Consider the following 53,843-nt stretch of genomic DNA (forward strand, 5'->3'; position numbering starts at 1 on the left):
ATTCCGAACATCATTTTTATTTATTAGACCTGTAATAACTCTTTTATTAATAATTTTAGGAAAAAAAGGTATTCTTCATAAAAATCTGTGCATGGTCTAAACCTCAAGATGCAACCATCCGTTATCCAAGTTTGTTAATTTTATACGAGGTGTATCAAATAATATGAATTTAGAAAGAATTCTTTCTATATTCTTTCTAAATTCATATTATTTGACACACCTCGTATAAAATTAACAAACTTGGAAAACTGATGGTTTTATCTTGAGGTTTAGACCATGCACAGATTTTTATGAAGAATAAGTTTTTTTCCTAAAATTATTAATAAGAGTTATTACATGTCTAATAAATAAAAATGATGTTCGGAATCGGTAATTTAGGAAAATCTCAGAATTTTTTTTTCACGTAGAAGGCTGTTATTGCATATTTGAATATGGTTTTTAATTACAAATAACTTTTCATAATAAAATTTTTTGATATTTTGAAGTATAAAGGTAGTTTGCTCTTGAGCGAAATTAATATTTTTTGACATACCTCGTATACTGTTGACAAAATTTGATATCTGATGATTGCATTTTAGGTTTTAGACTATGCAGAGCACTTTATAAAGAATGACTTTTTTCGTAAAATTGATATTAAAAAAGTTTCCCATATGGTGCAAAGTTACGCAGACACCCTGTATAATAGAAGTATAACTTCTTATGTGCGTACAAAGTACACACACATTCTTTTTTTTATTAATAATAATTTTTTAGATATAAAGATTTCAGAACCTCTAGTATATGATTAAACACCTCAGTAGCCTTAACCTTTAAACCGTACCCATTTAAAATTACACTTACACTAGCCTGGGGTACACTAGCACCCCATTAAAAAATAAGTCAAAAAGTAATGTTTGAATGAATTTATTAAAAACAACTTTTTAGCACAAATATAACTAACGAATTTTAATAACTGTGTGAACATTATTGATTTTCAGAACATCCTGGACAAACTTTAATTTGGTGTTCGGCACAGATGAATTTTTTGCACACATTGCACCTCGTTCGGCAGATGAATTTTTGCACACATTGCACCTCGTTCGGCTCTTACGGTCTCGGGATCGCAGATTGAAAATTGAACTTATTGCCATGATTATTTTCCGAGTGAATTTTTATTCTTTAAACACTTTGAGAAATAATCTTTAGAATATGTTTCTAGCATATAGTTTAGCTAGTAAAATCTTGTTGCATATCATCAAAAACAGATTTAAAACCTATCTACATAATACCTCAGGAACAAGCGGAGTTTGTAAAGAGTAAAGGTACACGGGAACAAATTCTGAACCTGAAACAACTCGTTGATAAGTCTAGAGAATTTCAAGTATTACTTTATGATTATATGCTTCGTTGACTACCAAAAAGCATTTGATTGTGTAAGCTGGATAAATCTGTGGTCCATTTTAATATAAATGGGCACACCAATGCACCTGGTGACATTATTAAAAATCTGTACCAGTCTAATATAGCAACAGTACGACTAGATCAGAAGTTCTCAAACCAATTCAAGACCGAGAGAGGTGTTGGACAAGGATGCATGTTGTCACCTGATTTATTCAACATTTATGGTGAACATGTCATGAGGATCGCTTTAGAAGGAACGGGCCGGTGAAGTAACAGTAGCTGATGACACTACACTTATAGCAGCAAATGAGCAAGAAATGTTTGATCTCCTGCGAAGAGTTGAGTACAAAAGCAATAAAGTTGGTCTGAAAATCAATAAAGCTAAGACAAAAATAATGGTGGTCGACAGATTCGACACTATTCAACTCACTAACATGTTACAGAAATACTAGATAGTAAACATCTTTGTCTATCTCGGGTCTAGTATAACTAACGATGGTAACTGTGAAGTAGAAGTTCGGAGACGTATTGGTATGCAAAAAATGCGATGAGTGCCCAACTAGAGTTTGAAAAGACAGATATATCTCTCAAAATATCAAGATGAGACTGGTGAATACCCTTGTATTCTCAATATTTCTATACGGGGCAGAGACTTGGACTCTTCGCGCATGCGAGCGCCAAAAAATTGATGCCTTTGAGATGTGTTGCTGGAGAAGATTGCTGCGCATACCTTGAACATCTCATAGGACAAACGTTTCCATTCTAAACCGGACATCTTGGATATTAGTGCACCCTATGTAACGCACAGCTGAATCTTACATTTGTGCATCACAGTGTTGCCATGCCATTTCTTTCATAATTTCAATCAATGTTAAATGTACATTATACTAGGTAGAATGACAAATGAGGTGTCAAATGAAAGCTTATAATCCAGGGATAGTACTAAAGGTGAGAAATTAGACCTACATTGTCTGTCCCTAAAAAAATAAGCGTTATATTGGGGATTTCTAATGTCGACATTAAAAGTTGCACTATTTTTTTTTCTATAAAACATTTTGATCTAAAACTTACCAGAAAACTTCTTTGTACTCTCTACTTTCAAATAAACGTGATTAAGAAGCTAAATTTTAAACTTTACTGTAAAAATTTCAGAAAAAAATATTAAAATGGAACAGAGTTGTAGCGAGGTAAACGCAAAAAACGTGATTTCATTTTTTTATTATTTTTAGGTTAAAATTGTGATTTTGACAATGTTCCCCCACATAAAATTGAAAATAAACCTCATTTTCGTTTTCAGCACCCTCGAAAATATAAAGTATAAATAAAATTAGCCATTCACCCCTCCGTGGTCAGTATCTCGAAAACTAAGCGCTTTTTTGAGGGTGTCCCGCTCGTGTATAATATCACAAAAAATTGTAACGTGATAGTATGAAAAAATAGAGGATACGGCAACGGTGTTACAAGTGATGGTCGGATCCAATGCCAAAATCTACACAGACACATTAGGGTGCACTAATATCCAAGATGTCCCTAAACCTACTGGAGATTAAAAAAAGGCTGTCGCAGAGGTGACGATAGTTTGGAGAGATTGTTTCTGGAAACGTTTATGGGAGAAGATCAAGAGGACGATCACCAACTAGATGGTCCGACCCGACCAAATTAAAAATTCAGCTGAAAACTCTTAGAGCAGCTGAAGATAGAGCCCAATGGAAAAAAGTTGTTAGGAATATTGGAAGAAATCACGACCCTCAGTAATGGGGAAACGACAAGAGAGAGATATATTTTAGCAGTGTCGTAACCAGGGGGGTTTTGAGGGTTGTAACCCCCCCCCCCATACTTTGAGCTCTATAAGCTTAACACCATTACTATTCCATACCCCCGGCGACCCTCCAATAGTTGTAACCCCCCTTAGGATCATCCTGGTGATGCCATTGTAGTTTAGCACAATAGCTACAGTATGTCTCCGGTTAAGGGTTAAAAAGGTTAAGAGGTTTAGGCATTTTGAGTACTTTATTTTTTGCCTATCCAGTACCTCCCCTAAAATGCCCTTTCTTCAGTGTGCACTCTCATATGATTTTTCAAAGAACATGCATGAGCAAAATGCTTGAAACAAATTTTACACTTGTAAGGTTTTCCTCCAGCATGCGATCGCATATGTCGTTTAATATTACCTAGTTGAGAGAACTGCTTACAACAAATTTCACACATGTAAGGTTTTTCTCCAGTGTGAACTCTCATATGTTGAGTAAAATCACTTTTTCTAGCAAACTCCTTTAAACAAATTTCACACTTGTAAGGTTTTTCACCAGTGTGAACTCTCAAATGTTTTTTCAAATCATCTGCTCTACTAAACGGCTTATAACATGTTTCACACTTGTAAGGCTTTTCTCCAGTGTGCAGTCTTATGTGGCTTTTCAAACGATTTGAATGACTAAACTGTTTAAAACAAATTTCACACTTGTAAGGCCTTTCTCCTGTGTGCACTCTCAAGTGGCTTTTCAAAGTACTTGCAGTAATACACTGTTTTAAACAAATTTCACAGTTGTACGGTTTTTCTCCAGTATGAATTCTCAAATGATTTTTCAAAACATCTTCTTGACTAAACTGCTTAAAACAAATTTCACACTTGTGATGTTTTTCCCCAGTGTGCACTCGTATGTGTTTTTCCAAATTACTTACCTGGGAAAATAGCTTAAAACAAATTTTACACTTGTATGGTTTTTCTCCAGTGTGCACTCTCAAATGCTTTTTCAAAACACCTACTTGACTAAATTGCTTAGAACACATTTCACACTTGTAAGGCTTTTCTCCAGTGTGCACTCTCAAATGTCTTTTCAAATGACTTCCTGTAGTAAACAGCTTAAAACAAACTTCACACTTATAAGGCTTTTCTCCAGTATGCACTCTCAAATGAACCTTCAAATTTCTTGCTGTAATAAACTGGTTAAAACAAATTTCACACTTGTGAGGTTTTTCTCCAGTGTGCAGTCTCAAGTGGATTCTCAAATCACTTGGGGTAGTAAACCGTTTTAAACAAATGTCACACTTGTACGGTTTTTCTCCACTATGAGTTCTCAAATGGCGTTTTAAAGAATCTGCTCGACTAAATTGCTTAAAACAAATTTCACATTTTAATGTTTTTTCTTCAGTAGGTCGACTCAGACTTTGGTCTTTATTATGTGAAAGTACATTTTCAATTTTCATAATTTTCAATGTGTCCTCTTCTTTGAGAAAACCTAAAACAAACACCGAAATAGACATTTTTTACTGCTAAGTAAACCTTGCAAATAATAAATGTTTGTATAGATCTTTATAAATGTAAAAGACAATCAGCCCTGTGATGTACCACTGAAGTTATTTTTAACGTTTCGCGATAAGTTAATATAACTATTCTTGGCAGATAATTAACTATTCTAATTGGGAAATAAGCCACAATTTAACTTGAAAAAATGATTTTATTGATATTTCAACTTACACCTCAGACGTCGTTATCAAAATACAAAATATTAATAAATTAAATAAATGTTGTTGCGTAGTAAAAAATTCTTCTAATAATTTAATTTAATCTGACTCATTAATATCGACAATTCAGATACATATGATACATTTTAAAGTACGAGACTTTAAAATGATATTGCCAATATTTCTGAGTTGCGTTACTGGGACGACTTTATTGAAAGATAGTTCATTCGATTCATGATACTATCCCGACATTGTGAGTATTTGGTTTTGAAAGACTAAGTTTTCAATCTAATGGCATATAAAACAACATGTTACTTTACATCCCACCACACTGAAAACAATTTGGTTTTACATTCAGTTTACCCTCAAAACTAACACCAAATTTTGAGTTTATATGAATGTTATTTTAAATACATAATAATATTAATAATACATAGATACAAAAATAATACTAAAATATATTATTATCTAAGAAAATCCACGAGGAAAATAAACTTCCTGTAGCTGGCTGTATACCATAAATCACAAAAATACCAAGTTTTTTGTAAAAGGTATATATTAAAATACCCTAAATAAGGGTCACAATACAAAAGGTTTTCGGATTAAGGAATCCATCATCAGTGTTTAAAAGCCCTAAAATTAAGTATAACCTAATTAAATGAGATAGAAGTTAAAATTGACAGAGGTTTTCAAGAACAAGAGGCCATACTTACAAAATCTGCATGCCTGAGCCACCAAAATGTATAGGGTAAAAACCCTTTAAATGTAAATCATAAAGTTATTTTACATATTTATATAAAATTCATCGGATGTTATAGATAAACCTGGATGTTACCCAGGGCAACACAGGACTCTCCCCTCGTGGTTGGAATTTTTTATTGGAGAAAACCTCACATATTGGATTTCAATGGCCAACTGACAACTGAATTCAAGAGCAACCCAAAATGACATTAAGAACTGTCAATGCAACCTAGTTGTAATATTACTTCAGCCACAACGTGAAAGATTATTTTGAATGTTTTAAGATAAAAAACAGTATCAAATTTACAAATATTAAAAATAAAAGATGTTCGCAAAATATGAAAAATTTTTCCCTTGAAATAATGCATTAATTAAGTATTCAAATAGGGAAATAAAATGTTTACGTTACAGGAAGTTATGCAGTCAACAATACCAATAGGTGTTGTATTAGTGGTATGAAATTATCAATACAATTAGACAAATAATGGTAAAGGCCTTATACTAGGAACACAAAATAGTATGTAATGTGTACATATGTGTACGATTTTAAGTGTATTGATTAAATGATAATTGTTTAATGACTGATAACTTGCTTGGTAGTCGACCCAACATAAATTGGATAATGATAGAAAAAGTGATATGATAATTATAGAAATACTGTTTTGTTTTTATCTGATTGAAAATGAGACTAGAGTAGCTTGATGAAACTAAGTCCTCCAGAGACCTGACATCAAATTGGTTAAAAATGAAATGATTGTAAAATATGGGGGGGAGTAGGAAGGTATGAGAAGTCTGACAGAGTATGTTGTGATATTGGACCATGGAAGATGTGTAGTGTGTTGTTATGAAGATGAGATAACTCTCAATGAGTCTTAGATCAATTTTCAGCTTGCCACGTCGACTGTATCTTAAACTTATCAATTAAGACGTGATAAGATAGACGATCCCTATATATAAGCTGAGCTGGGCTAAGCTGGAGCTTAAGATTCGTTGGTGCAACCAGGCATTACTGCTTTATTGCCTACCCAGTATGTTGTTGTTGCCACCAGTGGCGTGTGGTGACATTTTCAGAAGGGGAAGCGATTCAGTAAGAGTATAAAATTATTTTCTTACGGAGGTCGAGATCAAAATATATACTATGTGATAAATATGTACCTACTTAATAGGTAAATAGTAGATATATACCTAATATTATACTACTTGTTAACTTATATGGATTAAAAACAAAAACTATAAAAAATTACCTGTAAAACGAAGCAAGCAAGGATAAAAATCAGCAAGTGTTTAACCCAGACTGAGAGACTTGCACGCCCCTTGAGAAAGACATTCAGGTGATACAATTCATTGGGGAGAGGAGGATTTACTCCTAGAAGCGGCCGTCACTCCATCCCGCCCCAATGCTCCAGACCATCCACTTCCCCCACGATAGCACTCTGATGCGCTATAGGGGCTCTCTATCAGCAAAGTGCTTATCATGTGGGAGTCCTGGGTACAAGGACTCACACACGAAATCCTACCCCGATCAATGCAGTCCAGCGTGAGGTGCTCCATTCCAGCTGTTTCTAGTGACTTATCGATCTGTATTGCTTACTCGGACCTCGACTCTGGGCTTAGTTTCTTTAAACTTAAAAAGAAGAGTTCCATTTAAAATTGTTATTATATTCCGAGGTATTTCCACAACACGCACCTTTTAACACTTATTTATATTTGAGGTCTATTCTCCTATCAACCAGTGCAAATTTGTCTATAACATCGTCGTAAAATTTTGGATTTTCTGACAATTGTTTAATACATTCTTTTTCAATAGATAATAGGGCTAACTTGGAAAGTCTGTCTTCGCTGGTTGAATTTCGTGTAAAACTTTTAATGCGTTTTAACACTGAAAAACTGCGTTCAACTGATGCACTTGTGGCTGGGATAGTTAGTACTAATTCACACAATTTGACCACTTCATACAGGGACTTATTTAAACCAGTAGTGTTTAAAAAATTTAACAGATTCCTGGGAATTACTTTTTCACTAATGTCACTTGTTTCATAAACGACACTTAACTGAGAGTTCAAAGCTGGGACATCAAAAAAATTTCCATAATTTAATCGTAGGGAATTAAATGCCTCTGTGGGAAATTTTGATGAGTTATAATTGGATATATTAAAATTACATAATTCTACAAATTTTAATTCGTTAAAATTTTGAAATCGAGAATTCATTTGTTGTATGATATTGTCAAAAATTTCGATGTATAATCGTCGATAGGAGTCTCTCTATCGCCGACATTAGCAATCTTTATTCTTTTACTTTCAGGTTCTAACCCCATAGTTACAGTTTTCTCCCAAATATTTTTGAACTGCTCTCGTTTTTTAATTAGTGTATTTCGAAACTCATCTATTTGTCTTATACAAAATCCAATGTCATTTGACTTCGTCTGTAAAATGTCAAATAAAATATCAGTAAAAGGAAAAATCTCTACAAAAACATTTAGCAAAAAATTGACATCGAAATTTTCTTTAAGCCAATGTAAGTACCCCTTAGCAGCAGTAACAGTCTCAGCATCCCATTTTTCTTTATTATCCCAAACGTCTTGAAAAAAGTCCATCAATGAATCACGGCATTGAAACACCGAGCAACTTTTGGAAACCTTTTCTGAACGTTTATATCCAAAGCATGCGTTCTTTTTGATGACTTTGAAAAATATGATGCAAAACTTTAACGTCTTTAATATTGTCCATGCCTCGAAATAAAACCAAATTAAGTCTGTGTGCTAAACAGTGAACAAAAATTGCATGTTTAAACTGTTCCTTTACTTTAGCTTGAAGACCTGCTAAATGACCAGCCATTACTGCAGCACCATCATAGCTCTGAGCGACAAGCTTGGAATTACATTCTAGCTTAGAAATAGTATCACACACAATTTGAAACATAGCCTCTGCAGTCCGATCGCCAGTTATGTTCACGAATTCTAAAAATCTCTCTTGAGGAATACAATCAACCACATATCGCACAACAATAGATAACTGACAAAAATTGGTTACATATGTTGTTTCATCAAGTGCAATTGAAACAAATGGAGCTTTTTTTATCTCATTTTTAATATGATCCATTACAACGTCAGCAGTACATTTAATTAAGTTATTTTGGATTCTGTTTGAGGTACCTCGGAAAACTGTGGAATTAATAAAATGATTTTTTAGGGTTTCATCATATTTTGCCAAAAAATTTACAAGGTCTATATAATTTCCTCGATTGGCCGATTCACTTGTTTCATTATGACCTCTGAAACTTAATTCATGTTCTCCCAAGAAACAGGTTACATCAATCAACCGTTTTAACACATCCCTATTTTTCTTAACGCTTTCACTGTGAAGTCTATGGCTTATTTTTAAATGATTGTCCAAACTATGTTCAATGCGATATGCCCCGAATGTTTTTTCTTTAATTGTAGCACTTAAATGGCACTTACTATTTACATGTCGCTTTACACTTTTGTGAAAATTATTTAAATCTGTAATGCCGACAGAGTTCCAATACAGGGCCAACAAAATAATTTTGATACAATTTTGCAGCCAGTTAACCATTCATATTTTTCATAAAAACCCACATGGAAATGTCTGGTAAATTTCTTTGCCGATTTTTCCACTTTTGTCTCCAAATTAATGGGCTCCTTTGACCTACCAGACTTAATAATGTCCACTTTCTCTTGATAACTTCGACTTGAAAATCCTTTTTTTAATAAACTACACACAATACAAATACAAACACAGTTTTCTATATTATTCATAAATCCACAGGACGGTCCACTCGCTCCTTCCATTGCAGAAAAAGATAAACGACAGCACAAAATTTACAATTTAAAAAAACATCGCCTCGTAAACCTACGAATTTCGACTGACATAAGTAAATGCTGGCCGTAAGGCGACGAGAGTAGCGCTTCCAGCGTAGGAAAATTCGCGCGAACTCAAGATGACTTGCCAGTGCGGTCATTAAACCCTGACCACGAATGGCCAACATTTGAATGGATCAACTGCGCTGATTTTAAAGAGCTTCCGTACAGGCACGGACTCTTGGTATAAGATGCGTTAAATTGTGTGTATATTATTATTTGAGTTCGTTTATGCGATAAATTTTTTATATTTTCGATCCTATTGCCTACATAATAGATTATTTAGATTAGGGAAAATTTGTTGATAATTAAATATTAATTAATAATATATTTTCTTATATCGAAGTATAGGGAAGCGGTGCTTCCCCCGCTTCCATGGACCGCACGCCTCTGGTTGCCACCTAAGGCCTACTAATTTTGTAATAAATAACACTGGAGAGTACACTTTGCTATTTTAATTTCAGAAATACTACAACAAATAGAACAAATGATTTTCACATGAGTGTGTAATGTCTATTAGGTTAGAAAAAAAAATCTTCTTTTTTCTCTCTGCGCATGCATTCTTGTCGGCTGTCACAACGGCTGCTGTGGGCAGAAGAAGAACCAATGTTGCCGGTTACAAAAATAAGAATGTTCAAGTACTTAACATAGCCGCCTCCCTTGAAGGCTGATATGCCTTTAAGCACAAGGCAAGACGCACAATTTAACTACTGGACGATGAATCACTCCAATTGCAGTTTTCACCATTGCACTACGGATGACACCATCACTTCCGGGAAAGGTCGTTTGCACACGACCTAAAGACCATTTGAGAGGAGGAAGCCCACCCTCCTTGATTAGTACCAGTGTACTCGAAGTCAATACTTGGGGCTCTGATTTCTTCCATTTGTTTCGAGATTGTAGTTGTGAAATGTATTCGGATGACCATCTCTTCCAAAATAATAGAAGTCTTTGTTGGATCAGCTGATACTTGTTGAGACGATTTTCATTAACATCAAGCCAATTGTGGTCTGGTATAGAGAAAAGTTGTTCCCCTATCAAAAAGTGCGCAGGTGTCAAAGGACTAGGATCATTAGGGTCATCAGATCGGGGAGAAATTGGTCGGGAATTTAAACAAGACTCTATTTGAGTTAAGAGGGTTGAAAACTCTTCAAATGTTAAAATATTTTCGCCGATACTACGGCGCAAATGATGCTTAAACGATTTAACACCGGCTTCCCAAAGTCCGCCAAAGTGCGGAGAATTAGGCGGAATAAACCGCCAATCAATGCTTTCCTGACTGAGTCTAGTCTGAATCTCGCCTGAATTGATCTCAAAGAATTTCCTTAATTCATTTTTTGCACCCCTAAAATTAGTACCGTGATCCGAAAATATTTTTCGACAAATACCACGTCGCGATGTAAAGCGACGAAGTGAGGCTATGAAACATTCTGTGGTAAGGTCACTGACCAATTCTAAGTGTACAGCTTTTGTACTAAAACAAACAAATAGGCATATATAACATTTTTGGACCTTATAATTGCGAGTTTTTTGTCGCGTAACTTAAATGGGCCTGCATAATCAGTGCCACATATCGAAAAGGGTCGAGAAGGTCGCGTTCGATCAATTGGTTAGATCTGACATCAGGTACTTAACAGTTTTAGCGTTAAAACAAAAGCATCGAATACAATTATGAACCACTGAAAAACGTTTGTTTTTCTATACTTCCACAAAATTTATTACAACTATGTTATTACTACAGCTGTTTCGGCAAAGTGCCTTTCTCAAGTGATACAGCTGTAGTAATAACATAGTTGTAATAAATTTTGTGGAAGTATAGAAAAACAAACGTTTTTCAGTGTTTTATTGTGAGATAAAATGAACTTCCATCAAGTAACGGTCGAATCCATCAACAATTATGAACGATTTCATTGAGGTCCACCATTGAGGATTGAGGTCCAGCATGAAGAAGAGCAATATGTTTAGATTCAGCATAGAGTTTAGTGAGATGATGGTTTTTAGGAAGAATAGCTGGATGTTTTTCATCATAGTTAAATTGGGATTTACCCAAGCGTCCTCCCACTCAGATACCTGAATCATCTATAAAGGGGTTTAAAGAAAACAAGCCATCAGAAGGATTCAATTTGTTCACCTTTAATGATTTAATTTCTAGGAGGAATGATTCCTGTTGACAAATGCGAGTTAATTGTTTTAAGGAATTTCCCAATTCTTCACATGTCAAGGGACCTAAGTCTCTCTCGGAAGAACTGGTGCGACAAAAATGACTAAAACGTAGTACATAGCAAAAACTCTTTAAAGTTTTCCAAGTGTGGAGTAATCATTGAGTTTAGCAATTTCTAGAAATTCTGTCACAGGAGATAAGGTGGCCATTAAAACCTTGGGCTTTGTTTCTGGAAGATTCTCATACGACGAAGGTACGAAGGTTTTATTAGATTCATAATCGAAGCTGTTCAGACATTTGGGGCCATTCCACCAAATATCGGAATTTATCAGCTCAAGTGTGGAAATTCCACGGGTTAGTAAATCAGCGGGATTTTATTTTGTATTTATGTATCTTCAATCGGTAGTTTTAGTTAAAGATTGAATCTGTGCCACTCTGTTTGCTACAAACACCTTTAATAGGCGAGGAGAAGTAATAGAAGTATTAATCCAAGATAGTGTTATAGTAGAATCAGAAAAATATAAGATTTTATCTACATGTAAGTGTAGTGAAGATTTTACCTTATCCATTAATTCGGCCAAAAGTAAGGCTGAACAAAGTTCTAATCTTGGAATAGTAACCATTTATAAAGGAGCCACACGGGTTTTTGCACATAGCAAGTGACACAGAATTACCAGAGAAATCTGTGGAGCGAAGATAGACACAGCAGCCATAGGCTAATTCGGAAGCATCTGCAAATCCTATCAATTCTACGACCTTTCTATCATTGATCAAAACAAGTCTAGGTATTTTAAGTTCAGTTATTAGCTTTAAGTATCTTTGAAATGTGGACCATTTTGTGTGAATTGATGCTGGCACAGATTCGTCCCATGATACATGTAATTGCCAAAGTTGTTGGATAAGGATCTTAGCATTTATAGTCAATTGAGATAATAAACCTAGTGGGTCAAAAAGCTGAGAGATAGAACTAAGAATAGATCTTTTACTTACAGTGACTAGCGAAGGTTGAATAACTGAATATGATAAGATATCTGACTGAGGATTCCAATTAAGTCCAAGAGTTTTACTAGTTTCTGAGTTTCCTATTTCAATAGTTTCTAATTGATTAGCATCACCAATAAGCATCAAATTATTAGAGTTCCATTTTCGAATATCCATGCCATAAGATTTGGAGATTTGTATCAAAGAAGTTTTGATATATAAGACTTCTTCTAGTCTAGGCTATCAGCACCAGAAAGAAGGTCGTCAACATAGAAATCGTGTTCTATTACGAAGCTTAGTTTGGAATTAGATTTCTTAATATCATCGGCTATTTTTCGTAGACATCTTGTGGCTAAGAATGCACTAGATGCTAGGCCATAAGTTACAGTGTTTAGTTCAAAGATTGACAACGGCTCAGTTGGATCAAATCGCCAGAGTATTTTTTGGAATTGGCGTTGTTCCTTGATTACAAGTATTTGCCGATACATTTTGGCCAAATCTGCTGAAATGACAATATTGTGTTTTCGGAAACGAATTGCTACAGAGAATAAATCATCTTGGATATTGGGGCCAACCATCATGAGATCGTTCACAGATAAGCCAGAGGTAGATTTCGCTGAGCCATCGAAGACTACACGAAGTTTTGTACTAGTGCTAGAGGGTTTGAAAACAGCGTGATGGGGTAAGAAAAACCCACTATAGTCGTTCATAGATTCTTGTTTAGTCATATTATGACCTAGTTCTAAGTATTCTGATATGAATTCAGTGTATTGAGTTTTAAGAGGATCGTTTTTTAGCATTTTTATTTCCATAGAGTAGAATTTGTTTCTTGCAATTTGAAAGGAATCCCCGAGCTTTGAAGTATCTAACTTAAAGGGAATTGTTACCTCAAACCTACCAGTATTGTCCCGACAAGTATTTGTTTGAAAATGCTGTTCACAAAATATTTCCTCCTGTAAAAGGTGAGGAGTTTCCTTTACACTTTCTAATTGCCAGAATTTTTCCAGCTGTTGATTTAAATCAATAGTATTAAAATAACAAAGAAATTTTTCATTGAACTTACTACTTAGATTAAGTGGACCTGAAGCTATCCAACCTAATTGAGTCTTTTGTAAGACTGGTGCATTTGGACCTAACTTATGTTGCCGTATACATAATAAATCCCAAAAAGTATCTGCCCCAACCAATATATCTATTGGAGCACTAACATCAAAGCTGGGATCAGCCAAAATTAGATTGGGTGGAATATTTAATTGATTTTTGTTAAAAGTTTTACAAGGTACTAAGCCAGTAATAGTTTCGACCACAAGGCAATTTAAGTTGATTGAGTAAAGGTTTAATCTGGACTGAATTATGCCCTTCGTCCTTGAGGTCACCTTAGAAGAAGAATCACCAATACCAGAAATTATGGCTTGTATTTTGGTTTTCGGAAGGTTTAGTTTATCACAAAGTTTGTTGGTTATGAAATTACATTGAGAGCCATTGTCTAAAAGAATTCTACAGGTTTGCGTTTGACCATTGCTGTCGAGAATATTTACAGTAGGCAGTTGACAGCAAGGTACAAGTGTTAAGGAATATTGGGCAATGAGATTTAGAGGTAGAAGTTCCAACAGCATTTTCCTCAACTGTGGTTGTGGATGAATTTTCCAATTGACCTACAGAGTTTGCCCTAGATTCCGATTCGATGTGTAAAAGAGTATTGTGGGGCTTGGAACATTTTCTGCACTTACTGGCATGACATTGTTGCACACCATGTCCCTTTCTCAGGCAATTGAGACAAAGCTTTATAGTGCGGCAGATTCGTGCAAATATTGTAAGAATTGCACATTTAATGATACAAGCATATAATTTGGTCCACATATACTGCAAATATAAAGGTTCAAATTTAGATATGACGCCATCTCAGATTTTGCCTTTTACAAAAATGGCGGTCATTCAAAATGGGCGACTATACATATGTGACTAATAGCACGATATCTTTTGAATGAAAAGTCCGATTTCAACCAAATTTGGTACATAGGTTCTTTTTGTGATTTACAAGATCGATGTCCTGAACTGGAAGAATCGGTTTACCAGAAGTTGTGTTTTTCCTGGTTTTTTATGTAAAACTATTTTATATTATGTAAATAATTTTTTTTTAATTTTTTCACCCTGTATGTATTAATTTTTCAAAATGGTAATACCACCATTGAAAAGAGCGTAAGAATATGTTTTAGGAATATTTTGAACTTTTTAGTTATGTTAATTACCATTTAATAAATGCATAACGTATCTTTACATGTACCAGATGTGTGACAGATTCGTGCAAATTTTATAAGAATTATTGTGCATTTAACAGTAGAAGCATATAATTTGGACCACATATTCGACACATACAAACGTTCAAATTTAGATATAAGGTCATCTCAGATGTTGTCTTTTACAAAAATGGCGAGCATTCAAAATGGCGGCTATACATATGTGACTAATAGTACGATAACTTTTGAACGAAAAGTCCAATTTCAGCCAAATTTGGCATCAAGGTTATTTTTTTTTATGAATAAGATCGAGGTCTTGAACCGGAAGAGTCGGTATACCAGAAGTTGTGTTTTTCCTGTTTTTTATGTAAAAATATGTTGTTTTTTTTTCAATTCTTTCACCCTGTATATATTAATTTTTCAAAAAATAATACCGCCATTGAAAAGAGTGTAAAAATATTTTTTAGAAAAGACTTTCAACTTTTTAGTTATGTTAATAACCGTTTAATAAATGCATAACGTATCTTCACATGTACCTATGTGCGACAGATTAATTTTGAATCCCGCCATTTTTGTAAAAGACAAAATCTGAGATGGCCTCATATCTAAATTTGAATCTTTGTATGTGTAGTGTGTGTGGTCCAAATTATATGCTTTTACCATTAAATGCACAATAATTCTTATATTATTTGCACAAATCTGCCGCACATAGTTTCATAGGTACATGTGAAGATATATTATGCATTTATTAATTGGTAATTAACATAAATAAAGAGTTCAAAATATTTCCTGAAAAATATTTTTACGCTCTTTTTAACATCGGTATTAACTTTATGAAAAATTAATATATACAGGGTGAAAGAATTGGTAAAAAAACAACATGTTTGTACATAAAAATCAGGAAAAACACAACTTCTGGTAAATCTATTCTTCTGGTTCAAGACCTTGGTCTTACACATCAAAAAAAGAACCTATATACCAAATTTGGTTGAAATCGGACTTTTCGTTCAAAAGTTATAATGCTATTAGTCACATATATATAGTCGCCATTTTGAATGCCCGCCATTTTTGTAAAAGGTAAAATCTAAGATGGCCTTATATCTAAATTTGGACCTTAATGTGTGTAGTATATGTGGTCCAAATTATATGCTTCTACCATTAAATGCACAATAAGTCTTATATTTGCACGAATCTGCCACACATAGGTACATGTCAAGATACGTTATGCATTTATTAAATGGTAATTAACATGACTAAAAAGTTCAAAATATTTTCTACAAAATATTTTTACGCTCTTTTCATTTGTGGTATTATCTTTTTGAAAAATTAATATATACAGAGAGGGAAAAAATTGGAAAAAACCTATTTTTCCATAAACAAGTAGTAAAGACACAACTTCTAATAAACCGATTCTTCTGATTCACCACATCCATCTTGTAAATCAAAAAAAGAAACTATATACCAAATTCGGTTGAAATCGGACTTTTCGTTCAAAAGTTATGGTACATACTATTAAACACATATGTATAGCCTCCATTTTAAATGCCCGCCATTTTTGTAAAAGGCAAAATCTGAGATGGCCTCATATCTAAATTTGAACCTTTATATGTGTAGTTTATGTGGTCCAAATTATATGCTTGTATCATTAAATGTGCAATTGTTTCACATATCGGCCGCACTATTAAGCGTTTCGCTTCATTGTATCTACCATTAGTATTTAATTTTAGGAATTTATTGCAATTATATACACTGTGTTCTTCATCACAGACTGTACATTTGAGTTTATAAGATTGTGTAGGATTATTGTCAGACATCACAAGTGATTTAGAGCTTGAAGACTTATTTTTATAGCTAATTTGTTGATGGTTTGTGGAGGAAGGCTTGTCCTCCTCAATAGATTCGAACATGTCACACCTGTCTTCAAGAAAACTCAATAATTTTTTAAGATTAGGCCTCTCACGTTTGGTCTTTTTTGATTCCCAAGCATGTTTAGCTCTAGAGTTTAATTTTGTGGTTATTAAATATACTAAGATAGAGTCCCAATGTTGAACAGGTTCGTTTATGGCTTTGAGAGCTTTTAAGATTCTACTTGTGTTATCAAAGAGTTGACTTAGGGAGGAGTGAGTTTCTTTATTAATTACGGGAAGGTTGAAAAGTTCTTTAATCTGATTGTTTATAAGTTTTTCAATATTCTCATACTTGTCATTTAATATGGTCCACGCGATTTCATAGTTTGCATCAGATATTTCAAGAGTATCAATTAAATGAAGGGGTTCGCCTTTTAATGACATTCTGAGGTAGTTTAGCTTTTGTGACTGTAGCATATGAGGATGTTGATCAATTACAGAAATGAAAGTTTCTTTGAAGAAAATCCAATCTTTATAAGGCCCAGAGAACGAAGAAAGAGAGATGTCCGGCAGCTTTATGTAGCTAAAAGGTTGAGCTGACTGAGTAGCCTGTGGATTTGAGATTCTAGAAGTGTACGAAAGAAGTTTTTTAGCTTTACTTGTAATTGTATAAAATGAGTCCTCAAATGCAGCTCTTTCATCATTGTCTACAATAAATTCCTCCTTGCTAGTCAAGGCTTCAATCATTGATTGCGTATCATCAAATCTATCAAGTAGCGTTGATATATTTTCGAAACGAGATTCTAAATCAGCCAAGTCAGGAGAGCTTTGATTATCTATCTTTGTTTTAATGTAATTTTCGAACCTAGTTAATGAGCTTTTTAAACCTTTTCTAGTATTTTTCAAAGATTCTAACGATACGTTTTCTGCCATTATAAAACAACTAAAATTTTGATAAAGCAAATAAACGAATATTTAATTCTTACAAAAATAGATCAATAAAAATTCCAAATAAGTATCCTATTATATAATTATAAGATTCCAAATTTTCCCGTACTATAAAATGTAGTATTGAAAATGTACAGTAAATGTGAAGTATTTAAAAATGTATAGTATTTTAAGACTTTGAAAATACGTTTTTATTTTAAAGATATCCCGTATCTAAAAGCATGCATTTAGTTAAAATATTATCGTGTATATAAGCATCAGGTTGGCTAGGTGCTACGTTTTCTCGACTCTGTTTTACGGAATGGAAGCTTGGACCTTGAATGCGGCATCAATGAAAAAACTGGAATCATTCGAGATGTGGGTATATAGAAGAATTCTAAAAATATCATGGACAGAACACGTCCCAAACAAAGAGGTTCTGAGAAAGGTGAATAAAGAAATGGAAGTCTTAAATACAATTAAAACCAGAAAATTGGAATATCTCGGACATATTACACGTGGAGAGAGATACAACTTCAACTCATTATGCAGGGAAAGATTCAAGGAAAAAGAAGCATAGGGAGACGCAGAATATCGTGGCTGCGCAACCTGAGAGAATGGTACGGATGTACATCAAACGAACTTTTCAGAGCAGCCGTCTCCAAGGTCCGAATAGCTATGATGATTGCCGACCTCCGTCGCGGAGATGGCACTTGAAGAAGAAGATATAAGCATCCAAAGTACATATCAAATTTCAACAAAACGACAAGCGATAAACCATTCAACCACAAAAGTGTCTGTTTAAATACAAGTTTTTAGGATAGATATGAGATTGAGATAAGGATTACGCACTTACCATTAGATTTAGATTTGACCTCGTGCCTTGTGTGAACCATAAATCGTGTTTTTTGCTGTTTCATCGGGTGAAGGACCAAACTTATGTTGTTGTTGCCACCGAAGGCCTACTAATTTTGTAATAAATAACACTGGAGAGTACACGTTGCTATTTTAATTTCAGAAATACTACAACAAATAGAACAAAGGATTTTTACATGAGTGTGAGTGTGTAATGTCTACAGCAGGGGTGGGCAAAAGCCGGCCCGCGGGCCGGATCCGGCCTTTTTGCTTACTTTATCCGGCCCATTGAGAAATCTCGCAAGCGATTTTTTTAAGAGCGTAATGCATTCATTTTTTCGAATCCTGAGGAAACTAATAAATATTTTTGAAAAATTTAAACGCAGAATGAAATATTACATTATTACCGAGGGCCGAAAGTCCCTGAAAACTTCTATAATGTTTACCACAGAGGGGAAAAGGAGAAAATTTAGTGTGATTTTTAATTTCAAATTATATCTTTCTCCTTTTAATGATGGTCAAAAACTCTCTGTTCCTTTTCCATTCTGTTCAACACCATTTCGTTCGTAATATGATCGGTCCCTGGTATTTTCATAATTCCCCTAAAAAGCCACATCTGAAAAACTTGCAGCTTTTTCATTAAGTCAGCATTAACAATCCAATAAAGAAGAAGAGAGTGGACATAACATTTTTATTATTATCCCGGTTTTTTATAGCGTTCTCTGTCTTCCGGTTGCAAGTTTCCAACTTCGTCCGTCGTTGCATTCGTCAGGGTGAAGGTTCCTTTCCGACATTGCCTTCTGAATGCCGCCTAGCCAGGATTGTTTCGGCGTTCCTCTCTTCCTTCTTTCCCTTGGCGTCCATTTTAAAATTTGTTTTGGCAGCCTGTCGTCGTCCATTGACGTCGTACATGACCATACCAGACCAGATCAGTTGTCTCCTTTGAATTTCGTCTATGATGGTTGACTTGACATAACATTTTACCATCCGATATTAGATTTGCAGATTGAATCTTTGGTTACTCAGAAATTTCCTCATCTTCAAAAAGGCTGCTCTTGATTACTCTATTCTTGATCGAATTTCTGAAGTTCATGTTTTATCTGGATCCTTGTTATGGCTTAATACAGTGCGCTGGAATAAGTGTTACCCCCCTCCCTTATTAACTTATTTATTTTTAGCACATAAGCAAAACGCTCGGACAGGTCGATTTTTAAAACAGTCATAGTATATTCTGGCATCAATGTTTCGAACTTTACATGATCCCTCTTCAGGTGACAGTCATAACTTTGATTTTTTAAATGGGAAAGTACATCATGTGACACCTCATTTAAAACCTTTTGAGATACTGATTACAAAAATGTATAATACTTAAATCCTTTTTGAGAGCGTAGGCGCAAAATTTCAGGTCGAATTATTTTTAAATGCATTCATTTTTTGCGGATCCTGAGAAAACTAATAAGTATTTTTGAAAAATTAAAACGCAATATGAAATATTACGGTATTACCAAGGGTTTTAAGTCCCTGGGAACTTCTTTAATGATGATTTTAATAAGTTACAGGGGTGAAAAAAATAGACAATTAAGAGTGATTTTTATCTTAAAATATATAATTCAAAAGAAACTTTTTGTTTATTTTAAGGGACTTTCAGCCCTCGGTAATAATGTAATCTTTCATTCTGCGTTTAAATCTTTCAAAAATACTTATATTAGTTTTCTCAGGATCCGCAAAAAATGAATGCATTTAAAAATAATTCGACCGAAATTTTACGCTTGTGCTCTTAAGAAAGATTTAAGTATTATACATTTTTCTCAAAAGCTTTTAAATGAGGTGTCACATGATGTACTTTCCCATTTAAAAAATCAAAGTTATGCCTGTCACCTGAAGAGAGTTCACGTAAAGTTCGAAACATTGATGCCAGAATATACTACCTGTCCGAGCGTTTTGCTTATGTGCTAAAAATAAATAAGTTAATAGGGAGGGGTAACACTTATTCCAGCGCACTGTATAATGGACCATATTAAAAATTTTGTAATTTTACTGGGAACAAATTGTTCGCATGTACACACCAGAAAGACAATTTATTATTAACAGTCAAATGTATTTCTCCAAATGCTTTAAAATGATACTTTAGTATCTCTGTCAAAAAAATTTCTTGGGCAGAGAAAAATCTCCACCAAAAACATTAGCGTACATACTGGGTATAGTCTTTCGGCCCGGGAGACATTTTGAAAATTTCATTTTGGCCCGCGCTTAAAAGTATTTGCCCACCCCTGGTCTACAGGGTGATCAACTTCTGTGACAAAGTCCAATATATCTGTTAATATAAAATATATAAAAAAAAGTTGTTAATAAAAGTTATAGACACCTTTAATGTACACATTTTAAAATTAGTGAGGAATATACAGGGTCCTCCATAACACGGTGCCAAACCAAAGTTGTTTTTTTAAATGAGACACCCTATATTTTATTCAAAATCTGGTTTCTCTACATTTTTCTGAATAAAAAGATATAACACTTGTCTAGGTTTATACTGAGTGTTTCAAAGTTATGAGCACTTTTATCAAAAAATCATACTGATTTGATCGCCCTGTATGATTCTAACAGTATAATATAAAATTATTTTTTTACTATTGTTGACGGTAAATATTAAAGTAGTTTTGAAACAACGTACAATATTTTTATCACTACACAAATTGTATACAGGGTAAGTCAAAATGCAAATAAAAAATTTTCTTGATATTTTTAAATGGAACACCCTGTATTTTATATTATCATCGAAAAGGTATTTAATTATACTTGCATATCTTTTAAATATTCCCTATACCTAAAGTTATTATTTTTCGAGATATTTTAGTTTTATTGTTGATAACTCATAGATACGTTTATTACAGTAAATTAATTACCCTTAATATTAGAAACCTCCAATGAGTTTGTTAATGATAATTGAAATTAGACTGCATTTCATTTTTTCTCCAAGTTTATGGTAAATTCTATACAATAACTACAATTTTATATTTACTAACAAAATGATATTAATTTTCCGCGAAGAAATGGGAACTATAAATTGCTGCAAGTTTCTTGTTTAAGGTGGCTTTGAAATAATTGACACAAGAACTGTCAGATGTAAGATTTTAATTATCTGTACGTTTTTATTTTTGTTATTGATTATAATTGTTTGCCATATTGTTATAATTGTTACCTAACAATGAATTTTAGTCGTGAAGAAATGACAGACATGATATGGATTTTAGGAGAGTGTTTCAAAAACTCATTAGTTGCCACAAGAATTTATAAGGAACGGTGTCCATAGCGTCAACAACCAAATAAGAGAGCATTTGACAACTTTTTAGACAGGTTTCATTGTACTGGTTCTGTTTATGAAGCAAAGGAAAAAACAAAAATCATTATTACGGATGAAAATGAATTAAATGTTTTACTGCCTGTTATAGAAAATCCTCATACAAGTATTCAAAATATTACAAGAGAGCAAAATATAAGTTATGGATCTATTCAAAACATACTCAAGAAAAACAACATGCACCCATATCATACATATACAATTACATCAGGAACTTGTTGGGGATGATTTCGAACGAAGAGTACAATTTTGTCAATGGTCACAACAACAAATAATTATACAGAGAGATTGATTTTGAGTTTGTTCTTTTTTTTTGAGACGAGGCAGCATTCCACAAAAATGGTAGTGTAAACAGACACAACTTTCATTATTATTCCACAACCAATCCGTACTGTGCTCAGACACTTAGTCAAACGAGATGGTCCTTAAATGTTTGGGGTGGAATCATAGGCAATTACGTTATAGGTCCTTTTTTCTTTGAGGAATCGGTAAATGGTGAGGTTTATTGAAATTTTCTAATGAATCATTTACCTATTCTACTTGAAAATATACCATTAAACATCCGCCAACATAAAATAATGTGGTACCTTCATGATGGAGCCCCTGCTCACCACAACGCACTTGTCAACAGTGAACTCGATGAACTATTTCCTGAAAGATGGATAGGAAGAGATGGGCCAGTTCACTGGCCACCCAGATCACCAGAATTAAACGAAGTTGACTTCTTGTTTTGGGGTTATTTAAAGAAGTAGTGTATAGGACACCTCCAACAATAGTTGACGATATGAAAATAAGGATTAAAACGCCTTTCAAAGTGTCACACAACAAATGCTTAAAAACATCAGTAGGTTTTTCGAAACTCGTCCACCACCTTTTATAACATAAGAAGTACGTTGAACATTTTTTTTTATTTAATTTAGTTTTTTTAATAAATTTTAATAAAGTAATGTATTGTTATTAATAACTAAGTAATATGGTTCAAGAGCTGTGAGACATTTTTGAGTATTTTGTTACGTGTTGTGTTCATGATTTTTTTTACATTATTCAATAACAACACATCTCAACAATGGCAAAAGTCTTTCTTCAGTTGCGCCCGTGATTGTCCAGGCTTCGACTCCGTATAAAAGGACAGAGAATAGGTAGTAATTCAATTAAATTATCGCTAATTAATTTTTAATTAATTATAAATACATATTACAACTATTTACAGATCATGTAGAAGAGGAATCTGAGTCTCGAGGGGAGTCTGACGAAGAAGAAGACAGTGAATATTTAAGCTCAGATGAGGAGTTTGAAGAAAAAGTACAAGATTCGGACACAGAATTAGTTTAGTTTATACTTTTATACTTTTCTACCTATATATTTATAATAATAAATCTGTCTTTTTCTATCATATTTGCAAAATCTATTGTATAGTACGTATTATTTTCCTTTAATTAAGAAAAAGTTACTTAAAAAACTATAATATATAATACTTACTTATAATTAATTATATATTATAGTTTTTTAAGTAACTTTTTCTATCATATTTGCAAAATCTATTGTATAGTACGTATTATTTTCCTTTAATTAAGAAAAAGTTACTTAAAAAACTATAATATATAATACTTACTCTGACGTTTCGAGGCACAACAACATGGGATCGCCAGGTCACGTGATTTTTCTCGAGCGAACGGACTCGCTCAGGTACAACAGAGGACGCAAACAGCTATCGGTATACGCTCTTTCTCACACTCCTGCTTACCTATAGCGCTTTTCATTTATATGCACGCGTAATTTGTTCGATCACATGGCAGTTGGAAAATTTCACCAAAAAAAAAACCTGTCTTTTCAGAATATTTATTTTTAATATTAAAAAATACCCTGTCAAAATAATAATTGTACTTCCCTGTCCGGAAAGAATTTACATAGCTTTGCATGTATAGTTGTATATTTTATACTCGTTAATAGTATGTACAGATTCAGATGAAATCTTCTGAAGTTCAGATGCATCCCCTGAAAATAATCCTGGGGCGCCCATGCAAGTATCTTGCAGAGTTAAAATCGCCCTCAAATCGCCTGGCCCGTTTATTTTCTTTATTGATTATTTAAATTTACTTTAAAGTCACGTCAGTGATATTTTTTGTAATAACAATTTTTACCCTTTTTTTAACTTTGGGGGGGATTTTTGGGGAAAATAACCGCTACCCTCCAGCCAGACCGGCATTTTTGTGTTAGGCTATCATGGAAGAGTCACCTGAAAATTTTTCAGGTTGCCTAAAATACCTACTCAAAAATGTCTCACAGCTCTTATACTAATACATGTTGTTATCAACAATAAAACTAAAATATCTCGAAAACTAATAACTTTAGGTATAGGGAATATTTAAGAGATATGTAAGTATAGTGATAGAACTTTTCGATAATAATATAAAATACACGCTGTTCCATTTAAAATTATGAAGAAAATCTTGTATTTACATTTTGACTTACCCTGTATACAATTTGTGTAGTGATAAAAAAATTGAACATTGTTGCAAAACTACTTTAATATTGACAGTCAAAAGCATTTAAAAAATAAGTTTATATTACACCGTTAGAAACATACAGGGCGATCAAATCAGTATGATTTTTTAATAAAAGTGCTCGTAACTTTGAAACACTCAGTATAACCCTAGACAAGTGTTATATCTGTAGAATCAGAAAAATGTAGAGAAACCAGATTTTGAATAAAATACAGGGTGTTCCATTTAAAAAAACATAACTTTGGTTTGGCACCGTGTTATGGAGGACCCTGTATATTTCTCACTAATTTTAAAATGTGTACATTAAAGGTGTCTATAACTTTTATTAACAACTTTTTTTCATATATTGTATAACAGATATATTGGACATTGTCACAGAAGTTAATCAGCCTGTATTAGGTTAGAAAAAAAATCTTCTTTTTTCTCTCTGCGCATGCATTATTGTCGGCTGTCACAACGGCAGCTGTGGGCAGAAGAAGAACCAATGTTGGCAGTGTTGCCGGTTACAAAAATAAGAATGTTCAAGTACTTAATACATTCTTAATACATGTTTTCATTCTGGTGGGATATGTTATGTGCCATTAGAGTACTTAATACATGTTCACTAAAATATTTTTTCTTCAGTGTGCACTCTCATATGATTTTTCAAAGAACGTGCATGAGCAAAATGCTTAAAACAAACTTTACACTTGTAAGGCTTTTCACCAGCATGACATTTTATATGTTGTTTAATATTACCTAGTTGAGAGAACTGCTTACAACAAATTTCACACTTATAAGGTTTTTCTCCAGTGTGAACTCTCATGTGTTGAGTTAAATCACTTTTTCTAGCAAACTCCTTAAAACAAATTTCACACTTGTAAGGTTTTTCACCAGTGTGTACTCTCAAATGATTTTTCAAAACTCCTACCTGACTAAACTGCTTAGAACACATTTTACACTTGTAAGGCTTTTCTCCAGTGTGCACTCTCAAATGTATTTTCAAATGACTTCCTCTAGTGAACTGCTTTAAACAAACTTCACACTTGTTAGGATTTTCTCCAGTATGCACTCTCAAATGTACTTTCAAATTTATTGCTGTAATAAACTGCTTTAAACAAATTTCACACTTGTAAGGTTTTTCTCCAGTGTGTACTCTCAAATGTCTTTTTAAACGATTTGACACAGCAAACTGCTTAAAACAAATTTCACACTTGTGAGGTTTTTCTCCAGTGTGTACTCTCAAATGTGTTTTTAAACTATCTGCTGCAGTAAACTCTTTTAAACAAATTTCACAGTTGTACGGTTTTTCTCCAGTATGCACTCTCAAATGTTTTTTCAAATGATATGCTCGACCAAACTTCCTAAAACAAATTTCACACTCATAAGGTTTTTCTCCAGAGTGTACTCTCAAATGTTGTTCCAAATGACCTGCCTGGGAAAATAGTTTAAAGCAAATTTCACACTTGTATGGTTTTTCTCCAGTATGCACTCTTAAATGATTTTTTAAAATACCTGCTTGACTAAACTGCTTAGAACACATTTCACACTTGTAAGGCTTTTCTCCAGTATGCACTCTCAAATGTTTTTTCAAATTATATGCTTGACTAAACTTCCTAAAACAAATTTCACACTCGTAAGGTTTTTCTCCAGAGTGTACTTTTAAATGTTGTTCCAAATGACCTGCCTGGGAAAATAGTTTAAAGCAAATTTCACATATGTACGGTTTTTCTCCAGTATGCACTCTGAAATGATTTTTTAAAACATCTGCTTGAATAAACTGCTTAGAACACATTTCACACTTGTAAGGCTTTTCTTTAGTGTGCACTCTCAAATGTCTTTTCAAAAGGCTTCCTGTAGTGAACTGCTTAAAACAAACTTCACACTTATAAGGCTTTTCTCCAGCATGCACTCTCAAATGTACTTTCAAATTTCTTGCTGTAACAAACTGGTTAAAACAAATTTCACACTTGTGAGGTTTTTCTCCAGTGTGCACTCTCAAATGATGTTTCAAAACATCTGCTTGACTAAACTGCTTAAAACAAATTTCACATTTTAATGTTTTTTCTTCAGTAGGTCCACTCAGACATTGGTCTTTATTATGTGAATGTACATTTTCCATTTTCATAACTTTCAATGTGCCCTCTTCTTGGAAAAACCCTAAAATAAAAACCGAAATACACAATTTTTACTGTAAGAAAAAATGTAACAAATAAACGATAAAACAGAAAATGTTCAAAATTTGGTGGTTATGACCAACCCAAGGTGATTAATAATCCAGGCTGTGGGTGAACAAACGTGTTATAATTCAGGAATTTTTGAAACCTATCAGGTGTTGTAAAGGATGATGCCAGGAATAACTTCTACTAAAATGTAACCAAAAATTTTGTGCGCTTTTTAAGGCTGCACCTACATTGCATCTGTATTTCTACGATCCGATCCGACGTAGGTTTGAAAACAAACTCATGGTATTAAATGGCTGCACCTACATTGGATCCGTAAATCGGGCGATTGATAGGAGAAGCTACGGAGAAATCCGGATCAAATGTAGGCGCAGCTATTTAATACCGTGGGTTTATTTTTTAATCCGACGTCGGTAGAAATACGGATCCAATGTAGGTGCAGCCTTATTTATGACGTTTTTAATTTGTTAAATTTGAAATCAAAGATTTTTTATTTTGTAGCTTAGGATATTCATTTTAGAGAAAAACTTTTAAATAGAAAGTTCTACTAATAGTCAGCCTAGGCCTATTTTCACCATTTACTACTAACAAGCTAATTTTTCGTGAGTAGCTTCATTTTGAAGAGAAGCCCCAACTTTTTTCCTTAGCACAATTTCCGTATGTGGTAGATAACAAAGATAGCAGGAATAGTCCAGTCAGACGAATAACAAGCCTAACCTTGCATGCCGAGCTGCCCCAATTTTTTTTCTAATCTTTAGCGAGGGTCAATATTAGTGTAGTGTAATTAACTATTCTAAATGGGAAATAACCCACAATTTAACTAAAAAAATATTTTATTAACGTTTCGACGTCCACGTTGTGGACAACCGAAACGTTAATAAAATCATTTTTTTAGTTAAATTGTGGCTTACTTCCCATTTAGAATAGTTAATTTTTTGTTATAAATAAAGTCTTAAATTAATAAAGCCCTAAAGAATAAAAAACTTATTGTTATAATTTATACTGCAATTGCAAAAAACAGCCATTTTGGACCTTTCGCAGGTTGGTTTGGAATAACAAATTAACCTTTAACTACACGCGGTGGCGTATTTTGTACGCCAGATTAAAGAATCCTACTGCAAATATATTTAAAAATTTTATTTTTGACCTTGTTTATCTCTCTAACCTATCACTTGAATGTGCTTTACAATTTGCTTTTAGTCTGGTTATAATCGGCGTTCTGGGAAGATCGTAATTTACATTTTATTATTTGTCGTTTCCGGTGGTGGACAATATACGCCACGAATGTATTAATATAAGTAGTAATATAAGTACGGTACATTCCATGTCAAATCACTCAGGCAAAAAATTTTGGATCTCCGATTTGTCTGAAAATTGGTATATAGCTTCTGCGGGATGTAAAAATAAGATATTTAAAGTCAAAAATCTTCTTCTTCTTCTTTTTTCTCAAAATGTTATTTTATGCGATTTTACAGCGATTTGGTGTTTATTTAAACAAATTTGCATTTTCTGTCGTAAAGTATCAATGAAAAACATAATATTTTAATAGAAAGAACTCAAAAATGTCAATATATGGCATTATAACAAGTTATTTTGAATCAAAACAAGTTTTTGATCAAATTTTATAATGTAAAAAACGTTAAAATACCGTTTTTTACATTTTCCTCCATTCCCAAAATACATTATCATCGATTTGGCTCAAAATTTGCCCACAGATAGGACTTTAAGTGGTTAGAAGGATTTAAATTATATTTCAATACCAAAAAAGTTACATGCAGTAATATCAGACTAAAAAGTATATATTAGTCCAGTCGGGATAGCATTTGACCTTGAATGCCGAGCTGCCCAAGCAGCTTTTTAGGGGAGTCAATAGTAGCCTAAATTTAAAATCACGAATGAATTCCTCCGCTACGTTAGCCGCCATCTTGATTTTAAAGAACCTTTTTTGCTCAATATCTCCGCCATTTTTAACTTTTCGACAAAAATGGTAGGAACTGAAATTGTTCCAAATAAATCGTATTTACAATTATTACAATTTCTTTTTAACAATTTTTGTCGTAAGGTCGATATTTTCGAGTTAATTGTACTTACAGTAGACGCCTATATTTTTGACTATAATATTGCATGTAACTTTTTTGGTATTGTAATATAATTCAAATCCTTCTCACCACTTAAAGTCCTATGTTTTGTCTATCTGACTTATATAATAATGTGATTAAAGGAAATCACATTATTTTTATCTGATCGAGAACAAAATATATTTAGTCCAAATGATATTATACACGACAATCAAGTCCCAAGTAATAATATCAAGTTCACTGAAAAAACTGAATATCGTAAACTAAAATTAGACCATCTGGATAAAATATTAAAAACAAAAATATAGGATATTCATCATATTTCGCCTTCGGTTAAAACAAACAAACAGGCAGACACTCTGTCAAGTGCGTCCATAAACCATATGGCATATCTCTCGAAAAGGAAAGGAATTCGCCGAATTTCTGAAGGTTAAAGCTAACTTGGTTGGTTTTTTTTTGTTTTGATTCTGGCCTTGGTTCAGAACCTTTAGCCACGTAACTACATATAAAATTATTTTTTTTTATATGTAGTTACGTGGCTAAAGGTTCTGAACCAAGGTCAGAATAAAAAAAAAACAAGTTAGCTTTAACCTTCATAAATTCGGCAAATTCCTTTCCTTTTTAAATAATTTTTTATATTTTAAAGAGCAAGTCTTTAATTACATTAATACATTACTAATTACAACAAGAGATTAATAATAGAAATATTTTGTATCTTTATAATGAGAATAGCAAGAAATTGTTTTGAAATTATAAATGATAGTTCTTCTGGTATTGGTGACTCAGATTTAGAAAAATAGTTAAAATTAAACAACACCACTGCCTGGAAAATTTTAATACCTGTACACCTTTTCTTTTTTGATAAACAAAAAAAATGCTCAGTTATAGTTAATCCAACGAAATTTGCGCAAGCTTTATTTTAACTGGTAAAATTCTTAATACACCAAATCGGTATTAAATACAGGACCGTATGTAATTCATTCTTGAAGTCAATGAAACCAATAAAAGTCACATAAAACATATAAGTTGGATAACGAGGTTATTCGCAAATTTCATTTTAATGTAAAACCATTTTATGATGCGATTAACTAAACGAAGTTGAAGTGTAACACGGCAAGTAGTAGATATGAACTATCATTATCCATATTATAAAGGAATTTAATCAGTAATAACTGCAATATATAATTTGATTACCTTGTGGTGCACTTCATCTACGGCTTCATCATAACAACAAAAGTAGAATGAGTTATTGCCGGTTGGTTTCTTTGTTTCATGTGGCCTTACCTGCCCTGTGCGGAGCATGTCCAGAGAGGCTCTACACTACAAGACAAAACTTCGAAGCTGCAAAAGAAGCCCTTCTTGAACACCCCAGCTTCGGTCTTCAGAAGGGAGGTGTTATGGCGAGCACGCCACTGTGTGCGTTTTTATTCCCATATCTAGACTACAGCCGAGATGAGAAACACTCACGCTGATGATTTCGAGGTGTCAATGATATGTGCCAGGACTGTTGAGAAGTTTTAAGAAATTTTGTATTCATTAATTTTGAATTCAGTATCGTTTTGTATCTTAAACTGTCAACATCTTAAACATCTCAATAAACTTGTGCATTTCCTTCAGTAGTTTTGTTAATTAATTCTCCAACGAACACACATAATTTTATAAAGAATAAAAGTTGTATCAGTGCAAATAAGGTGTGAAAAAAATACATTGCGCGTCAGAGAAAACGGGCCACCCACAAAATGTCATTTTTGATGTTTCGAATTTCCTAAACCGGTTGTCCGATTTAAGTGATTTTTTTAATATGTTATAGCCTTATTCTTTAACAATTATTAATCAACTCTTTAACAATTATTAATACTACAATCATTCAAGCTTAAAATGGATCCAAACCTCGCAATTCTAATTGCCTTCACGATCTTCTTAAAAGTTTGGAATTAAGTTTATTTTACCCTCCTCTTCAAACCTGACTTGGTCGCAAAGTATGCTTTTTATTTTTAAGGGGTGAAAACTACCCCTTACTCTAATAAACTGAAAACTGATGAATTAAAGCGGTGGTGGGCTATAATTATGTTCAAATATGTTAAATGTTTGATTGTTTTAAATCATGACTTTAATATTTTGATATTTGACAGCTCACAACCCTTAAAAACAAGCCCTCATACAAAGATTATTTAAAAAATATGGTCAAGAAACATGAAAGTTTGTTATTTTGGATTGTAATATTAATTTCTTTCCTTCAAGTACAAAAAATCTGACACTTCATTTTTTTAATAATGCAACCACCAAAAACCACCTCTAAGAATGAAACTTAGGGAAAAATTGAAAATTAATAAATGGAAGCAGTTATAGACATCAATATGTTTAACTGTTTTGTTTGTTGTATTTTTACAATGTAACTAATTGTTCGATATTTGTATATGTAACTACCCTTAAAAACTACCCCTCATGCAGTTATTAAAAAAATGACTTGAGATTATGAAATCATTTTATTGTCGATATTAACTAGAAAAAATCTGTACATATTATTTAAATATAAAAAACCTGATACGTACAAGTTCTTAATTTGATTCAACCCCTAAAAACTACCCCTTATCATAAAAATTAGGGATAAAATGTTTTTGAAAGCTTGAAGTAATGGAATTCGTTAAAAAAATGAAAATTAATTGTTGCTTATGATATATGTTTATAAAATTTGTATCCCATAAAAATATACGTTTGAGGGAAATTAAACATTTTAAACTTTCACATTTTGATAATAATGAAAAATATTTATTTTACAACATTAAATTAAGTATAAAATTGATATTCTGAGATACGGAATGTTGAATTTTGTCTTACAAACTGACGATTTATTTATTGCTCTAAAACCGGTTGAGATATGCAAATGAGGTTTTAAGAGATAGTTATTGCGCATTTTTTGACATGCAATTCAGAATTTTATATTCTCCATTGGCACACATATGGGTCATTTATATTTTATCAATTTCCCCATTCAAAGCTGAAAAACTGGCCTGTGGTGTAAATGTGGCGCGTCCGCTTATGAAAAATCATTTGGCGCGCCTGCTGGAGGGTTAATATACTAATTAGACATGAAGTTTCACTTCCTGTCTCAAGTTTTTTTACAATAACTCTGTCGAAATTACGAGTTCCCTAAGTTTGATGAATTACCAATGCATGATATCAATTTCATATCCCTAAACAGTAGGGTGGAGCGAAAACAATATTTTTTTTTTCAAGTAGCCTATATACGAATAGTTGCCTTATGGGAGCAGGCCCAAAATCTTTGCTATTAATTTTTTTTGAAATCTAAGAAAACTAATAAATATTTTTGAAAAATTTAAATGCAGAATGAAAGATTACATTATTACCACCGAGGGCCGAAAGTCCCTTAGAATAAACAAAAAGTTTCTTTTGAGTGAAATATTTGAAATTAAAAATCACACTAAATTTTCTTTTTTATTTTCACCCCTGTAACTTATTCAAATATACATTATCGAAGTTTTCAGGGACATATGTCCCTTGTCTGCCAAATCCACCTCATATTTTTTGAATTTTAATCATAATTTACCAAAAATATTGTGTAATCATTTAACTACACTTCGCGTCAGAGAAAACCACACCAAAAATAGGTCATTTTTGATGTCTCGTATCTCCTAAACCTGTTGTCCGATTTAAGTAATTTTTTTAGTATGTTATATTTTAGTATGCTTTATTTATAATATCGTTGTAATAATATTGTTGCTAAACAGGTAAATTTTCTTTGTATACCGGTTATACGAATCAAACTGTATTTTCTTTTCAAAGTTCGCAACACCACGTGGAATATTCTAGCACTTTTTCTAAATAAGTGCAAAAAAAACAAACAAACCAGTAACTTTGGATCTTTTGATCACTTTGTGTGTTTCAAAGTGCAACAAACTTTAAGGGGTAATTCTGCATGAAAAAAGAGTGGTTTGCTTTATTATATATATATATATATATATATATATATATATATATATATATATATATATATATATATATATTGTCATATTTCTATTTGATATGAAAATTAAATTTTGATAATTATAAACAGAATTCAACTTAATATAAAATATTTTCAATTTTCTCAACCACGGGCATATAAATTTAGAACAACCTGTATACAACAAATTGTTATGTTTAATTTTAAGAAGTGATTAGAAGGAGCTTACGAAACTCGGAACAATGCGCCGAGAATAAACAAAGTGAATGGCGCGTACCATTATCGTTGTTCGCGGAAGGTTCGATCATTAGCCTATGCTAAATAAGACTCAGTTGAAATCGATAATAGGTCATTATCGTTGTTCGCGGAAGGTTCGATCATTAGCCTATGCTAAATAAGACTCAGTTGAAGTAGATAATAGGTCATTAAATTTTGTAAATAGTAGAAAGTAATTTTAGAATGGGAATTAACTATTTTTTTTTTAAATCCATTAAGCATATTTAGAAAGATTAAAAATTGGTTTTGAGGAAGACTGCGAATGAGAGTTGGTGGTGAAAGTTTGATTTGTGAATTTGGAAGGGATATTTAGAAAGTAGGGGAATGGATGAAAAAGATAGATCAGAATATTTTGAGCTGTCGAGAAGTGAAGTCCAGTAAGAGACGGTAGTGTACGGAGAGTGAGAAAGCCGGTGTAGTTCCGTGAGTGTGGAGATCTATCGTGGAACGAGAGGTAGGCCAGGTTGAGAGTAAAGAACCTCCTTGAGCCAAGAGTGTCCCGGTAGCTGATTGCAGTTTCGAAAAAGGTAGAACACAGCATCACGACAGAAGCAGGAACGAGAGCTATACGAGCTAATTTTCAAAGGAGAACATTACTGAAAGCCAGGACGAGGTTTTGATCGCAGCCAAGGATAGCAGGAAACGGGTCTTGTGTGAAGACATTCTCAGTTCACCAGAAAAAGGTCAGTCTCATTTGTTTGGACATGAATGTATGGGTTTTTCGTATTAAATACCACATTATAAATTGAAGAACATAATCAATAATATCAGAAAAGCTTCATCAAACTTAAATAGAATTGTTGCTAATAAATCCTAATAGTTAAATGTTAATAAAAACTTTCAATTGGAAACCAAAAGGAAATAAGATTCCCATTTGTAAATGTTATGTTTAAGAATAATAAGATCTAGCACATATTAAGCATTGATTGCCATTTAAATAAAATAAACAATATTTGATTATAGTTGTAACCCATATGTGTGTATTATTTTACTCTTTTCTTTCCTATCCCGATTAGGAACCATTGAGAAATACTTAGAAGCCACGTAAGTAAGTAATTAATTTTATAAAAAGCCCTGAGATTGAAAACATATTGATAGGTGATCTGGTAAATTAATTAGATTATTATTAATGCATTGATTAAATTAAATGACATATAAGAATATTATCTCATATCAATAATCAAGATCACATCAATATATATATGTGACTTTATATGTCCACAAATGCTTCGTTTCTGAGATACGGGATGTTGAATTTTTTCTTACAAACTGACGATTTATTTATTGCCCTAAAACCGATTGAGATAATATATGCAAATTAAATTTGGTAGGTTTTAAGAGATAGTTATTGCGCATTTTTTGACATGCAATTAAGAATTTTATATTCACCATTGGCGCGTATACTGGTAATATTACTGATCATATTACCTGTATGCACGCCAATGGTGAATATAAAATTTTTAATTGTATGCCACAAAATTTGCAATAACTACGTCTTAAAACCCACCAAATTTCATTTGCGTGTCTTAACTGGTTTTAAAGCAAAAAATAAATCGTCAGTTTGTAAGAAAAAATTCAACATCCTGTATCTCGGAGACGAAGCATTTGTGGACATACGATTATAAAGCAAACTGGCATTACTTCTAATGCAGAATTACCCCTTAAAAGTTGTCGCACATATTTAGAAACACCCTGCAGTGATGAAGAACATGGCTAGTTGTTAAAATACCTAACTTTTGTATTATTCAACACAAGCGAATTAATCAAAACACAGAATGTTAAGAAAACCTGAGGCTATAGTTAGGTTTTAATTTCAGTATTTTATAACTGCTAGAATATTCCACAGGGTGTTACAAACTTTGAGAAAAAAACGCTGTTTGATTCGTACACCCGGTATACAATGAAAATTTACCTCTTTAGCAACAATATTATTACAGCGATATTGTTAAAGAACAAGGCTATAACATACTAAAAAATTACTTAAATCGGACAACAAGTTTAGGAGATACGAGACATCAAAAATGATCAATTTTTTGGGGTGCCCGTTTTCTCTGACACACAAGAGTATTTGAATATCAAATTTAAGTACATTTGAGCCCACATATTGTTTGAACTGCAAAACAAATCATAAACTTAAGGAATCTTCATCTAGATTAGGCAATAACACCTTCCTTCTTGCTTCAGTTTAACAGTAACAGTGTCTCAGTGCATGGTTTTCCTTTTGTGAAGTTTATTGTTATATTTTGTGACAAAATATGCCTAAAACGTGTTTAGCCTCATTTTGTCAGATATTTGACTTTTGGACTGAGGGATTCTTTTCAATTTTGATTTAACTTTTAACAACCATATTAACCAGATTGTGAATAGAGGAATGAGAATGTTGGAATTTATAATTCGTAATACTCAGTCCTTGTCAGCTTATGCATACCTGTCTTAAGCTGGCAGAGCAAGGTCAGCAGAATCGAAAAATTTTTTGTGCAAAATTTAAGGCTAATTAAAGGCTAATTAAATGCCCTAATTAAAAATTTAGGGCTCAATTAGTTTGCCGTAAAATGAATGTTCTGCTAGCTTAAGTTTAAGTCAGCAGAACAATGCGAAAAACAGTGCTAAAACTATTTAATTCGCAATTCTATTGAGCCCTGAATTAAAGGCTATTTAAAGGCTCTAAGAAAAACCAAAAATGAAATTGATTGAATAAACGATTTTCCGAAAAATTAACCATATCTATAATCAGAAGTTCGAACCAGCAGAGCAATGCAGAAAAAGTAATAAAAACTATTTTAATCGAATTTAATCCAACGTCATATTTAAAGGCTATTTAAAGGCTCTAAGAAAAACCGAAAATGAAATTGATTGGAAAAACGATTGTCCGAAAACTTAACCATTTCTATAATCCGAAGCTCGAACGAGCAGAGCAATGCAGAAAAAGTAATAAAAACTATTTTAAACGAAATTAATCCAACGTCATATTTAAAGGCTCTTTAAAGGCTCTAAGGAAAACCTTAAAAGGTTCTATAAATTTCATTATAGGTTTTTCTTAGAGCCTTTAAATAGCCTTTAAATATGACGTTGAATAAATTTCGATTTAAATAGTTTTTATAACTTTTTCTGTATTGCTCTGCTCGTTCGAGCTTCTGATTATAGAAATGGTAAATTTTTCGGAAAATCGTTTTTCCAATCAATTTCATTTTCGGTTATTCTTAGAGCCTTTAAATAGCCTTTAAATATGACGTTGGATTGAATTCGACTCAAATAGTTTTTATTACTTTTTCTGCATTGCTCTGCTGGTTCGAACTTCTGATCATAGATATGGTAAATTTTTCGGAAAATCGTTTTTCCAATCAATTTCATTTTCGGTTTTTCTTAGAGCCTTTAAAAAGCCTTTAAATATGACGTTGGATAAATTTCGATTTAAATAGTTTTTATAACTTTTTCTGTATTGCTCTGCTCGTTCGAGCTTCTGATTATAGAAATGGGAAATTTTTCGGAAAATCGTTTTTCCAATCAATTTCATTTTCGGTTTTTCTTAGAGCCTTTAAATAGCCTTTAAATATGACGTTGGATAAATTTCGTTTAAAATAGTTTTTATTTCCTTTTCTGCATTGCTCTGCTCGTTCGAGCTTCTGATTATAGATATGGTAAATTTTTCGGAAAATCGTTTTTCCAATCAATTTTATTTTCGGTTTTTCTTAGAGCCTTTAAAAAGCCTTTAAATATGACGTTGGATAAATTTCGATTTAAATAGTTTTTATAACTTTTTCTGTATTGCTCTGCTCGTTCGAGCTTCTGATTATAGAAATGGGAAATTTTTCGGAAAATCGTTTTTCCAATCAATTTCATTTTCGGTTTTTCTTAGAGCCTTTAAATATGACGTTGGATAAATTTCGTTTAAAATAGTTTTTATTTCCTTTTCTGCATTGCTCTGCTCGTTCGAGCTTCTGATTATAGATATGGTAAATTTTTCGGAAAATCGTTTTTCCAATCAATTTTATTTTCGGTTTTTCTTAGAGCCTTTAAAAAGCTTTTAAATATGACGTTGGATAAATTTCGATTTAAATAGTTTTTATAACTTTTTCTGTATTGCTCTGCTCGTTCGAGCTTCTGATTATAGAAATGGGAAATTTTTCGGAAAATCGTTTTTCCAATCAATTTCATTTTCGGTTTTTCTTAGAGCCTTTAAATAGCCTTTAAATATGACGTTGGATTAAATTCGATTAAAATAGTTTTTATTACTTTTTCTGCATTGCTCTGCTGGTTCGAACTTCTGATTATAGATATGGTTAATTTTTCGGAAAATCGTTTATTCAATCAATTTCATTTTTGGTTTTTCTTAGAGCCTTTAAATAGCCTTTAATTCAGGGCTCAATAGAATTGCGAATTAAATAGTTTTAGCACTGTTTTTCGCATTGTTCTGCTGACTTAAACTTAAGCTAGCAGAACATTCATTTTACGGCAAACTAATTGAGCCCTAAATTTTTAATTAGGGCATTTAATTAGCCTTTAATTAGCCTTAAATTTTGCACAAAAAATTTTTCGATTCCGCTGACCTTGCTCTGCCAGCTTAAGAGACGTCTTATGCATCTAAAGTCGTTTTTACAGCCTATGTCAGATCTATTTTGAATATGGGTCTGTTATATGGAGCCCACACTATTATGATTCAGTTAAACGACTGGAATCAGTTCAGCATAAATTCTTTAGATATACTGCATTGAAACTTGGATATGCTAGAGGTACATATAGTTATGCAGAATTACAAAATCTTCTGAAACTTAAATCTCTGGCAAACCGTAGATTGCCAGCAGACTTAATTTTTTTGTTTAAAGTTATATCCGGAATTGTTGGTCCAGAAGAACTGATATCCTTGTTTAGATTTCGTGTGCCTTTAAGAGTTACAAGGAACAATGTTTTGTTTGCCCCTAATAGTCATATAACCAACTACTGATACCATGCTCCATTGCCACGGCTCATGAGATTGGGTAATTTTTATAATCTAGATGTAACAGGGGTTTCTTTGGCAAAATTTCGTAGACAGGTGGAAAATCTACTAATTTTACTGGTTTTTGTGTTTTTTCTGCTATTGTTTATTAACCTTCGGAGTACGAAGACTGGGTCAAGCGTGACCCGAAATTCAATTATTTCTTAATATTTTATGAAATAATTTTTTTACAAATCCGATTGATCGTAAGTTCTCCTTATTTGTTTCAAACTACTTTTTCGTATATAATTCGTGAACATGCAAATTACAGTTTTTCCTCTACGTAACATCTATGATGCCGGGTCAGTCCTGACCCGGTCTTCGGATTTCGAAGAATATTTTCAATATGTTTGTAGGTTCACGTAAATCGCAGCCGTCTCTGTTTACGGATATACGTACAGTGGAACCCCGATAAGTCGGCCTCCGATAACCCGGAAGTCCGGCTAACCCGAACCGATTTTCATCAGACAAAACAAACATTTTTTCACTTTGACCAAGTTTTTTACCAAGAAATAAACAATACTGTATACAACTGTACGTAATTTAGATGTATTGTGCATATTTTATGTATTTCATGTTTTTGCAATTATAATGGAGTTTACCTGTAAGTGTACCGTGTTTTATTAATTTTTACCATATTCTCCGACTAACTCGGATTTTCGGTAACTCGGATCGACCGCAGTCTCGATTAATCCGACTTATCGAGGTTCCACTGTATTCAAATATATGGCCGGAGCAAATTTACCTATACCCGTTTTCTGTAAGGTATTAAAATCTGGCCGCCGGAGCGAACTAGTACATGCCCATGGGTAACCATCTTAAAAAATTTAAATACAATAATTTAGGATTTTGTTTGTTTTTTGTTGAATTAAAGATACTGTTTAATAATACTGACTATTTAAAACATCCTTATAAATAAAATGAGAATGGGTCACGCTTGACCCATCATCGTAATCTAAGTAAGTCAAATAATCTCCGTACTCCGAAGGTTAATCAATATATTACTTGTGATATGGTTTTAAGTAGGTTACATTTATTTAAGTAGGTTAAATATTTTATTATTTTATTTTTAATAATATTTGTGTAATTTTTATTACTTTTGATATTTGTAAATATCAAATATCTCTATATGTTCTAATTTAACTATTTTTGTATGTTCTATTTCAGTATTCTATGTTGTATGATTGTAAAAAAAGGTTTTGCTATTTAATAAATAGATATTTGGTGATCCAAAAACTTTTAGGGCAATGTACTTCCAACTTTTGCAGACGCAATTAGACATTATTTATTTATCTGACAAAAAATTTTAAATATACACATAGACGACAGCAGCTTTTTAACTGACCAGCGAGCTTCAAGAGAAATAGTGATCGGCAAAATTGGTATAAAGGCAACTAAAATTTTTGAAAAAATTAAAAGCAATAAAAGAATAGAAAAGAATCTCACAAAAGACGATAATGAAACTAGTCAGGTAATAGATAACTCCAGCTCCACAAGTTCAAGTATCTCTAACGATATTATTGATCTTAAATTTCATGAAAGTCATGATATTTCAGAACATCCTCCCACTTCTCAGATGAGAACGAAACTTTCTTCTTTAGCACCTGCTTATGACCAAACGGGAGTCTCAGACAGATCCACTGCAATTCTTGTTATTCCTGCCTTAAAAGACATGGGAATAATAACAATTAAAGAATCATCTAAAATTATAGACCGAAGTAAAATTAGGAGAGAAAGAGTGACAGCTGGCAAACATTTGAGAAAAAGAAAACATAACCAGTGTCTGTGGAGTATATCTCAGTCATATAACTCCATATTGTGGAAGTGCTTTAGATATTAAAAGAGTGTTGTTAGAATTTCTAGAAAGAAATATAGATATTTCTGAAGTGCAAGCAATTGAATGCGATGTGAGAGTGGTACTGATACTGAATACAAAAATGGAATTAGACAACTTTAACTTCTTTAGAGTGCCCTCTGCAGCGGTTTGGTTGTTTCTCCTCCTTAAAGTGCCTGTCCCTTCCGAACGTTGGCGATCATTCTGGCTATGATGACTTTGTTGGTTGCTATACGGAATAGTTGTGTTGAGGTCTTTCTATACCATGCTCTCAGGATAGCTTTTTCCTTCAATTGTACCTTGCAAAATGCATTGGAGTAGCTTGATTTCTCATTATATGTCCCAAGTACTGTAGCTTGCGGCCCTTCACAATGTTGACCAAATCTGCAGTTGTGTTCATCCTTCGTAGTACTTCTTCATTGGTGGCATTGTCCATGGTATCTTAGAGATCCTTCTGTTCAACCATGGCTTTTTTGTTAAATGCAGACTAATGAACTACCATTGTGAAATCTCTTGCAGCATTTAGATGGAAAACACACTGGACGAAAAGGTTATTGTGGAGGAATTTAAAAAAAAAACTGGAAAACTGTAAAAAACATCCCAAGTACTGTAAAATTGAGAAAAATAGATGTTAGTTTCCAGCAGGGCCCTGCGGTGCTATGATGCGGTGAGGCAGTCGCATCAGGCGGCATAATCAGTAAAATGAAAATACATCAAAATAATCATAGGAATAAGAAAGGGTGTGCAAAATAGAATATTTGAAAATATCCGATGGAGTGTATCACTCGAGTTTAAAGCGTGGCGCATGCCACTCTGTAAACTTACTTTTAAAAGTGAAAGCGTCTTCTACAGAAACAACAACGTTTTTTGTATTATACAAGAATTTTACACTTTTTTCTGGTTCTACAAAGCGTTGGGAAGTTCTGATAAAACATGTTTCACAACTAACTCTAAAACTGTTAATCGATACTAGATGGCCAAGTCGAATAGATGCATGAAAAACCTTGATTTCAATTTTGTGATATATGATGCATTATTCAAAATAATAAAAGAAGTCAACAAAGATACAGAAACTTAAGTCAAAGCACGAGGATTAGCAAAAAAACATTAAAAATTATAAATTTATATGCGGAGTTCTTTGGCATGATATTTTATTTCATATAAATTCAGCCTCGAAGATGTTGCAACATATAATTATAAATTTGTCAGATTGTGTAAAAAGGTTGTCAGAAACAATAAAAAAAAATTAAAAGTTACAGACAATCTGGCTATGACCAAACGAAAATTACAATTACTTCTAATGAAATTGCAGAAAATCTTGATATAAGCTCCGAATTTCCAGCGGAAAATGAAATTCGAGCCAGGAGAAAAAAGCGTCAATAATAAAGCGTCAGAAGATAAATATAAAATGAATTTTTTCGTCTATATTTCCTCTTCTAGAAATTCATAAATAAATAAATTTTTGATAATATTTTTAAATTGAGGGAAATAAATAATCAAACACTAAAAAATATTGTATCATTCAATACTCTCAATAGAAAAAGAATCAGATATACAGGCAAATGATCTTCTAGAAGAATTGCGTGATCCAAATGACCCAAATGATAACATAGTCCATGAAACCTTTAGAAGTTTTGAACTAAGTATTTCTGTATACCCAAATCACAGTATATAGAGGTTCCCTCTTTATACTGTGCCCAAATGTAGTTGTATCGCTAAGAATTTTATTAACACTCCCTGTCTCGGTAGCTAGTGAGGAAAGAAGTTTTTCAAAATTAAAAATTATTAAAAACTATTTACGAAGCTCCATAAGACAAACAAAACTAAAAAAATAGCATTCATTTCAAGTTAAAAATGCTACTTTAAAACACTAGTGCTTTAAAAATTTTAAGGCACTGCAGTTAAAAGTGAATTGTCAAATTGTGAAACGTCAAAATATTTATATTTCATTTATTAACATTAATATTCATAGTACAACTTGCGCAATTTGAAAAATGTAGTTTGAAAGGTTTTTTAAAATTTAATTTAAACTGTATTATTGCATTTTTAACACGTTTGTAGAAAAAAAACTAATAGGTCTGGATCCCGCATATGAAAAAAAAGTTGATTAATAGCAAGCTGAAAATTTGTTAATAGCTTAAGGGTGTCTAGTAGGATAAACTTTGATATATGGGAACACTGGAACAGGGGCAGTTTTAATTGTGGAACAGGTTAAAAATTTGGAACGGTCAGACCACAAAAACGGCACATTTATTTTGTCCGACAGAATAGACTTAAACTCTACGAACAGAGATTAAACTCTCATGCAAAAATCAGACTGCTATTTATCACCTGTCATAATTCCTGTCATTTGACATATTCTACATGTTCCACTCATTAAAACGCCCATTTGGTGATAAATAGCAGTCTGATTTTTGCACGAGTTTAATCTCTGTTCGGAGAGTTTAAGTTTGTTCTGTCGGACAAAATACATGTGCCGTTTTTGTGGTCTGACCGTTCCAAATTTTTAACCCGTTCCACAATTAAAACTGCTCCTGTTCCAGTGTTCCCATATATCAAAGTTTGTCAGACTAGACACCCTTAAGCTATTAACAAATTTTCAGCTTGCTATTAATCAACTTTTTTTTCATACGCTGGATCCAGACCTATAAAGTATTGGTATTGAAATTATAGGCAGTCTTGATGTAATGTCAAGAAAAATATAAAAATTGAATGTCAGTCAAGTTTAAGTCAAAGTTTTTGTAGGTATTGTTAGTCCAGAAAGCCACTGCGCATCCGCTAGGAAAAATATTCTAATTCAGATTTTTTGCACAATCTTACTCAAAAAGGACCCCTTTTAACAAATTTGCATGTTGCCAGGACCAAAAGTTGGTCAAAAATTTTTTAAACGTTTTTTTTGTTTTTTTCCTAAAATTATTTGTTTTGCATGGAACAAAATTTTTTTAGGTTTTATGGATCATTCCAAACAGAAAAGCTCTTTAGTGACTTTTCAGTAAAGTTGATAGTTTTTGACATATAAGCGATTAAAAATTGAAAATTTGCGAAATCGGCCATTTTTAACCCTCAAAAACTATGTGAAAAACTGAAAATTTGAATGTTGCCAAGGTAGGTAGATATTCTTTAAACATCGATTGATGAAATCACGAAGAGTTTTTTGCAATACAATATCAAAAACCCCTTTGTTTTTTAATTGCCAATCAAGTGTGCGCGACACTATTTTCCACTGTTGCATGTGTATGCAGTATGGTGCAAATGAAGGGAATAAATCCGTTATTTCGTAAACCGGCGACTTTAAGGAAAATCCCGAAACAGGTCGATTTATATTTTTAAGTTATGATATTGTGACATATATGGTATACTAGTGACGTCATCCATCTGAGCGTGATGACGTAATCGATGATTTTTTTAAATGAGAATAGTGGTCGTGTGCTAACTCATTTGAAAGGTTCTTCAATTATCTATTCAGTAATATAAATATTTACATAATTATTTATACAGGGTGTCCAAAAATTTAATTTTTTTGTCAATTTGCCAAATGATTTAATTTAATAAAAATTTTTTTGGACACCCTGTATAAATAATTATGTACATGTTTATATTACTGAATAGAGAATTAAAGAACCTTTCAAATGAGCCAGCACACGACCCGTATTCTCATTTAAAAAAATCATTGATTACGTCATCACGCCCAGATGGATGACGTCACTAGTATACCATATATGTCACAATATCATAACTTAAAAATAAAAATCGGCCTGTTTCGGGATTTTTGCTTAAAGTCGCTGGTTTACGAAATAACGAATTTATTCCTTTCATTTGCACCATACTGCATACACATGCAACGGTGGAAAATAGTGTCGCGCACGCTTGATTGGCAATTAAAAAACAAAGGGGTTGTTGATATTGTATTGCAAAAAACTCTTCGGGATTTCATCAATCGATGTTTAAAGAATATCTACCTACCTTGGCAACATTCAAATTTTCAGTTTTTCACATAGTTTTTGAGGGTTAAAAATGGCCGATTTCGCAAATTTTCAATTTTTAATCGCTTATATGTCAAAAACTATTAACTTTAGAGAAAAGTCACTAAAGGGCTTTTCTGTTTGGAATGATCCAAAAAACCTAAAAAAATTTTGTTCCATGCAAAAAAAATAATTTTAGGAAAAAAACAAAAAAAAAACGTTTAAAAAAATTTTTACCAACTTTTGGTCCTGGCAACATGCAAATTTGTTAAAAGGGGTCCTTTTTGAGTAAGATTGTGCAAAAAATCCGAATTAGAATATTTTTCCTAGCGGATGCGCAGTGGCTTTCTGGACTATGTCCTGTATTTGAGAATGAATAAATTATAATAATTGTTGATACATATACAGGGTGTAACGAAAATACAGGTCATAAATTAAATCACATATTCTTAGACCATAAATAGTTCGAATGAACCTAATTTACCTTAGTACAAATGTGCACATAAAAAAAGTTACAACCCTTTGAAATTACAAAATGAAAATCAATTTTTTTGAATATATCGAAAACTATTGGAGATTTTTTATTGAAAATGGACATGTGGCATTGTTATAGCAGGAACATCTTAAAAAAGAATTATAGCGAAATTTGTGCACCCCATAAAAATTTTATGGGGGTTTTGTTCCCTTAAACCCCCCCCCCCCAAACTTTTGTGTACGTTCCAATTAAATTATTATTGTGGTACCCTTAGTTAAACTGAATATTTCTAAAACTTTTTTGCCTCCTAGTATTTTTTCGATAATGCAGTTTTTATCGAGTTGCGGCTTCTTTTTTAATATGTTTACATAAAAATTGTATGGGGGTTTTGTTCCTTTAAACCCCCCAAATGTTCGTGTATGTTCCAATTAAACTTTTACTGTGATACCATTAGTTAAACACAGTGTTTTTAAAACTTTTTTGCCTCTTTGTATTTTTTCGAGAAGCCACGTTTTATCGAGATATTACTTCTTTTTTAATATGGTTCAAAATATACCTAAAAATGTAAATCATAAATAAATTTTCATATTATTACCAAGTCTCCATAATCGTACTTAGCCATATACAAATATGTGGTGGATTTGACAAATATTCAAAATATCTCGATAAAAACTGACTTTTCGAAAAAGTACTAGGAGGCAAAAAAGTTTTTAAAACATTGTGTTTAACTAATGGTACTACAATTATAATTAAATTGGAATGTACACAAAAGTTTGGGGGGTTTAAAGGAACAAAACCCCCATAAAATTTTTATGGGATGTCCAAATTTCACTATAATTTTTTCTTAAGATACTACTACCATAAGAATGCCACATGTCTATTTTCAATAAAAGATCTCTAATAGTTTTCGATATATTGGAAAAAATCGATTTTCATTTTGTAACTTCAAAGGGCTGTAACTTTTTTTATGTGCAGATTTGTACTAAGGTATATTAGGTTCAATCGAACTATTTTTGGTCCCAGAATATGTGATTAAATTTATGACCTGTGTTTTTGTTACACCCTGTATAAGACGTTTGTAGCAAAAATATTTTAAGATATATGTGTTAAAAAGTACATTTTTAACACGTGCCTTAAAATTGTACTTTGAACACTTATATCATAAATAACTATTAAGGGGCGGCATTTCGAAGAATTGCATCATATTGAAAAGATGTACCGCACTGCTCTGGTTTCCAGGTTCACTGCACTAACTACAATTAAATGACGCTATAACCCACAACCTACAATTTTATCAAAACATTTTTATTACATTAAGGTACTAGTACACTTTAGAAGACCAAAAATAATCATTTTTTTCAAGAATTTCTTTCTCAGAACCTTTATTAAAAATGAACATAAAACGTTTTACATATTAATATCTAACTCTTAGAGAGCACAAAAGTATATCTTTTTTCATTTATGCATGTACACTAATATTGTAGAGGGCGCAAAAGTCGACGCCTCGAAAAATGATGGCGGACAGTTAATCTCAGTATTGGGACATCTGAAACAAAAAAAATCGTAGTGAATTTGAAAAAGGAAGCTTTCTTACGTGACAATTTATTTATTTATTTATTTATTTATTTATTTATATATATTTACAAGCAAAGCTCACTGCAATAAAACATTACAGAAGATATGAAGAACTAACAAAATATTACAAATATACGTAAAATACAATAAGATACAATAAACACTATGACAATAAAGCAAGTCAAAAAGTAAAAATAACAGGTAAAGATATATAATCACAAGTTTAAAATATTCAAGAACATAAAACTATAGGGTGCAATCCTTTAGCGTTTTTAAAAATCGCGAACTATCCGCAAAGAAATCCACACAATTGGAGCAAGCATTTGCCTGTCTAGAAACCCTCGAGATGAAAGAATTTGCAGTGAAGTTAGTTCTGCTGATGGGAGTATGAAACGTAGATCTTGAACGTGTGATTCTGGAGGGAATATGTAAACCTACTTCCTCCAGGAGCTCAGGGCAGTCGTGAATTGAATTTATAATATTATACAACATGTACATGTCCTTCTTTTTCCGTCTGCTTGATAAGGTGTCAATGTTAAGTTCTAGTTCAAGATCCATATAATTCCAGTCTCTACGGTTTGTTTTGAATGCGACGAACCTAAGGAATAGGTGCTGGATCCTTTCAATCTTACAGTTGTATGTCTCATAGGCGGGTGACCAGACGCAAGATGCATATTTCACGATTGGCCTCACCATTGCACAGTACAACAGTTTAAACGATCTCAACTGCTTAAAGTCTTGGGAGCATCTTTTAATAAAACCTAACAGTTGAAGCGATTTTGAGATGATATTGCTTATATGAATATTGAAAGATAGTCCAGAGTCAAGTGTAACTCCAAGATCTTTTATGGATGTGACTGTTGTGATATTTATATCACCTATTTTGTATGTGAAAGAGATAGGACTTTTCGAACGCGTGAATGAAATGTGAAAACATTTGCAGGAGTTGAGAACCATGTCATTGTTGCTGCACCATTCATTCAACCGATTCAAATCGGACTGAAGCCTTAAACAGTTGAGTGGATTCCTAATGTGGCAGTAAAACTTAACATCGTCAGCAAATAAAAGAAATTTCGCATATTGGAAACAGTCTTTTATATCGTTAATAAAAACATTAAACAACAAAGGTCCAAGATGAGATCCCTGCGGTACGCCCGAAGGGACAACTATTTCGTAGGAAAAATAGCTGTAGAGCTTGACGATTTGTTTTCTGTCCAGAAGATATTCCCTAAGCCACAGCAGAAGTGAACCATGTATCACTAATCGCTGCAATTTTTCTAATAGAATATTGTGATTAACTCTGTCGAAAGCCTTAGAGAAGTCAGTGTACAGGGCGTCCACCTGTAGTCCTTCATCCAAGGCGTTCAGTAAGAAGTTAGTATATGTCAGCAAATTGAGTTCAGTTGACTTACGGCGCCTGAAACCAAGCTGCTGTTCCAATAGAACACCGTTCAAGGAGGGTGTAAGGAAATCGCAGACAAGTGATTTGAATAGTTTAGGATACTAATAGGTCTATAGTTGGACACAAGACTTTTGTCACCTGTTTTGTGTAAGGGCAATAGGAAACTGGTCTTCCAAACATTTGGAAAGCTTCCACTAGCTAAAGACTTGTTAAAGATGAGAAATAATGGCCGAGCTAAATTAAATGCACAGTACTTGAGCAAGCTTGATGGGATGCCATCAGGTCCCGGGCCTTTAGAAGGATTGAGGTTACACAATTTAGAGTAAATGTCAGAGATGGATAGTTTACATGATGATAGGTTTAAGGGTGAAGAAGTGATGTCTTCGGGGAAATCAACAACAACAGAGGAGTAAACTGATGAAAAGAAATCAGCAAATAAATTCGCAATATCTTTACCAGCTGAACTAGTTTTACTGTTGTGAGATAACTCAGAAGGGATTCCATTTGATTTTCTTTTGTTATTGATAAAAGACCAAAACTTATTCAGACCGCCGGGAAGAGAGTTTTCAGTAGACAATGTAAAGTTACCACAATTTGACCAAAAAATAATAAATATATATATTTTTTAACCATGAAAAACTGAAGAAAACGAGCGATTTCTTCACAAAAATTTTTCAAATTTTTGTAAAATTATTTTTTTGCGGAATTTTTCACTAACGGTGGTAAACTGTCACGTAAAGAACCTTCCTTTTTCAAATGCTGTACGTTTTTTTTGTTTCAGATATCCCAATCCAGAGATTAACTGTCTGCTATTGGAACTACTTTTTTTCGAGGCCTTGACTTTGGCGCCCTCTACAATATTAGTGTGCATGCATAAATGAACAAAGATATATTTTTTGTATTCTATAAGAGTTAGATTTTAATATGTAAAAAGTTTTATGTTCATTTTTGATAAAAGTTCTGAGAAAAGAAATCTTGAAAAAATGCTTATTCTTGGTCTTCTAAAGTGTACTAGTACCTTAAAGGTATTCCTTATTTAAGTGTTTTCAGATACAGAGTGGCTCAAGCAACCAATGCTTGAGCCACTCTGCATCTGAAAATACTTAAATAAGAGATAACTTAAATATAATAAAAGCGTTTTGGTAAAATTTTGGCTTGTGGGTTGGGCCAATCTGCATCTCATAGCATTAAATAATAATATATAGTATTTTTACTACAAAAACGTTATTACGTAGGTCAAAATTTTTGACGTAAGAGAACTGTCAAAACATTAGAATGTGACTTTTCATTATTGCCGTGTTTATAATAAACATAGCAATAATGAAAAGTCACATTCTAATGTTTTGACAGTTCTCTTACGTCAAAAATTTTGACCTACGTAATAACGTTTTTGTAGTAAAAATACTATAACATAATAAAAAGGGAGGGTGGGTGGTGGAACATGATTTGCAGCCACCTCCACATGGTGAGTTCTGGATCATTTTCATCAAGAAAGCAAGCACTTGAGTACTTCATGAAAATAAAGGAAGAGCTGAATAAAGAGCATGACTCATATTTTGCTTAAAATTAGATATCAAATTGGCAGCCAAAGAAGGTGCTCCAGCAAACCCAGTTTTCGCATACCTAGTAATTTACATCTACAAAAGGCAACTATTGCATATGCATATACATATAGGTCAACAGATTGGTCTCAAAAATTTTTTTGTTCACATTTTCTCTCCACCCGACTAAACAGTACTGTTATGGAACTAAAACCTGCCCAAAATCAAATACTACACATAAGAAATGTAACTTTACCAAATATTTGACTAAGTTTCTTACATTTCTTATTAGACGTGGATTTGATTTAGGAGAAGGTGGAAGCCTTAATTCTTGTTATTTACCTTTTTCATTTGTTTGTATTTCTTCAACTGATGTCAATTCACTTTCATGTTGTTTTACTTCAATCTTTATAGGGAATTGTGATACATTTGAACAAACAAATGTATCATGGATACCCTCTTTCTTATATTCTTCCTGAAGTTCAATTTTACAGGTGTCCAAGTCCAAAAGAGGATCATTACCAACAGTATTATAAAATATTTCTGCTCCATAAGTTTCCTCACTAATCTCTTGCTTTACATCCATATTATATTATTAAAAGTGGTTTTATATTATATTTCAATAACTTTACAGCGAAGTCGTCTTTGTCACAGTATATAGGTTTGCGTATTCGTATTCGTAAATCGTATAAGCAAAAAAACTGTTTGGGTGCGTTCGGACGACCACAGCGGCTGGACAGCTGAGCCAGCAGTAGCTGTCAGACGTCACCGCTGGAAGCCAGCCGCTGAGAGATTTACTAAAGGCGGCTGCACAATTGCCCGGGAACGGGAACGAGAACGGGAACGGGAAAAAAGTTAACCTCTATGTAAATTAATGTTGTAGATGCACAATAACCGAGAACGAGAAGCTGTCCGGTAACGGGAACGGGAAAGTTGACCATGTTTTACTTTCTCGTTCCCGTTGTATTCCAGAACCAATCAGAAGGCAGTATTAAAAATACTGTCAAATGCCCAATAAAAATTTGTTATTATAAGTATGTGTTTTAGTGACAATTTTTATACATTTTGCATTAAAATAAATGACGAACGATTGATTTCTTTATTGGAAAAATGTCCTCATCCGTATGATTGATGTAGATCATAGTACGTACTTATAGTAATTAGATACAATAATAATATAAATATTTGAATGATATGCTTTTTATCTTTATGCTGACAAACCTTTGCGATTGCACACATATTGTGTAAATTAGTTCCAAGATTATAAAAAACGAAAATATTATAAAAGCTCGTCATCAAATAAATCCATATTTTTAGAGTTAACAGACATGTTCTTTTAATAAAATTAGAAAAAGATCGTTCCACAAAATTTATTTTGAGAAGACAAATAATTAATAGCACAAGTGACAGTGACACAAAACAGCTGTTTACCATTTAATTGTGAATCTGCTGATGCTTTCAGTTTCCGTTCTCGTTCCCGTTTCCGTTCTCGTTCCCGTTCCCGGTCAATTGTGCAGCCGCCTTAAGCTTTCCCTATCACGGCTGGATGCAACCACTCAGCCGATTTCTGCTGGCAGCCAGCCGCTATGGTCGTCCGAACGCACCTTTGAGTCTTTTTGTCATGCGAAGATGCGAACAACCGGACGAACCCGACCGAAGACCCGAATAACCGAACCCGAAGAGACACAAGAATCTACAGACCGAGCTAGTCCTATAAATTCCATGGCTTCGCGCCATGCTTCACGCAACCGTACTTACTTACTTGTGTTTCGAGTTGTGTGGTCGTGGGCTGGTCGAGTGGAGTTTGTCAAATTTAAGTAAATAATCGTTTCTATTTAAAAACAATGTTAAAAACCTTAATACAGTGGAACTTGCTTATTGGGACCGTGCAAGTTCGGCAAAGCGACCCCTATTTCTACGCTCTGTACTTTTATTCGCACTTTTAATTATATTGGCCAATTATATTAGTCCTGGTTACTGGATAATTGTCAAGGCCATAGTCCAAAAAAATAATAAGAAGAAAAAATAAGATGCAGGTTATGTTATGCAAACGTAAACAATACTGCAAGCAAAATACAATTAATTAAATTTACCTTTATATAATAATTGCATATCATATCAATATTGTGGAGCAATATATAATTTTTCTGCTTCAGTGACAGAAGGTATGAAATATACGTCAATTTGACAATTTCAATTGACAATATGAAATATTTAAGATAGTTGCAATGTTTCTCCGCGACTCGCGCACGGTCGTTTCTCGTTTTCCTTCCAAGTACTTGCACACCGCGAATAGCACCTTATAGCGTCATTGAAGGGTCCAGTAAAAAAAATGACGCTATATCAGAGTGACGCTATACAAGAGGTAGAAAAAAATGAGATTTTAACCAGGCAAAATTTTATTACAGCATTATTGCTGCAGTTAGGATAAAAAAATAAGAAATAAAACCTATTATGTTTATAAAACTTACATTTTATTAAAAAGTTCCCTAATGCTGAAAAAAGTCAATTATTTTCTTCTGCACAACCCTTTCCGAAAAATAAAGTTTGCAAACCGGAAACCCATTGCATTTTATCCTTTATAAAATAAAAAAATGACAACCGTCTTTAAAATTTTATGACGCTATAGACGAGGGTTACCTTATTTTTAGCCGATAAAACCGGGTTTTTAATAATGTTATTGAATAGGTTTTGGCCGGACCTATTAAAAATTGACGTTACAACCGAGATGACGTAACTACCGAGGCTGTAATATCCAAGTTCCACTGTAATTATATTATATTATAATAATAATTATTATATTATAATATTATATACAGCTTTTAATATTGTTAATACATATTATTAAAGTTTTTAACATTGTTTTTTATCTACATTAATGTACATACCAGTGGTGTAAATGGTGCGGGTACGCGCGGGAAGCGGGAACGCCGCTCCGGCACTGGTTAAGAAAAGAAAAAAATAAATAGAGAATTTAGGTTTTGTAAACGCAGTGCGTTCCGGCACTGCTAATTTTGCCATGACACCACTGGTACATACCATACCATAAGTCACCTAAGGCTCGATAACATGGAAAGAGTCCCACCAGAGCTCAATCCTTTTAATACCTTAGGTGTCTGGGATGAGTCAATTTTCCCCTTAGAGGGAGTGTGAGTCGTATGGTTAAATCTGGATTAGCAATATTAAAAACTTTAATATAGATACATATTATATTATATTATATTATATTATATTATATTATATTATATTATATTATATTATATTATATTATATTATATTATATTATATTATATTATATTATATTATATTATATTATATTATATTATATTATATTATATTATATTATATTATATTATATTATATTATATTATATTATATTATATTATAATAATTATTATATTAAATCGCAGTTTTTTTATATGAAAATATGCAAAGTAAAATATATACAATTTGCAGAGTAAATGCTTAATTGTTTTTTTTTTTAATAAAATAATACAAATTGTATGTTGTAGAGTAGCTAAGCGTTGGGTAGTAGCAAAAGTAGCTACGCCACATGAGACACGAAAATGATGAAATTAATCAGTGGCGGCTGGTCAGAGTCAGTAAGGTCGGCCGTGCAGGCCCACACATTTATGGACACATTATAGATTTTTTTAAATATATAAGTTAATCAGAGTTTATGATATTCGTTTCTATGAAATAAAAAAAATATCTGTGAGATAATACAGACCAAATTTATTCATTGTTTTTAAAAGAATTCGATCGATCCGATACGTTAAGTGATCCCTGTGCGCTGTGCGTAAGAGACTTTTCAAATTAATGATCCTAGCCAGCCGTACACCCGACTGCGATTGTGTGAATTTAAGGCCCGCTTCGGCAAGCCGTACCCAGATTGACCATTGGCTTGTAATAAGACGCTATGGAATATTAGCCGATAGGCAACCAATTATACATTCCCCGTATTTATTTGAGTGAAAAGTACGGCAGAAAAACAAACTGCCGAGCGCAGCAGCGGTGATCTGCAAACGGCAACAAGACACCTACGTTGAGAGGTGACTCATATTATTTGTTTGCAGAAATTGATTGAAAATAACTCATATAATAATATTTGAGTTATCTTATCCTCCCACTAAAAAAGGTCCGGAACATTGTTTAAATAATCAAAAATGTCACAAAAAGAAGGAAAAATTCGATATTTTTTTCTTCATTTTTTGATTATAACTTTAAAAAGTATTCATTTTCGAGAAAAGTTGCACTGACATAAAAGTTGCGTAATTAAATTTCCTACAATATAGGATTAGCTAAAAATTTTAAAAATTGTCATCCTTGTTGCAAAATAGAAATAACTTCGAAAAAATCATAAAAAACAAGTATTCGCATTTTACGTTTTTCAACCGTTTATGCTACACTTAGGACCTTCATAATTTTAACCAGAAAAACTATATCATATAATACAACAATACTGTGAATTACATTAAGAGCGGTTCAATAGATTTTGCAAGATAAATTTTGCAATCAAGCTTTCTCAAAAAAATTCATTTTTTCAAAATGTTGCAGAACTGAAAATAAAGCAGACAGCAAGTTGAATTTATTTTTACGTATAGAAGAATACTGTACCTTTCTTCTATATGTAAAAAAATTCAACTTGCTATCTGCTTTATTCTCAGTACTGCAACATTTTTAAAAAATTAATTTTTTTGCAAAAGCTGGATTGTAAAGTTTATTTTGCAAAATGTATTGAATCGATCTTAATGAAATTTACAGTATTGTTTTATTATATCATAAAGGTTTTCTGGTTAAATTATGAAGGTCGCAAGTGTAGCATAAATGGTTGAAAAACGTAAAATGCGAATACTTATTTTTTATGTTTTTTTCGCAATTATTGCTGTTTTGAAACAAGGATGACACTTTTTAAAATTTTTAACCAATCCTATATTGTAGGAAATTTAATTACGCAACTTTTTTGTTAGTGTAACTTTTCTTAGAAAATACTTTGAAAATTAAAATCAAAAAACGAAGAAAAAAATTGAAGTTTTTCATCATTTTTTGACATTTTGATTATTTAAACAATGTTCCAGACCTTTTTGAGTGGAAGGATAACTCAATTATTATTTTCAAAGAATTTTCAAAATATCTATTAGACAAGTTCATTAAAAATTATCAATCACTCTTTAATCAAATAAAATAAGAAAATGGATTAACAATTTTATATGCTGATCTAAATATTTTCGGAAGGTGGGATAAGTTACAAAATATGTTTAATTTT

General features: G+C 32.7%; 2 protein-coding genes across 2 annotated transcripts; both read right to left on the reverse strand.

Annotated features, from left to right (window-relative positions):
* Nucleotides 1-603: 603 nt before the first annotated feature.
* LOC126887840 (zinc finger protein 271-like) lies at nt 604-18,608 on the reverse strand. The gene is made up of 2 exons (XM_050655727.1): nt 18,473-18,608; nt 604-4,616 (listed from the first exon to the last, which is right to left on the reverse strand). Exons 1-2 carry the CDS (start codon nt 18,534-18,536, stop codon nt 3,418-3,420), a joined length of 1,263 nt encoding a protein of 420 aa, XP_050511684.1. The 5' UTR covers nt 18,537-18,608; the 3' UTR covers nt 604-3,417.
* Nucleotides 18,609-18,610: 2 nt separating this feature from the next.
* Nucleotides 18,611-49,316, reverse strand: LOC126887838 (gastrula zinc finger protein XlCGF57.1-like). The gene is made up of 2 exons (XM_050655723.1): nt 48,920-49,316; nt 18,611-26,472 (listed from the first exon to the last, which is right to left on the reverse strand). Exons 1-2 carry the CDS (start codon nt 49,161-49,163, stop codon nt 24,938-24,940), a joined length of 1,779 nt encoding a protein of 592 aa, XP_050511680.1. The 5' UTR covers nt 49,164-49,316; the 3' UTR covers nt 18,611-24,937.
* Nucleotides 49,317-53,843: the final 4,527 nt, after the last annotated feature.

This window comes from Diabrotica virgifera, chromosome 7 (genome assembly GCF_917563875.1).
Source record: "Diabrotica virgifera virgifera chromosome 7, PGI_DIABVI_V3a".
Lineage (NCBI taxonomy): Eukaryota > Metazoa > Arthropoda > Insecta > Coleoptera > Chrysomelidae > Diabrotica > Diabrotica virgifera.

Bases quoted from the DNA above. Each gene is read 5' to 3' on its own strand.
- LOC126887840 (XM_050655727.1), bottom strand. From the start codon at position 18,536: ATGAAACAGCAAAAAACACGATTTATGGTTCACACAAGGCACGAGGTC. The intron at 4,617-18,472 runs GTAAGTGCGTAA...TGTTTGTTTTAG, and splicing joins GGTCAAATCTAAATCTAATG to GTTTTCTCAAAGAAGAGGAC.
- LOC126887838 (XM_050655723.1), bottom strand. From the start codon at position 49,163: ATGGATGTAAAGCAAGAGATTAGTGAGGAAACTTATGGAGCAGAAATA. The intron at 26,473-48,919 runs GTAAATAACAAG...TTTTTATTTTAG, and splicing joins AATACAAACAAATGAAAAAG to GGTTTTTCCAAGAAGAGGGC.